At 37.9% G+C, this 69,298-nt stretch overlaps 8 protein-coding genes and 1 long non-coding RNA gene across 16 annotated transcripts; 5 read left to right on the top strand and 4 right to left on the bottom strand.

Moving 5' to 3' along the window:
• Positions 1-4,697: 4,697 nt before the first annotated feature.
• LOC126616779 (serine/arginine-rich splicing factor SR45a-like) lies at positions 4,698-8,420 on the top strand. 2 transcript variants are annotated; one of them, XM_050284890.1, is made up of 5 exons: positions 4,698-5,280; positions 5,730-5,838; positions 6,091-7,137; positions 7,620-7,850; positions 8,043-8,420. In XM_050284890.1, exons 3-5 carry the CDS (start codon positions 6,116-6,118, stop codon positions 8,170-8,172), a joined length of 1,383 nt encoding a protein of 460 aa, XP_050140847.1. In that variant the 5' UTR covers positions 4,698-5,280; positions 5,730-5,838; positions 6,091-6,115; the 3' UTR covers positions 8,173-8,420. The 2 variants fall into 2 exon arrangements, with proteins under 2 accessions (XP_050140847.1, XP_050140846.1); XM_050284889.1 differs by lacking the exon at positions 5,730-5,838 and having other exon boundaries at positions 4,783-5,280.
• A 5,565-nt stretch (positions 8,421-13,985) lies between these two features.
• On the top strand, positions 13,986-18,242 carry LOC126615356 (calcium-dependent protein kinase 2-like). 2 transcript variants are annotated; one of them, XM_050283181.1, is made up of 8 exons: positions 13,989-15,025; positions 16,294-16,437; positions 16,551-16,703; positions 16,797-16,912; positions 17,049-17,216; positions 17,302-17,429; positions 17,674-17,773; positions 17,852-18,242. In XM_050283181.1, the coding sequence occupies exons 1-8, from the start codon at positions 14,275-14,277 to the stop codon at positions 17,924-17,926; spliced, it is 1,635 nt and encodes a 544-aa protein (XP_050139138.1). In that variant the 5' UTR covers positions 13,989-14,274; the 3' UTR covers positions 17,927-18,242. The 2 variants fall into 2 exon arrangements, with proteins under 2 accessions (XP_050139137.1, XP_050139138.1); XM_050283180.1 differs by having other exon boundaries at positions 13,986-15,025; positions 16,551-16,912.
• Positions 18,243-18,922: 680 nt separating this feature from the next.
• Positions 18,923-20,329, bottom strand: LOC126615357 (protein translation factor SUI1 homolog). Its single transcript, XM_050283182.1, has 2 exons — positions 20,197-20,329; positions 18,923-19,437 (listed from the first exon to the last, which is right to left on the bottom strand). The coding sequence occupies exon 2, from the start codon at positions 19,392-19,394 to the stop codon at positions 19,053-19,055; it is 342 nt and encodes a 113-aa protein (XP_050139139.1). The 5' UTR covers positions 19,395-19,437; positions 20,197-20,329; the 3' UTR covers positions 18,923-19,052.
• Positions 20,330-25,683: 5,354 nt separating this feature from the next.
• On the bottom strand, positions 25,684-28,332 carry LOC126617104 (uncharacterized). The gene is made up of 8 exons (XM_050285162.1): positions 28,328-28,332; positions 27,794-28,242; positions 27,356-27,724; positions 27,213-27,283; positions 27,033-27,146; positions 26,794-26,949; positions 26,605-26,715; positions 25,684-26,526 (listed from the first exon to the last, which is right to left on the bottom strand). Exons 1-8 carry the CDS (start codon positions 28,330-28,332, stop codon positions 25,684-25,686), a joined length of 2,118 nt encoding a protein of 705 aa, XP_050141119.1.
• Positions 28,333-28,418: 86 nt separating this feature from the next.
• Positions 28,419-31,540, top strand: LOC126615358 (uncharacterized). The gene is made up of 2 exons (XR_007620787.1): positions 28,419-30,256; positions 31,146-31,540. It is a non-coding gene; the product is annotated as an uncharacterized LOC126615358 (long non-coding RNA).
• Positions 31,541-36,745: 5,205 nt separating this feature from the next.
• On the top strand, positions 36,746-39,420 carry LOC126616480 (uncharacterized protein At4g14342-like). Of its 2 annotated transcripts, XM_050284545.1 has the most exons (5): positions 36,746-36,900; positions 37,796-37,881; positions 37,984-38,107; positions 38,603-38,762; positions 39,101-39,420. In XM_050284545.1, exons 1-4 carry the CDS (start codon positions 36,895-36,897, stop codon positions 38,759-38,761), a joined length of 375 nt encoding a protein of 124 aa, XP_050140502.1. In that variant the 5' UTR covers positions 36,746-36,894; the 3' UTR covers position 38,762; positions 39,101-39,420. The 2 variants fall into 2 exon arrangements, with proteins under 2 accessions (XP_050140502.1, XP_050140503.1); XM_050284546.1 differs by lacking the exon at positions 38,603-38,762.
• A 102-nt stretch (positions 39,421-39,522) lies between these two features.
• On the bottom strand, positions 39,523-43,677 carry LOC126616479 (AUGMIN subunit 4-like). 2 transcript variants are annotated; one of them, XM_050284542.1, is made up of 13 exons: positions 43,310-43,677; positions 43,195-43,242; positions 43,016-43,087; positions 42,200-42,523; positions 41,879-41,978; positions 41,194-41,239; positions 40,733-40,826; positions 40,565-40,636; positions 40,355-40,413; positions 40,174-40,242; positions 40,045-40,096; positions 39,873-39,950; positions 39,523-39,793 (listed from the first exon to the last, which is right to left on the bottom strand). In XM_050284542.1, the coding sequence occupies exons 1-13, from the start codon at positions 43,445-43,447 to the stop codon at positions 39,716-39,718; spliced, it is 1,230 nt and encodes a 409-aa protein (XP_050140499.1). In that variant the 5' UTR covers positions 43,448-43,677; the 3' UTR covers positions 39,523-39,715. The 2 variants fall into 2 exon arrangements, with proteins under 2 accessions (XP_050140499.1, XP_050140500.1); XM_050284543.1 differs by having other exon boundaries at positions 43,016-43,116; positions 43,195-43,444.
• A 1,445-nt stretch (positions 43,678-45,122) lies between these two features.
• Positions 45,123-50,591, top strand: LOC126616589 (syntaxin-61-like). Of its 4 annotated transcripts, none has more exons than XM_050284662.1 (8): positions 45,123-45,288; positions 46,274-46,348; positions 46,635-46,748; positions 48,437-48,550; positions 48,899-49,083; positions 49,590-49,680; positions 49,907-49,972; positions 50,131-50,591. In XM_050284662.1, the coding sequence occupies exons 2-8, from the start codon at positions 46,295-46,297 to the stop codon at positions 50,239-50,241; spliced, it is 735 nt and encodes a 244-aa protein (XP_050140619.1). In that variant the 5' UTR covers positions 45,123-45,288; positions 46,274-46,294; the 3' UTR covers positions 50,242-50,591. The 4 variants fall into 4 exon arrangements, with proteins under 4 accessions (XP_050140619.1, XP_050140618.1, XP_050140621.1 ...); XM_050284661.1 differs by having other exon boundaries at positions 45,140-45,288; positions 46,279-46,348; XM_050284664.1 differs by having other exon boundaries at positions 45,210-45,288; positions 46,279-46,348; positions 48,433-48,550.
• Positions 50,592-50,892: 301 nt separating this feature from the next.
• Positions 50,893-54,011, bottom strand: LOC126617103 (aconitate hydratase, cytoplasmic-like). Its single transcript, XM_050285161.1, has 9 exons — positions 53,911-54,011; positions 53,351-53,426; positions 52,787-53,044; positions 52,621-52,688; positions 52,371-52,547; positions 51,565-52,033; positions 51,378-51,500; positions 51,077-51,319; positions 50,893-50,913 (listed from the first exon to the last, which is right to left on the bottom strand). Exons 1-9 carry the CDS (start codon positions 54,009-54,011, stop codon positions 50,893-50,895), a joined length of 1,536 nt encoding a protein of 511 aa, XP_050141118.1.
• Between the last annotated feature and the right edge of the window lie 15,287 nt (positions 54,012-69,298).

The raw sequence follows: 69,298 nt of genomic DNA, 5'->3' as shown, positions 1-69,298 counted from the left end.
ACAATTTCAGAGATCATTTTTATTGATTTAAAATGTTAGGGACCAAAGTGATGAGTTATGCAAATCTTATGGATCATTTTGGCTATTTAGCCTTTAGTTAATTGTTTACATGAATAACCCTTCAAAAAGAACCTAAAAACTAAACGTGTTCTAATCATTTTATTTTCTATCCTTAATTATTTGGGATTTGTCAGCCAATTAAGTGGTATAAGATAAGTGGAGTGAAAACATGCTCAAATTTTTATGCTAGCAAGGACAAGAAAATCGAGGGAAGATTTTCTGCTTAATAATTATGAAGAATATGCAATCCAAAATCAATTGGCAATGGATATACGTCTCAATATTATTATTATTATTATTATTATGTAATGCAAGACTTTGAGTTTCACAAGTGGGATAGTTATGAACAATGCTTCATCTAGTTCTGGATATCAATGGTTTTAATACTAGCAACAACCAAATACAGATTGAATAATCCAATCCAATCCAACGTGCCAGTTGAGCATATATGGTATTACATGCTTGCTACCCAGTTACTATCTACAGTGCGATCAAGTTGCAGGCAGGCCATATTTATTAAAGATATATGGGATGGGATTTGATACCAGTTGCCATCCCTAAATATTTTGCTTGTTAGTTTGGGTTGTCTATTTACATGCATTAAAACAAAGCTTGGGGGTCTAAATCTAATTAATTAAGTACTGAAGGAGACAGGAAACTAAGCAAAACCAGGTGCTGGGAATAGGCAGAGGGTTAGACCTTCTGTGGGTCAGGGGAAAGTGGTGCTATAAATTAATATTGCGTATGGTTAGGTATATATGTGTGTATGTGTGTGTGTGATAATTGAAGGCTAGGGACGTTCCACCTTCCTTCTAGTTTGTCATGCAGCCATCACCTACAACGAACGAGGATCCTCTTTGGATCATTTTTTGTGAGGATTTCAGATATCTATAAATCGTGTTCGTTCATCGTACATCATACGATCAGTTTTCATCAAGTACTATTTGTATTCAATTTTAAATAAAAAAACTTAAAATAAATTATGAGCGTACGATGCACGATGAACCGACACAATTTATGAATCTCCGAGATCCGCACAAAGAGAATCCAAAGAGGATCCTCGTTCCCCTACAACGACCCCACAAAGATATTTGACAAGTTGTTATTTCACTATACTGAGAAAAAAATGTTTAATATAATATGTATGCCACCAAGTATTAGTTTTTGCGTATATATGGAGGAAAAACTAGTAGGATAAGCAAGGTATCGTAAGAGAAAAACAAAGGAGTACGATGGCTACAAAAACCAACCAACTCACTTAAATTAGTGGTAGCGGTACTATTACCATGGCAACTTTGTTTGGCAGAACAGCACTCATGTCATGTGCTTCTCACCACCTTTAATTAGTTGATTATGATTGAGATTAGGTTAGGGTTAGGAAAAAGAGAGTGAAGGGATGTACGAGAATAACGGGGCGGGGAAAAGTAGATTAATATGATTTGAAATTTAGTGTGGGTGGGGGACATCAACGTTGTTGTGAGTTATATATTTATGGGTTAAATTTTGTTTACTACTCTCATATTTCGTGATTTTCAATATTTAATACATCAAGTTTTTTTCGTCCCAAAGTCATACCTAAAGTGTTAATTTTGGGACAGTTTCATACATCTGTTAGTCAAACTGTTAATTCTCATGTTAAGTGATGACGTGGCGCCCATGTGGATACTTTACTTTTGTGGGTGGTAATCTAGTTACTTGGAGAAGCAAGAAACAAAAAGTGGTGGCTAAGTCAAGTTCTGAAGCTGAGTTTCGTGGTATGTCTCATGGTGTATGTGAGTTGTTACGGTTGAAAAAATTGTTAAGAGATCTTAGATTTAAACCTAAGGGTGCTATGAAATTCCATTATGATAACAAAGCTGCTATTGAGATTGCTCATATCCAGTGCAACATGATTGAACAAAACATGTAGAGATTGATCGATATTTCATCAGGGAAAAATTGGATGCTGGAATTATTAATTTTCTGTTTGTGAGATCTCAAGATCAACTTGCTGATGTCATGTGCTTACTAAGGTTGTGTCTAATAGTGTGTTTTCCAACTTGCTTGACAAATTGGGCATGCGTGACATCTTTGCTCCAACTTGAGGAGTAGTGTTGTTGCGAGTTGTATATTTATATATTAGTTAAAGTATAAATAATAATATGTTGTCCTATTGATGAAATGCATATATATTACCAATTGTAACTCCTATATATACTCCACTTTGGAAATTAATGAAAATACAAGAAATTCCCAAATATTGTCATATATAATTTTGGTATTTTACCATGTTTAATTCAACTATTAAGTCTCTTGAAACAACGTAAATCCGACCGTGAATCTGCAAGAAAGTAAATAACACAAGATGTATCGTGGTTCACCCCAATGTTTGGGCTACGTCCACACTGATATTGTATTTCTCTATTTGTGAGAGGATTGAGAGGGAGAGAGAGCTTCCTTATGTGAGGATGAGCTTCTCTGAATATGAGAGGGGATGTCAGGCTTAGGAGTTGGCCTCCCTTAATGAGGAGAGTGAGGGGTCCTTTTATAGAATAAGGGCTCCTCACTTATTACATATTTACCCCTTCATTTATCACATAATTACATTTGAGTCCCCCGAGTATTTATACAAGATCTAAATACGGATGCCCTAAGTATGGTACAAACAAACTCATTAAGTCATAGGCCTCATTTTCGGCCGAATAAGATCAAAATACATGATCCTAATGGCCAGTTTATGATTATTGTATTTTTTTAACTACCTATGTAGTGTTTTAAGAATAGTTAGTTGTAAAATAAAACAGTTGAGCATTTGATAAACTATATTTTTAAAAGTGATGTGAGTATGAAAAACAAAGCAAAGGCGTTGGGTAATTATTAATTTAAAAGTGATATAATTGTAATATAATCACGACAAAAATGGACATAGTAGTAGGGGTGATGGCATCAACAGAGGTAGAGGTAATGGCGGTGATGGCAGCGATAATGGTAAGGGTGTAGAAATAACAGTCGTGGCATCGGTAATGGTGGAAATTACAGTGTTGTTGGCGATAGTGATGGCAACGATGGTGGTAGTGCTGGCAACAGTGGTGTAAGGTGGGTGGTTGCAATCGTGGGTGGTGGACAGTATGTGCATCGTAACTCTTAAGCCTCATTTCAATTTTATAACCAAAATTTCATAATTTTAAAAACTTATTATGGGACCTAATTTACACCTTCCTGGAATAGTATATATACGAGTTTACTCCACGGCTCCAACCTGAAGTGAATACTGGACTCTCCAACCCACTATCGGAGAGTGTTACACCATTTGTGGTTCCCAATACAATCTTGTGTGCCTACTCCGACCATAGTGCGTATTGTAGGTACCCCACGTCAGATCCAGCTATGCTCATTTTTTTTGTGCTAACCAACCTTGTCTAGTTTAAACCCCTTGTTATCTGCCACATGGAAACCTAGCTAGAGCAGAGGACGTGAGTGACGTGACGAGCCACTACGCGCAGGGACAAACAAAGCTAACCTTAGGTTGCTATGTCAGGCAGTTGTGACACCTGAAGAGATAGAGTCAAGTGGATGAGTGGCAGACTCCCTTTTATGCAAACCATCCATGGAGCTACCAATCCCCACAATGATTCATAATCACCTATAGATAGATGTTCTGACTCCTCACAAAGGGTTAGACAATCTGAACTCATCTTATACACTTATTATTCATTTTCCCCATCTCATATCATACCTGACTTGATCGTCGGAGTGCCTACATCGGGAACCACCATCTCGGGAGCTCAGTTTCACGACCCTTTGTTTGTCTTTGTCTTTACAAATCCTCATTCAACCTTGCGTAGAATTGGGTCCAACAGTTTGGTGATTTCATTTTGAGGCTAACCTATATTCCCCTACAAACACTCTACCCATACACATGGCAGATCATACTAACCCATTAATGGCTACCAGCGCAAATATGGATGCTACATTCATCGAGGCAGGAGAACTACTCTAGGAATCTCGTCCTAGAATCCCAACACGGTGGAGAATCCTCTTTCCCAAACTATGGTGCTCCTAGATCCCATTCAAGGAATGCTGGAAAAGTTGAGCAGCAACATAGAAAGCCTTTGACGCAACCACGCGTCCTCCTCTCTTGACACTCAGAAGCAGATGTTGGTAGTGTAATTTGCGCAAGTCTACGATGCAAAAACCGTATTCGAATCCTAATTTGGTTTCGCAAAAAAATATGATGGTGTTTCTCAACATGGTTTTGTTAGTGTGGGAGTGAGAGAGGATGGATGAGAGATATGAGGAAGAATAGGGGCAGAAACGACGTTGTAGGGTATGGAATCAAAGACCAACAACGGTGATTGTTGAAGCTGGGAATGCTGAACAACGTCGGGGTGAGGTAGGCGACGACGTCCTTCCAGTTTGTATGATGTGTTGATTTAATGGTTTAAGGTCATTTTGGATATCTGAATGTTTCATTAAAGGTCTCCGTGCCTTTTGAAAATTAGGTTTACGCAGAAGTTATGGAAGCACCAAAAGCCAATTTTTTTAAAGCTAACCGTTGCTGCTTTGGTTTTTTGTCTTTTGTCTTTTTTCACCCCAAAATTGTGAAAAAAAAGAAGATTTGATTTTGGATGTTTATCAAACACAAAAAACTAAGAACCTTTTTTTATACCGGTTTTTTTTTTTTTTTAAATTAAAGCAGTACCAAACTGGTACTTATAAGCCATTAGTTTCCACACGAAATTGACTAATATGCGTACCAAACACTCGTACAAAATTTGGGCGCGATCAACTTCATACCTTGACGGCTTGATGAACTAATGAAAAATCTAAACCCTCAAAAAATCATCCCCGGAGCCCAACAGACCTTCTAAAAAGTTGTAAAAGAAATAAATGTTTTTGGGAACAAGATGGTATTCTCCTTGGATCTCTATTTATTTTAATTCTATTACAACCCGAATTTGAATGAGCCCCGAACCGAACCAAGCTCGATTCAAATTCGAGCTACAGCCCATTCTGATACCTACATAAGCCCATAAAAGCCCACGAAACCCGAAATGGACTCCAAAACAAGTTTTTAGACGGAATTGATTACGCTCCATAGATCCGACGGAAATCATAAACTTCCTTTCTTCTTCCCGTATTCTTGTTCCAGCCATTAACGACCAGTCTGAAGCTCAATCTCTTATCTTTGGACGCTCTTCCGAAACCAAATTTCCCATCAAAAAAATAAATCTGTAAAAGGTACGTAATTCGAACTCTTATACCATGAGCGATGCTTGATTTTTTGGAATCTTCCCATCGAATTAGATTTGTATTCGTAATATTTAGCATAGTGTGAGTAGTGTGTAGCAGTGTGGGTGTGATTTTCTCTCGAAATTTAAAGGGTATTTGTTTCTTAATGTTTGTAGAGAATTAAAATTTGACATTTAGAAATTGGAATGCTGTTTTGTTCTTGGTACTCATGGGACAAGCTGTTAATTAAATTAAAGCTTTAGTTTTTAGGGTTTTTTAGGGTGGCCATAGCTGCATTACACAAATTTGAGATGGTATGGGTAATTGGGTACCTTAGCCCTGGGGCTTAAATTGAAAGCAAGTTGCTTTCATCTGTTTATTTTTTATTTTATCGTTATTATTTTGGTTTTGTGATTATTTTGGTGTCACTTGTAATGGGTTGTTTTGGGCTCCCGTAGAATGATGTGAGAAGGTTACATTGTGGAGCTTGGCTATATCTGTGGTATCCATTATCCTCTAGTATGCTGAAAATGGTTTGCTGGTTTCGGAGGTTTGACATCGAAACAGGTTGCAATTTGTCATAGAAATTATTGATTGTTTTGCAGTATAAAGACCAAAGTTGGCATCAATACCGTTGGTTTCATTACATAGATTTCAATAAAAGATACTCATGTATAAGTAATATATGACTAGCAGGCAAACGGAGATCTATGTATGCAATATTGTTCAAAATTTGTATATGGAACTTGAATATGATATCTTTCAGTTGTATGTTCAGGACTCCGTTCTGTTTACTTATTATGATTGAATACATTGCAGGGATATTGGTTCTCTAGGGAGAACAATGGGAGATTTAGATAATTGTGTTAAAGATGATTCAACATTGGCCAGAGAATCGGACCTTAACTTTGCAGTTGATGACGATGAAGAAAACTTTGAAAGAAGAGGTGACTTCGATCAGGATCAGAACCAACATGAGCAACGTAGTTCCCCCTCACTCAATCCGGAATATTCTTACCTTGTGGCAACTGAATCTGGTCATGACAGTGTCGTTGAAACAAAATTTGCCCATGATCCAGAGAGGACTCAGTCTCCATTCAAGGACAATAACCAATACCAAGGTGAGATGGATGAGTTGCATGGAAGTAATTTTCTTAACCCCTCCTCTCATTCTAAGTCGCAAACATTCCATAATGAAACGGGAGCTGAAGATTCTGCTCATTCACAGGAGTCTCCACTAACAGCAAATGCAAACCGGGGAGCTGGAGAGCAGAGCGAATCTGACATGGGTAGGCCAATTGATGCTCCGCATGGTGGGGGAGAGAACAGATTTTATTCAGAGAGATCACAATATGAATATGGTGAACCCAAGAAAGATGACTCCCTAGGTGAGAACAGAAACCCTGGCATATATCATTCTGATCTTCATTCTCCCAAAAGAACTGCCGGAGGATCAGTATCTCCTAAGACAAAGAGACAAATGTCAATTTCACCTGAAGGCTCGCCTTCTCATCAAGGTTCTCAAGCACAAATGTCACATTGCCAGAAAATTTCTTCCCCTGAATTGCATAAAGGAATTTCACTTGATCAATTATCTCCGACCAGGCAAAGTTCTGCTTCAACACAGGGCATTCAGCGCCAGTCCCAGCGTAAGGATAGCTCTTCTCACAAGCATATAACTTCGCCCCCAAGGTCCCACCGCTCACCCCCAAGGTCCCATCGCTCACCACCAAAGTACCGGAGAAGGGATAGATCAGAGTCACGATCACCCATTCGACACAGAGATTCCTATGGTTCCCATAGGGATTACCGTGACCGAACTCGATCACGGTCCCCATATTCAAGAGTCCATCATAGGTCCACAAGGTTAACTTCTATAGTCTCTCCATTATCATATGTTAAAATTCTAACAGTTTCACATGGCAACAACTTTTTTGTAAGATTTGGCTTATCTCTTTCATTTGGTACTCCTATCCTTGAGCCATGACCACCTCAAAAATTGCATTTCTGAATCAACCACTGTTATCTGATTGAATTTTGATAAGAGGATTGTAATCTCTCAAACCTTCATCAACATTTATATATAATAGTAATACCTTAGACTTAACTAGCTTTCTATCATCAATCATGCTTTCTTTATCTCAAATTATACGAAGAATATTCTTGACTTCTAATTCATATGCATTACCATAAAGTTATGATTATGTAAATTGAATAGTCCAAGATTTTTGAGGTAAAATGGATTACTTAATGAGTGGAACTTTCACACTTTGGTTATGTCAAAGATCTCTCTACCCTCCAAAACATATAGTTCGGTTCCTAATGTTTTATCCCTTAATTCATATTAGGGAAAGGCATTCTCCAAGGCGAAGGTCCCCTTTTCCAGAATATCATTCTCCTCACCGATCTCCTAGAAGGAGACCTTGGTCACCACCTCCTAATAGGAAAACTGGATTAGGGAAACCTGGGAGAAATTTATTTGTTGCAGGTTTTAGCTTCGCGACTACAGAGAGAGATCTGGAAAGAAAGTTTTCTAGGTATGGCAGAGTACAACATGTTCGGATCGTTAGAGACAAGAGGTAATTGTGCAGTTTACAGTATACTTGCATATATTGAGGTAGTTGACATGGATACATGATGCGTTCTGTGTCAGTGAAACATCTGCTTTGCTTAGCTATTACCTTGTGCACGCGTTTTCCCTGTGATACATACTTGGTAGAATCTTATTTGAGTTGAGTTTTTATTTTTGTTGCAAATTTGTTTCTTCTAAGGTCGGGAGATTCGCGTGGATTTGGATTTTTGACGCTGGAAACGGATGAAGATGCTGATGCAGCTATCAGAGCTCTAGATGAGACTGAGTGGAATGGTCGGATTATTCTTGTCGAAAAATCCAAAAGTTGAGGGCTTGAGACTCACCTTGATCACAACTAGCCATTGAAATCTTTTTTTCAGTCGTGTAATTTTGTTTTCTGAAGTTAGTACTGCCCACCAGTGTTGTATAAAAAATGAGTACAGATTATATATCACATCATAAGGGGTTCTCTTCATTTTTCTGTATTTATTTGAATGAGTAAATCTCATCAGTCATCTTCTCTGTAAGTTGTTGGGTCTGTCAAAGATTCAAATAATACGTGATGCGTTCTGTGTCAGTGAAACATCTGCTTTGCATATATTGAGGTAGATGACATGGATACGTGATGCGTTCTGTGACATGGATACATAACAAATAATACAAAAAATAAATTTGGGATTCATGCATTATGGTGAATGTATCATGTTATTAAGGCTGATTAAAATATCGAAACTGAAAACGTGTTTTGGAAGCACTTGATTGAGAAACTAGGGAGGCCCTTGATGGTTGTGAAGATCCCTCTCTTCCGTAGTGCAACGTCATGAGCGTGCTAATAACGTGTTGTAGGCCTATTTTAATGAGGGAATGGAGAGAAGATGCATTATAGGGACCAAAAAAGAAAAGAGAGTTGAGAAATTTCTATGGCGTAACTTCTCACCACTTTGTGTCTTTATTTATAATAAGCATAACCAGCTTCCTTGCTCTCATATTTTTTTTTTTAAATTTTTATTCCAAAGCGTTCACATAACTTGTACAAGACAAGGATAATGAAAAATGATGTAATAAAGTCGCATGACAAGCACACAGTTATGTTGAGGGCCTTAGGCTGCTGATCGCTACACAATCCTTGCTTGCAAGCTTCATTCATGTCAGTTTTTGTTGCTTCTAAAAAGTCATATTATGTCATCAAAGCGCAATAATACACCCAACACACTCAATAACTTTTTCCGGACATAATCTATTGCCACATGAAAATGCATGCTATTATTAGCAGTGCACGTGTGGGTGTGCTTACCATCCTAGCCTTATCTACTTTTTTAGTTGATTCTGGCCGTTTTTGCTTCGTCGGTTGGCATGATCCTCCTCACTTACAAAAGTATGAACGACTAGATCCCTGCACATATGTATACGTAACTATTCCTATCACACTTCGTTCATGATATAATTGCACAAGAAAAATGCTAAAGTAGTTGCTCACGTGACTTGTCTTGATGTCTTATTGTGAGCTGATATTAACTAATGCTTGTTCGACTAATCCTAGCAATCCTCATTCATATTTTCAGTATTATTATTTTGTGGATTTTGTTTGTAGTTTTGTGATGCTTATAAGACAAGATCTTTTCCTTCATGTTTGGGCTTCAAAGCATGTGGATGCAAGCACGAGCACACAACACAATCAAAACCAAAAACGCCTAGTTGTGAATGTAAAATTGCATTTCCATTTTCTAGCAAACAAAAGTTTGGTAATCCCTAATGGGGTCCCATACGTACTCATTGATGTCACACGTTTCACGTTTCCAGCTTCTCTTACAAGAATGAGGATCCTCTTCTGATCCTTTTTGTTGAGGTTTCTTGGGATTCTCAAATTCTGTCCGTTTATCGTATATTGTACGTTCAAATACTGTTCATGTTTAATTTAAATAAAAATATTTAAAATAATTTTTGATCGCACGATATCAATAAACAACAATAATTTAAGAATCCCTAAAACCCTCTAAAAAAAAAAAAAAAAAAAGGGAAAGAAGATTCTCATTCCTCTTACAATAACCACGACAAATAGAATACCCATGTGTCCCCTGTCTATAGTATTATCCACTATTTTAGTGGAATTTTTGGGTCCCACAATATGAGTCCCTGTGTTGATCGAACGCGACTTTTGGGAGCCCATGTTGGATGATCTTCACATTCAAACCCTTGATGCACAACATTTCATGATTATGTGAAATTATTAGTGTTTCGAGACACAAGTTAGTATATCACGTGTGGTTTAACAATGATATATGCAGAGGTCTAGTATCATATTATGATAGATATAAAGCTTATAATCTTTAGTGTGGCTAAAATATTTTGTGGTTTAAAGTGCACTAGAATATTAATAGAGTAGCTGAAAGTATGATTTAATTTTTAAATCTCAAATTTTTATTTACTTTGTACTGAATGTCACGTAATATTATAAATTTTCCTCATGTTACAAAGTCATGTAACATTTTCTCATCGGACTTGTTGTTGGACAAATTATTACTATTTGAATCACACGTTTAAGAAAATAATCATTCAAATAAAGAATCAGATTTAATCTAACAGAATAACTATATTCGTAATTTAAGTATATCTTGAGTCCCCATACAGTTTGATAAGAGCACATTTACTCATGTTATATATGAAAAACGATATACTTATCAAGTGTTACTGTAAACTATGTTTTTACTTTAGGTAAGGTAAAATTATCAAGCAATTTATTCAACTAGTACTTGAGTTCACACTCACAACTCAAGATGTTACAAAATCATCCACTCAAATGTTTCCCACCATTTCTTTTTTCACACATTGCTTTCAAAACACTCAAATTTGTGTACACACGTATGAACAACTTATCAAAACTAATTTAAATTATCCACTATACTAACAAAATATTAATGTGATAATATTTTTCTTAATTTTCTTAAGAGATATCAACTTCAAGGCTTTCATTCTAATATGAGAAAAGTATAAAACAAAGACCAAAAGGAACAACAATAATTAATTAGAAAGAAAAAGAAAGTTCCATTGACACTTGATAATTGTTCACCATAGACTATGCAAAAGTATAGTCTCTTTGTAATAATTCAAGTTTTTTTTTTTCCTCGGGAAGTCATTGCGTTTTGTGAAATGATTACAATATTTTTTTTTATTCATAGTTGTTCAATCATTATGACTTTTTATAATTCATGTGCAGAGTTCGATTTATTAAAATGTTTACATTGTAAAATTGGGTTTAAATCATGTTCTCAAAGTAGATCTAACACACACAATCTGAATATTCAAGTGAAAATTTAGATCATGTTGTGTTAGTCAATGCCTGTAAAGTGACGCAAGTTAAAACATACATAAGCGATATGAAACTATAGGTTCAATACTTGGGGCCTACTAAAAAGTTGGGATAACTGGCCTTAAAATGTGATTAAAATCAACCTGCATAAAGAGTATAGTTCACAAAGAGTAGTTCATAATTATTTCACAACAAAACATCCCGAAGGCCACACTTAATGGGTCTCAAACCTCATGGGATCCGTATGATCTTTAGGAAAAGGATTGGATCCTTTTCCATAACCCACCACTTCAGATATAATGAGCACAAAACCACAAACAAAAGTAGCAAGAAAATATAAGTAGTACCGACTCTGAAAAGGAACTTAAAAGAAACAAAAAGTGTAGCGACTACTGGTTTTGTCGCTCTCTGTGTGTGAAATTTGTTAATCAACCATAATCCGAGGTGCTGCGTGACATAGTGTCAATTACATTAGAGACAGACACTTTCGGCACTTTTTAATAATATTGACAATGAGGATGTTGTTATTAATAGTTAACACATATGTAATTGTGTAAATCTCAGGTAGATTGAGTTTAGGATTGTTCTTTATACGAGTGATTCTTTCTTATTAAACTTTGTATTACTTAGAGGGCAAATTTCTCTCTCCTCATGGTTTACTATAAATAAAGGTACTGGCATAGGGGTATACATCCTACAATTTTCCTACGCTTTATTTTCTCCACTCTCTCTATTGCCGCGCTCTCTCTTCCTTTAATAAAATTGATTTCAACATGTTATCAATGCGTTTTTGACGCTACGCTAAAGAATCTGAAAGGTATTTTTTCGTTACAAACCAGTTCACATTTATATTCATGTTCATAATCCAAAACATAAGTACTAATTTTATGCTTAAGTATCCAAAAGAAATTCTAGATGTTTTACTTTTATCCATGCGCAAATGGATTTACTATAAAAGTCCTACAACAAGGATAAGTCTTCCTACATTTCCGGGAGTACGTCGGAGCTGCCTGTTATTCCTCGACGTCTACCGGTTCACCGCTATCAGGTTATGAAGGGGGCGATACATCAAAAACTATGGTAGATATTTTGCAAAACAATAAACATGTTACACGTATTAACAATAAAAAAACATGTTACACGTATCTTTTATTTTTTATTTTTTCCAATAAAAATGTTGCAGCTATCATTTAATAAAATATATCAGCCTATAAATTACTTTTTCTTCTTGTTGGAGGCATAAATTACTTGAATATGAAGAAAGAAAATATGATAATAAATTAGTCAACTCAGACTCCTTAGACTGTACTATATAAATAATGAGAAAGACATAAAACAAAGTTTGATTCAACAGCTCAGTTTAGAGCATCCTCAATGGGGGCTTTATCCTCCATAAGGCTACTACATTTTTAGCCTTAGTGAGAAATTTCATCCCCAATGAGCCGGAAAATGGGGCTACCACTGGTGCTAGTAACTTCCTTTTTGGGGTAGCATAAAATCGGGTTACATCTAGTCCCAAAAAACAGTGGGTCCCACAAAAAATAGCAACCCATGTGAGCAAAATTCTATCACTCTCCCTCCACTTGCGAATACACGTATACTCTCCTTTTATTATTTTTAATTCTTTTTTCTTACTTATTTTTCTTGCAATTTGGCTAATTAATGATTGTTTTAAATTCCATAAGAATTAAATTTTCAAATTGATTTAACGTTTATGGGCATTGATGGGTGAAATTTTCAAATAATTTGTTTCAAAATTATATGATACTAAATTACCAATTGGTGCTAGGTAAATTGTTGTGTTATACGTGAAAATCAAATTATTTCAGAGCATGAAGTGGGGGTTTGTTTCTTTCAATGTATGAGATTGAGATAAGGGAATCTAATCCAACAAACGATTTATAAGTAATGAAATCTAACTTTGCCACAATTTGAACTTTTTAGGTTGAAGGGTTCACAACAACAACGAAGCATTTTCCCACTAAGTGGGGTTGGCTATATAAATCTTAGAACGCGTACTCTAAGTCTTTTCATAGGGTCTCTTCCAAAGTTTTCTCAATTCTTCCTCTACCCCTTCGGCCCTGAACCTCTGTCCTGTAGTCACATCTTCGAACCGGAGTGTCAGCAACTTAAGAAAAACTAACACAAAATAAAAAATAAAAAATCATCACTTAATCAAATTACTACATAAATAAATACATATAGCCCCATATAGAGCCCAAAAGATATAACCCCTCATTGTGAGAGATTCTTTTATAAAGCCCCAAAGATTATTCGAAGCTCTAAATTGGGCTATATCCATCACTTTTCCAGCCCCATATAGAGCAATTCTATATAAAACAATTTCATCACCACATGATTTTTATTTAATTAATATACTATTACCTTTTGTTATTATGGACACTACAAATTTTTTACTACGGACTCTAAATCTTTTATTTAAAAAAGCAGACATATTCGTGGCATCACTTTTTTTACACAATTTTTACACGTTTTTGTGAGGTTCACTTAGTAATATATTTCAACAATTCTAACTGTTTAATTTTTTGGATATTTGCTCAAAGTTTATGTCTATCAAAAATCATCCAAATCTAAAACCATATGACTGTTGGATTAAGGGTTTTAGTTGTTTTGTAGAACCGTATCCGTCCATGTTATTCACTACAAATGCCCGTTTGGTGGGCTGGATGAGACTGGGTTTTAGGGACATGATTGGATTGATAGGGATTTGTAAGACAGTACTTGTAACTCATGTATAAGGATGAGTTGGTAAAATCCATTCCATATATAATTTGTTGGATTATTAAGCAGTCCCTGTGAAGGCTATAGCTACAGAAATCCGGGTCTCTGTCATTGTCTGTGTCCCTTGATTAGAATTTGGAAGACCTGAAACATTCAACAATTCCACTTGATTGAAAAGTTTGACCATCTTCTTTCTTCAGCTTTTCCTTGCAATTCCAGGCTACTTTTCTCAAACCCTTTCCCAAGTTACCTTCTTTATCACATTCTCACCAAATCCTCATCTGGGTTCTCTCTCCCTTGCCTGTCTGATCCAGAACTCTTTTGCTTCTCTCTCTCCTCTGCAATTCCAGCGTAAAAGGTATTACTTGAGCAAAAACAACAAATGGGCAAGTGTCTAAGCAAAAGCAAAGATTCAGAGCGACAACATAATGGCTACAGATCAGTAGGAGGCGGAGAAGGAGGAGGTGGGGTCCACCACCAGAAACCCCATAGCCATGAAGCTGCTGCTGTTCATCAACAACGACCCGAAAGACGCGGTCTGCCAGTCAACCAAGAACCCCAACCAGCATGGAAGCCGACAGTCCCGGCTAAAACCCCCAAACCAGTAGCTCCAAGGCCGGCAGACAACACAATCCTCGGAAAGCCGTTTGAGGATGTCAGGGTGCACTACACCATTGGGAAAGAACTGGGCAGAGGCCAATTCGGCGTGACCTATCTCTGCACCGAGATTTCGACCGGCAAGAAGTACGCCTGCAAGTCGATTTCGAAGCGGAAGCTTGTAACCAAGAACGACAAGGAGGACATCAAGAGGGAGATTCAGATTATGCAGGATTTGAGCGGGCAGCCCAACGTTGTGGAGTTCAAAGGTTGTTACGAGGACAAGCAGTCTGTCCATGTTTGTATGGAGCTGTGTGCAGGTGGAGAGCTGTTTGATAGGATCATTGCCAAGGGACATTACAGTGAGAGAGCGGCTTCTTCGATATGCCGGGCGATTGTTAATGTTGTCCACATATGTCATTTTATGGGAGTGATGCATCGGGACCTGAAACCGGAGAATTTCTTGCTGTCTAGCAAGGATGAGAATGCCCTTCTCAAGGCTACCGATTTCGGGTTGTCCGTCTTCATTGAAGAAGGTAAATTTAGATATCATTTTCCATAGTTACTTGCTTGGAAATTCAGTATCCTTCACAATTGATATGAGAGATATAAGGTATTAGGTGAATTGTGCGCATATGCTTCGATCGCGGAATTGTTTTTATCTGGAAATGATGTTTCTAGTGATAATGGTACTAAATTCATGCCAAAGTCAATGCAGAACCTAGCTGGATTTCATAATATATTGTAAGTTGATAGAAGACAAAGCCATTTTGTTTTAGAAAATAAGTAAGGGTAACCAGGACATGTTAGCTGGCAATTCAGATGGTAGATAAGCACTTTATCAAAACCGAATTATAAATGTTGAATTTATTACCTTTAGCACTGGTAGATAAACTGAGCCTCATGTTAGGGAACGAAGACGAATTGAATTTCATCAGTTTAGAAATCACTGCTTTGGTAATTTCATTTATTTTGCCATGTTTGATAGATGATGATACACGCTACACCAAACATGTTTCGCTGTCGTATTTCCATAATGGCCTCCATTCTTTTCATGGAAGTGAGATGGAAGGAAAAGAAAAGAGCTGTACTGTAAATTTCTGATGCAGTTGTATTAATGACAAGTTAACAACATCTTTAATTGCATGGGGGGTGGGGAGAGATGGTCTTCAATTATGCAGCTTCATTATTTTTTAAACTCTGGTAGTAAGGTCACATCTCTGTCAAGCAATGTCACACGAAGACCGAGAACAGCAACGGAACACTCTCTTACCCTCAGTGACCCACAGTAAAAAAAAGGCATATTATGTTTGCATCCTATTTTCGCATATCTCTGTGAGATGGAGTCCAGACCTGTAATTTGCCAGCATTAAAGTTTCCCACAACTATAAATTGTGTTTACTTTTAGCAACATAGTTAGAAACATGTATTTTAACACTTTTGTCAAACTTGGTTTATCTGGAACAGGCCAAATATATTGTTTGTTGTCTTTTGGACCTTCTTAATATGTTCTCTACTTTCATGGGTTTCACAGTTATCCTTAAGATGACATCATAACGTCACTAGATTGTTTGCTTAAGATTTTCTTTTGTCAAATTTGCTTATGATTTTGGTGTTTACCTTGTCTTTTAAAACTATAGATGAGTAGATTCTGTATTTTCTTTGTAATTTACTAATTTACTGCAGATATATGTACTATGTTTGACAACTGTTAGCATTTGATGAATATTTTTCTTTATTGCGTATGATATGCTTCCACTTGTAGCATAGCTATTCATTATCTTTCATGGTAAACTCTTGTCAGGAAAAGTGTATCGTGATATAGTTGGGAGTGCTTACTATGTTGCTCCAGAAGTACTGCGACGCAGATATGGGAAGGAAATAGACATTTGGAGTGCAGGAGTTATATTGTATATTTTACTAAGTGGAGTGCCTCCATTTTGGGCAGGTAAAGACACAGTATATTTGTTTTGCTTAACATAATATCTTTGTGTACTAGTTACAGGTTCTGTATTTTTCATGTTGGTTTAAACGATTAATAGTTTCCAATGACCGATTTAGAAACGGAGAAGGGGATATTTGATGCCATAATGGAGGGAGAGATTGACTTTTCAAGTTCACCGTGGCCATCTATATCAAACAGTGCCAAGGACCTAGTCCGTAGGATGCTAACACAGGACCCCAAAAAACGTATCACTTCGACTCAGGTTCTAGGTATAGATCTCTTCCTTTTACTTGATACTTGGCTTATTGTGTCTAGCAGATTTATCTTGCAACTAAAACTTTTGAATTTGGGTGGCCAACCAGAACATCCATGGATCAGAGATGGCGGAGAAGCTTCAGACAAACCCATAGACAGTGCAGTGCTTTCTAGGATGAAGCAGTTCAGAGCTATGAACAAACTGAAAAAACTTGCATTGAAGGTACGTTTGTCAAGAGGTTTTCGGACACAGACTACTTTGAATTTTGAATAGCGCTGTGATGGTACTATATACTCTGTAGATTGGATCTGATTGTGCTTCGATTCTAACGGTGTATAATTTATGAATATGGTTATAGGTTATTGCCGAAAATCTTTCTGAAGAAGAAATACATGGGCTGAAGGCAATGTTTACAAACTTGGACACTGACAATAGCGGAACCATCACTTATGATGAACTCAAGTCAGGATTGGCTCGACTTGGTTCTAAGCTCACAGAGGCTGAAGTCAAGCAGCTAATGGAAGCTGTACATTATCATTCAATTTAAAATATCCCAGTTTTCTTTTACCTTTCGCATCCCACCCAACTCATGGTCTGCATTTGCATTTCAGGCTGATGTGGATGGGAGTGGATCAATTGACTACATTGAATTCATCACTGCTACAATGCATAGACACAGGCTAGAGAGGGACGAACATCTTTACAAAGCCTTTCAATATTTTGACAAAGATAATAGCGGGTAAGCTTTTTCTTCCAATCTCTAAGAATTGCGCATGCTTTCTTGGACGTTCATTTTCAAAGAACTAGAAAGTTGTAGGATGCTGCAGTTAATTACAATTCTGTGAAAACTGACCTCAGCTCCTATTCGCTCTGGATCCAGTTCTCATATTCTCAACCGCTAAATTAGATAAGATTAGGCTTATGGGTAAGCATGAATGATTGATTACCTAATGTTTTTCTTTTTTTGTGTGTGTTTATTACAGGTTTATCACAAGAGACGAGCTAGAATCTGCAATGAAAGAGTATGGAATGGGTGACGAAGCTACAATTAGGGAAATAATATCGGAAGTTGATACAGATAATGTAAGTCGACATCCTCACAACTTTATTGAATTTCTCCATTATCATGCACATTAGCACTCAATTCCACTGGGATTACAGGATGGTCGGATCAACTATGAAGAATTCTCCACGATGATGAAAAGTGGAATGCAACCGCAGGCCAAGCTATTCTAAAGTTTCTTTTTGTTGCCATTCTCCGACTGTTGCAAGCCATAAGTTCCCCTCGTAGAATATACATGTGTAAACCGAGGGAGGACCGTGAGTCGCATGAGTGGTACTTCATGTTTGCTGCCGATTGCTTGCCGGAGAAATGAACGTTTTCGTTTGGATTGGTTCTGAGTTACAAGTGCAACAGTTTGTGCTGCACAAATTGCGCATAACAAGTCAGCATCTCTTTTTTATCTTGTATTTATCTTTGTTGTCTTGTTTTTATCATGTTTGGCTCCGTACATTCTTTTTCACATTAATAAATGAAGAGATAATTTTTGCACGTCTTTTTTCACCTCTACACACTCGTTATTTTGGATTAAACAAATCGATGGAGAATCAAGTGTTAGAATTGAGAAGGCTGTGAAAAAAGTGAAAATGACCATGTATAAATCACTTTCCTAAATGAAGGCTTCCTTGTAGAAGGATTTGTAGGAAGGGAGGTGGTTTTACGCAATTATTTTTAGCTTCTCGCACATCTATTTTATTTTCAACTTCTGAATAATTAACAAGATTAAACAAGGACGTGTAAATTTCTCTTGTAAGCAATGCTATAGTTTTAATGTTGGCAGCTCAACCGTCGAAATAATTTGCACCATCAGATCTATGTCTCTCGTCACGTAGTGAGTTTATTAGTTGGTTTAGCCAATCTATCTCTCTCGTCACGAGGTGGAGTCCTCGACTTATTATTAGCTAGTCTAACCAGTCTATCTCTCTCGTCGCAAGGTGGAGTCCACCTATTATTAGCTAGTCTAGCCAGTCTATCTCTCTCGTCGCAAGGTGGAATCATCCACCTAATGACAAATAACAGACGACATTTAGAAATCCCAAACAAACCATTAATATTTACAGAAAAAACATTAGAGTTGTTTAACAATGAAATCCCATAAAATTGAACTGAAATCCTCATCAACCAACAAAAACGGAAGCAAATTAACAAAGACCAGCATCATGCATCAGAAGTCCATAAATTCCACATTGTATAGACAATTCTGTTATTACAAACCCAGAACATCCAGACAAGCCAGGAGGTTCTGGGAGGTAGTAGCAAACTTAATACAACGGTAACAAACTCGACTACAACTCCAAGTCCTCAGAAGCCATGAATCTTGATCTGATCCTTCTTGACAATCTTGGCCTGAACGAGAAACTGCAGCACTTTCTTGCGCTGATCGCCTTGGAGCTGAATTATCTTGCCGAGCTCTTTGTCCTGAACAACATTCCCGTTGCAGCAGAACTCTTTCTTAAGGTCCTTGAGGATCTTGTCGTAGTTGAAGTCCTTCTTCAGCCCTTGAACTGTCGTCAAGCACTTCTTTCCATTTCTCTGCTGCACCCGGACATGCACATACTCCTTGGCTCCGGGGGCATCCGCGTCTTTGGCTTCGGCAAAGGGGTCAAAAGCAGTTGGGATCTGATCGTCGTCTTGTTCAACCATATATGTACTTTGCCTTGACTTGAGAAATCTACTGCAAATTCAGCTGCACACACACAACAAACAAAACATTGTTAGCCCTCCTGCCATGCCCTGCCCTCCACAAATATTGCTTCAATACCAAGTTACCAACAATCATCCAACTAACCCGGATTATGGACACACGAAATTCAATTTATAAACGATTAGCTCCATCTATGCCATGAATTACAATGACAGTTTTTGTTTATTTATCAATTCGTAAAATCGAAAAATTATTGGCCAGAAGAGGTGTATACACCACCCTTCTTCCAATATGCAATGAACTTCGTAGAAAAAAAGAAACTTGTTATTAGCACTTCAATCAATAAATGCATCAACCCACAACAAAGCTCATGGCTGCGTTTAAATCCTCCAAAAACCAAACGAGTGAGCGTAAAGAAAATGATTTTTGCACACCCACCGTGTAGACATATGATTCTGTCCTTGATTCTCCAATCATTCATTCAATCCAAACGCCAGAATAAAGAAAAAAGGTGTGCATAAATCACATCCCAAACATGAAGAGCATAACTTAATTTGTTCATGCATGAACTTACAACATTTGGTTCAATCAAAGATGTACCAAAAACCAGAAGGTAACAAAACCCCATATGATATGACAGATTCACAGAAGCATCAATATTTACAAAGACACAACATAGCATGATATGATATCCTAAAAAATCACACGACAAAGAATAAAAACACATAACTTTAAATTTCTTTGTATACAAATACAAAAAAATCAAAGAAAGAAAAACAAATAATTGGAATTGGATCGTACCAAAATAATAGAAAGATTCTCTATTTGTCGGGAAACCTTACTCGACGAACAAGCTTTGGAGGAGACGAGGATGAAGAAATTTGGAGTCTTGGGGTCCTGATATATAGGCCTCGAGAGCGGTTGGCTGTAGCACCTGCGCCACAAATTCAACAAACCATGGTTAAGCTGAGGTCGGATTCATTAGTTGTACAACTGGACGGACGAGATCGAGTGTCTGTTAACTTGAGCGGTGTGATCAAGCTGACGTGTGTGATTACTGATTAGTGGATTAAAATATATTTTTTAATTAGTTAACCTTTCCGGGGAACGCGTACAATGAACGCACCCAGGCTGGCAAAATCCATGCAACTATGCAAGTGCAAGGAAAGCAACTTTAGAGCATCTTCAAAGAAAATATCGAAAAGTTCATATCTGTAATAACGATAATAAAAGATATTCTTAATCTTTTTCAACTGAAATGTCAATTCCTATGTGCCATGATATGAAAAGGCAGCAGAGGAAGTTGCTGTCAAATTTGATAGCGGCTTCAAATCTATTTTTAGTAATTAATAAATATTTTTCATAATTTTTATACTTGTCTTTTGTTTCAAAATACTAATTATAACTATAAAAAGTAAATAATAGTTTAAATAATAGTTTAAATTTGACATATCGGTTGTAGAATAAAATTTATAAAAAAATCAATGTGCCATTTATAAAAAAAAAAAATCAATGTGCCACATAAGCTTTCAAATTTAAATTTTATGTTTAAACTTTGACATCTTCTTCGGAAAAGGTCTTATAGGCAACATGTTTCTATGTTATTATGGCATCCGGTCAACAACATACTGTTATTTGAAATTGGAATATCATGTGACTATTTCATATAAGTTGTTCTTAATAAAAAGAGAAATTTATTCACTATTGTCTTAGCGTTCTATTTAATAATATATTATTATTTAAAATTCAAATATCAGTAATCGTTTCACGTAAATTGTTCTCAAGAGAAAAAGGAGACATTCGGTGGGAAGAAAGAAAGGAGGGTAAAGCGAGTTGGGGGCCACGACGAAGAATCCAGAACATTTGAGTGGATATAATAAAATGGGAACAAGAGGGTTTATCCAATTGGCAGATCAAGATACGTGTGAATAATTGAACTTAATGGTTTGGTGGTACCTACACAATTGGATAAGAAGTAAAGACTGTTTAAATCCTTTTTTTTTGGTCAACTAAATGCCGGAACCTTTATTAAACACACAACATAAATTTACTACTGACTCACGTACTAAATATACAAATAAAAAAGGACCAAGAACAACCTAGATCTCTGCTACAGCCACTTCCACACCAGAAAATCCCATTCAGCAACCAGCTTCCACGCTTCAGACAAAGCATCCCCACTTCGATCGCTTTTATTAGTTGAGAACAGCTCTTCAATCACAACCACAACCTGGAAAAAAACCAGCCATGAAGCATGTGGAGATCGACATGCAACGCTGCCAAAGGCAGAGAGAGAAGGTGGTGGTGTAGATAACACTCGAACCAGTAAGAACACCGGAATTCGATACACCGACTCGATAAATCGCGACGAATCGCGATGAAAAGTGGCTACAAATTGAATTGGAAATGACCCAGAAAAAGGGATGACAAAGAATTGTGGAGAACAGACTAGGAAAGGGAAAACACAGTAGAAAATCACAAGGGGAAAAACAGAAGGTGTTTGGGATAAAATCTGAACTTTGGGCCAGAGAGAAAGCCGGCCCAAACCCAAGGCCCAGAGGAAAACTTAGGAGGCAGGAAAGAGGCTTTCGGCTGGGCACAAGTTACAAAGGCCACCTGCTTACCTGCTCAAAGACCACAGGGGGTGGGTCATTCAGTCACTGCACAGCCCAATAAAGTACTTTATTGGTGGCATTCATGTAAAAAAGCTAGTGAGTCATCACCAAACCGCATTCGGGCAACCGCTATTGCTACAGGAACCCAAGCTGAAGTCGTCTATAAAAGGAGGAAGAGAAGACAGAATTAAGGACACTCAAACAAACAAACAAAAGCCAAAACTCCGCTCAAGCCAGATTTGCCTTCAACGAAGCTGTAGTCAGCACAAGCCTTCATCCCATTCGGGATAAACCTTCCCAAACCCCTGTAATAGCTCTGCTACCTTGTTCATGGTGGTATCGATTCATTTTGTATCCTCTTCTCCCCCGTCAACCCCTCTAAAAGCTTTCAGACCTCTGACAGAGCCACAAAGATAGATTTTGTAAGAAGTTCAGCCTTGGCCGATAAGGTTCAAACTTACCCGACTATCTTTGCTCTGTCTTTGTCTTTTCTTTCTTTTAAAAGCACAATAACATGTTATATATTCCCAGTTATATACAAGTTATTTCTAGCAAAGTCATAATGAAAATGAGTCTTCAGCACTTGGATCCGATCTGAATCGTGTCAGAGTTCAAATCAGATCTAAGTCTTAAGCCCGGCGGGCGTGTAATTTAAAGATCAGTTTAAAAGTCCTTGACCTCAAGGCATAAAAAAGAACTCTATGTGGACTCAACCCATCCACGACAATCCTTGATAAGCGAGAAGTCCGAAGTTACTTGGGGCGCAAGTAATTAATCTATTTCTCCGTTTTGTTGCTATTATATCTTGATTCGTAGAAAAGGCTTAGGCAGGGAGTGAATTCTGATAGAAAGCCTCAAGGCCTACACCTAAGGCCCCACGAAGGCATCTATTTAGCTTCATTTCATGTTGTGGTCTAGTTGGTCCGAGTATAAGGATTAACTCTGATGGGAAGCCTCAAGGCCTATACCTAAGGCCCTACAAAGGCACTCATTTGGGTTCGTCCTACCTCTTGGATTCAGATAATCAAAAGTATAATAGTGATAAGACTCTGGCAACCATAAAAGACCAAATATGATACATCCAAGCGCTGGTTTAGTTTGACAGGAAGCCTCAAGGCCTATACCTAAGGCCTCACAAAGGCACCTGTTATATCTAACCTGGTTTCTCGGGCGTATACATATTCAATCAAAGCTTAACACCCATTCAACATCTGCCATACTGAAGATGGCAGTGGCACGCCTGAGCACGACAAAGTTAATCTTGATTGTGAGCCTTAAGGCCTACATCTAAGGCCCCACAAGGCACCCTTTCAAATTAACTCTGTCATTCTCTTTCAGAACTGTCCGACGAGCCTTGCCCGAAGTGTGTCTTGCCCGACCAAGATCTGCCCGACAAAGGCTTGCCCGAGCGAGCCCGAGAAGAAAGCAGAAGTACGACAGATACCCTCAACCGACGCCATTTTCCCAGGGGAGCTGTGTGCTCGTCCGCCAGGAGATTCCTGCGACGAACATAGTTTTGGCACGCCCGGTGGGATAAGAAACAGCTGCACTTCTAAGATCTTACATGTCCAAAAAGAGAAGCTATAAACTTGCCAAAAAAGAAGCCAAGAAGGATCTTTTCCAGATGACAGAACAATCAGAAAATCCTTTATCCCCATCCGGACAGGTGGTCTCAGGTAGTTCGACTACATCTGAGAAATCACAGGGGAAAGGGATTAATGAAGAACTGCAAGTTACAATGATCCAAGTGTTGAAAAGCATGGAAAGAATTTCCTTGGAGACTAAGGGAGAAGTAAGCAGACTCTGTATGCTTACAGGAAATCTACAAAGAAGGCTGGATTTGGAGTTATCTACTCCAAAGGGTGCTCAAGGAAGTGGAATGAGTCCAGTTGTTATAAGAAGTGAGCCAATCATTCCTTTGTTTCCACTACTAGAAGAAGAAAATGATAGGGGAAAGAAGAAGGTGATACCTGAAGGAAGTCAAGCAGTGATGGAGTCAGCTTCAGAAAAGGAGTTTCCCAGCTTCCCATTATTATCATTTAATAATAGGAGGCAGAGTGAACAAGAAAGAATGAAGTTTGGACTGCCAGCCACGGCTGGAGAAACTAGCGGGAAAGAAACAACCATTACTACGTCAGATAAACCTCTACCTTATAGGCCACCCCCGATGGTCAACAAAGGTGGAGGATCTAACTGGAGAAAATCTGAAACCATGAGGGAAGCAAACGCGGGCAATGACCGGAGTCCGAAGATTGAGTCAGCTATCCATGGCCAGAATGATAATTTAGCTACTTAGCAACTAAGAGAAGAATTGGCTGAGTTAAGAAGAACGGTGATTCAAAACGTCCAGCCTCGAGTTCGTCCAGTATTCAGGGTTACCTACCAGAAGCCATATCCTGAATATATCGACGAGTTAAATCCATTCCCTCTTAATTTCAAGATGCCCGCATTCCCGATTTTCACAGGGGAAGATAGCAGTGTGTCCTCCAGAGATCATATTTTCAAATTTTCTAATCACTGTGTGGCGTATGAGGACAATCCAAACTACAAATTGAGGTTGTTTGGAAATTCACTAGCAGGATTGGCATCTCAATGGTATTCTCTATTACCCCCCAATTCCATTGCTAACTGGGGGCAAATGGAGATGGCTTTCCATGAACAGTTCTACAGGATAGAGCCAGAGCTCACCATTAATGATCTGGTAGAAGTGAAACAATATGATCATGAGTCCACCGAAGATTTTATGATGAGGTTCAGAAGGACAAGGATGAGATGTCAGTTCCCTGTCAACCAAGCACAGCTCATATCCATTGCTCAAAGGGCTTTAAAATTACCTTTGAGAAAAAGGTTCTATGATGCACAGTTCAATGAGCTACAAGAGTTGGTGATTGCTGCTACTAAGTATGAGAGGCTGTTACAGGAGGAACAGCAGGTAAAACATACTTCCAAAACTCCTCCGTTCTACAAAAATAAAGCTACTATTCACCATGTAGAGGTAGGGGAAGCCGGACCCGAATGCAAAGATGATCATGAGGAGAAGAGTATAGATGTGTGTGCTGCTGAGATGACCACACCCTTTAAGCCATTGACGATCAAAGGGTTAGTCCAACCAGTCAAGGACCAGAAGATCGTGATGAATGATGGTGGGTTCGTACCCATGAAACCCCCAAAGTATCAAAGTTATTCTTTCGATCTAACCAAGGCACCAGAAATCTATGAAGAACTTGTGCGGGCAAGAGTCATTTTGCCCGACAACACCAAAAAGATGCCCAAGCCCGAGGAACTCAGGGGGAAGAAGTATTGTAAGTTGCATTATACCTTCAACCACTCTATAGTCAATTGTGTCCAGTTTAGGGACTGGGTACAGGATCTGATAGTAAAGGGGAAGTTACTACTCGATTCACCTCAGGCTAGTATGATGGTGGATACTGACCTTTTCCCCGAAGCTCCTATTAGCATGATCGACCTCGTTTTCAAGGAGTCGGGGTTATCAACAGAGTAAAATACCATTGAAAGGACCCGGGGGCAGGGGCTAAGATTGCCAACAATAAAGATGGAGGAGAAAAGCAGGCAGGCAAGAGGGCATAGATTTGCCTGAGGCCTATCCAAAGGGAGCAGAACAGGAGGAATGTTACATATCCATTCTAAAACAAAAAGAGATTACAAAGTAATTCTATTCCAAAAACTTTACATCTTCACATAAGGTGATTATTCTAGAATGGTATGTTCGCATGATGGTAAAAATCCTATTTGGTTCAGCCAAAACAGTATGGCTGTTTACAAGTTCAGACTTGGTTTGCTCTAACTCTAAAGTCGCTTTTTCCACCCCTTCGATCTGTTGCTCAAGGTTATCCAGAAGAGTTGTTTGCTCCGCCTTAAGGATCATCAGTTGTCTCTCCAACTTCTGAATTTCAGAAGAAACAACTTCAATCCGTTCTTTGGTCTGCATACTCTCTTCCATCAGCCGACTAACTTGGGTAGAGGAGCTCGATTCTCTCTCTATGAAGCATTTTGCCCGGTTAGCCAGCCGGTCTGCTCTCTGATGTTGCTCCCTGAAGGCCCTCAAGTTTTCAAAGAAAGAAAGGAAAGAATCATACTGAGGCTTGGATAAGCGATCGTTTTTTAAAAACTCAGTAATGACTCTCTCGAGGTCACAGAGAGCCTTGAGGCTAAATGATGCAGTGAATTCTTTCTTTGCCCATGTTTGAAAGATTTGTTGCTGCTCCGAAGACATAGATTTTGTTGAAGCCTGCTTTGAAGACTTCAACCGCGTCTCAAGTCGCCCGAGTGCTTCGAAGAGTTTGGGTAACTTGGCAGGATCAAAGAAGGAAGGAGAAGGGTCCGGCATAACAGTTTCTTCTGGTGAGATAATGCCTATGGAGGGGGCAATTTCTGTTTGTTCAATCGGTTCATCTCTAGACAGGGAGGTGTCAACATATCCAGAGGAAGAAGGAGGTTGAAAGCACCTTGGGTTACGGGCCATTGGAGGAGGGGAAGTTTCTTTTGGGGAAGCTCGCTACAAAACTTCAGGATCAGGACAAGATGAACTATGCACAAGTCGAAGCAAAAGAGGCTTTGGAGAGAAGAAAGTTACCTGACTTAACCCCGGGGTTTCACCAGAGAATGCACTAACTCCTTGTCGAGGTGAAGATTTTTCACCACCAGCGACAGATGGGAAAGTTGTGCCTGAACCTGTGCCTACATCCTGGTTGTATCCGAAGAAAGTAGTGATGATCAGCAAAAGGTCACCAGAGGAAGAAACAAGAAGAAAATATTCCAGCACCTGAGGTTGATTTTGAGGAGAAGAAGGAGGTTCATCGACCGTCTGGCGAGTAAGCATTTGCGAAATAGTTGTGTCTAAAGCTACAGGGATCTCAGGAACTATGGGTTCTTTATCCAAGACCACTGACGGGGGAAGGGGTTCATATCCCGAGGATGGCTGCAAAGAACATGGATAGGAGTTACTTGGGTAGCAATGTGCAAAGTTGAAATAAAAAAAAAAAAAAAAAAAGAGTAACTTACCAAAGTATCATCCTCATCCACAAAATGCAATATGATTCCTGTGGAAGGATCAAATTGAGAAGAAGGGGTTGCATCTAGGGTAGGTTGCGGAGAAAGACTTTCTTTCCTTGTAGCCTAAGCCAAATTATTCAAAATTCAGGAAGGTTTGAAAATAAGAAAGTATAAAGATAGAAGTCATACCTCTTTAGGCGTAGCAGCCCTTCGTGATTCCTTCTTAGAAGCAAGGGTTGACCTTTTAGAAGCTTGAGGTCCTGTTGAGTGATAAAGGGATAATCAGATAAGGGAAAAAGGTAGCCATTTGATCCAGAAGAGGAGAGACTCACTGGAAGATTGTTCTGTCTCTTTACCCGCTTCAGAAACAGGAGCAGATGAGGCTGCTGGTTTAGGAGGAACGGTGACTCTTGCCCGCTTACTCTTTCGGGTAAGAATTGGTCGTGTGGTTGCTGAAGGAAGTGCCGGATCAGAGATTATGGTTTTAGTTATGGCCACCCTCTTTCGTTTAGATGCTTTGATCGTATCCTTGGCTATTTCTTTAATTGTTTCTTCGGCTCCTGAATCCCCAAGAGATTCTGAGACGTCTGTCCCTTCCCCGGCTTCCCGCCTTTCAGCTTCTGCTGCAGCACCATGAAGAACTGCGGCATCAGCAGAATCATTCTCTGATTCGATGGCTTCGGATTCAGTATCAACTGAAGCTGCAGAAACAGGTAAGAGTGAGGAGAGTAAACAACAAGGAAAGCAAAATCGGATGGGAAGAAAGTCACCTATTAGGAGTAATCGGTTTTTCTCTTGGATCATATCTTTCCAATTTGCAAGCTCGCCCGAGCTAGGATATGATTTAAGAGAAAGCTGGCTAAAAATGCGATCGTGGTTCACTTTCAAATCTCCTCCGTATTTTCGAGTCCACATTTCCTCCCACCAAGAGGAAAACAGCGAGGTACATTCGAAATTAAGAACAACGGAATGTCGGGCTGCTTGTCTCATCACGTCCAAACTACGGCGGGCAGCTCGAAATATCGCTTCAGAATGAGTCTGTAACCGAAATGAAGTGCCACAATGGATGGAGTCGAAGAATGGGACAGGTATGGATTGCCTAAATCCTAATTGCCTGCTGCAGAAGTTAGGATGATACACCTCCAGGCCTCGATCATACCGATTTCCCCTGACCCCCCAGGCCAAGTCTCTTGGCTGAATACAGCTGATAAACTTTTCCCTGCAGAAGGGAGCAGCATCCTCACCAGGGGCATCTTGGAAGGCTTGGTCAGAAAACCAAGGATATCTCCTCAAGACCGATGCACCCCATTCCAAGTCTGATCGAGTCCTGCAGACTCGGAAAAAGTAGAAGCATGCAAAGGTGGAATGATCTACAGGAGGAGCTTCAGCCAGGATTCGGGCAGGAGCCACACCCTCTGGAAACTCTAGATTAATAGCCCGAAATTCTGGAAAATACCATTGTAGCCAAATCTGTATCATCCAGATGGGGCCGTTCAAATTGGTTTCAAAGGGCTCATCCCGGGTCATGTCAAAAAGAAGGTGATAGAGATGGGAGAGAAGGAATGGACCTGTGGCAACGTCATCAAAATTGTGAAGAACCTCTACCAAGGGGATCCATTCTACCCGTACCCCCTTGGATTTGTTGGGGAAGACGTGTTTGTTAAGCCAGTAAAGAAGAAAGTACATATGCTCTTGATCTTTGTCGGCTTGAGGAGAGCCTGCCCCGAAGTTCTTCTTGACAAAAGGGATGAATCCTTTAAAGGAGGTCCCATAACTTTTGAAAGTAACTGAGTTATAGCTGAGAGGAAGGAAGTAGGTGGAAGAACTTGAGCCCCCGGTGGTAGAAGATGGAATCCAATCTTGAGTAACATCTATCACCCTGCCCGATGGCCTCAACCTGAAGACTTGGGCCATATCAAGAATGGTGGGAGACATGGGACCCATACGGAAATCGAAGGTGTTTGTGCCCGTATTCCAAAAGAGGAGGGCAGAAGCAAGCAATTCGGGCTTAGGGGTAATTGAAATCTTCGAAAGCATAATCAGTTCGTAGATGCCGTTACTCATCCATTTCTGCTTGAAGGAAGGTTCCAATTCGTCAATCCACTGGGCCCAGGCAAGATCATTCATCAAGGGAAAGCCTCGACGATGAAGAGACCACTTAGAAGAAGAAATGCCCGAGTCGGCCAAATAAGGATTTGGGGTAAACCAGTTTCCCCTAGGCATATTACTTTCTACTACTGAAGGAACCCGAGAAATCCAGGCAGGACCCAAAGATTGAACCCCATGCATCTCAAAGAAGAGTTCAGAATGCAGACCTGCCCGCGGACGATGCAGCCCGTTGAGCAGACGGCGTAGAGTGGCAATTCCTTCACCAGACTCGTAGGATGGTAGGGTTTGGCCGGATCCTGAGGCCATTTAATGAAGGCCGTGGGGAAGAAAAACAAGGAGAACGGTAAAGATGCAACCTCGTCGGACAACGAGAAAGAAATGATGGAAGAATTGGGGAAGTTTTGTTGTATCAGAGAAGGTTTTCTTTTTACGAGACACAGAGAACGGAGAAGCTCACTCACAAGGGTTTTAAGAATTCTAAGGGTTTAGAACAGGGGTCTCTTTCAATTAATGTTGGCGCTTGGGATCCCAACCTTAACATCAATTGAAGGGGGCACTGTTTGGGATAAAATCTGAACTTTGGGCCAGAGAGAAAGCCGGCCCAAACCCAAGGCCCAGAGGAAAACTTAGGAGGCAGGAAAGAGGCTTTCGGCTGGGCACAAGTTACAAAGGCCACCTGCTTACCTGCTCAAAGACCACAGGGGGTGGGTCATTCAGTCACTGCACAGCCCAATAAAGTACTTTATTGGTGGCATTCATGTAAAAAAGCTAGTGAGTCATCACCAAACCGCATTCGGGCAACCGCTATTGCTACAGGAACCCAAGCTGAAGTCGTCTATAAAAGGAGGAAGAGAAGACAGAATTAAGGACACTCAAATAAACAAACAAAAGCCAAAACTCCGCTCAAGCCAGATTTGCCTTCAACGAAGCTGTAGTCAGCACAAGCCTTCATCCCATTCGGGATAAACCTTCCCAAACCCCTGTAATAGCTCTGCTACCTTGTTCATGGTGGTATCGATTCATTTTGTATCCTCTTCTCCCCCGTCAACCCCTCTAAAAGCTTTCAGACCTCTGACAGAGCCACAAAGATAGATTTTGTAAGAAGTTCAGCCTTGGCCGATAAGGTTCAAACTTACCCGACTATCTTTGCTCTGTCTTTGTCTTTTCTTTCTTTTAAAAGCACAATAACATGTTATATATTCCCAGTTATATACAAGTTATTTCTAGCAAAGTCATAATGAAAATGAGTCTTCAGCACTTGGATCCGATCTGAATCGTGTCAGAGTTCAAATCAGATCTAAGTCTTAAGCCCGGCGGGCGTGTAATTTAAAGATCAGTTTAAAAGTCCTTGACCTCAAGGCATAAAAAAGAACTCTATGTGGACTCAACCCATCCACGACAATCCTTGATAAGCGAGAAGTCCGAAGTTACTTGGGGCTCAAGTAATTAATCTATTTCTCCGTTTTGTTGCTATTATATCTTGATTCGTAGAAAAGGCTTAGGCAGGGAGTGAATTCTGATAGAAAGCCTCAAGGCCTACACCTAAGGCCCCACGAAGGCATCTATTTAGCTTCATTTCATGTTGTGGTCTAGTTGGTCCGAGTATAAGGATTAACTCTGATGGGAAGCCTCAAGGCCTATACCTAAGGCCCTACAAAGGCACTCATTTGGGTTCGTCCTACCTCTTGGATTTAGATAATCAAAAGTATAATAGTGATAAGACTCTGGCAACCATAAAAGACCAAATATGATACATCCAAGCGCTGGTTTAGTTTGACAGGAAGCCTCAAGGCCTATACCTAAGGCCTCACAAAGGCACCTGTTATATCTAACCTGGTTTCTCGGGCGTATACATATTCAATCAAAGCTTAACACCCATTCAACATCTGCCATACTGAAGATGGCAGTGGCACGCCTGAGCACGACAAAGTTAATCTTGATTGTGAGCCTTAAGGCCTACATCTAAGGCCCCACAAGGCACCCTTTCAAATTAACTCTGTCCTTCTCTTTCAGAACTGTCCGACGAGCCTTACCCGAAGTGTGTCTTGCCCGACCAAGATCTGCCCGACAAAGGCTTGCCCGAGCGAGCCCGAGAAGAAAGCAGAAGTACGACAGATACCCTCAACCGACGCCATTTTCCCAGGGGAGCTGTGTGCTCGTCCGCCAGGAGATTCCTGCGACGAACAGAAGGAACAGAAAAGAAACTGCCACCGACTACAGCCAGAGCTAGGATCGATGACAACGTAAAGTGATGAAATTTCAAACACTCACACGAGACAGTGAGAAAGGCTCTCAAGCATAGAGAAAGGAAAGCAGCGTGTAAATCTTTCTAGCCGGCTAGTTAGATAGCCATCAATTTCTATGATCTAAATCGGGCATATTTTGCCTAATGGGATTCATGTGACTAATCTTGGAATGTTGTTCTTTAAAACTCGAGAAATTTAGTATCATCGAAATAACATGAATCAAATTAGGAGGATCTTTCTGCACCACAATTGATAAAATTATTCTAACGCTATTATGAAAGGGGGTAATTTTGTGAGGATGTGAAACTTTTTTATCTTTACATCCTCATAAATTTGAGACAAAAAGTAATTTTTTTGGATAAATACTTGCTAAATGCATGGGTAAAATTGTACTTTGACGTGGCCTAGCGTGCCCATATTGTCACGCCCCGATCCCAACGTACGTCCAGAATAGACACGTGACGTCACCAAATACCTGTATCTAACATTCTCCGCCTTCGGAATATGGCAAATCACAACTCGAGAATCGAATCGCATAGTAATTTTGCGTATTCTTTGTGGCTGCATCTAATCTCCTTTTTAGACTGCCTACGTACCCTCATTAGGGATCAAGCCATTTGTAATTCGTTATTCTACTTCAATCGAACAATCAACACGTAGACCACTATGTCTCAACATAATACCACAATTCAATCATGTAGCACCTCAAGGAACATTTAACAAAGCCCAATAATAATTTTTTTAGTCATCTAGTCATTCATCCACCCATAAGCGTTCCAACACCATCCAATTATCACATAAATCAATAATCAATAGAACTTGACAAACATAAAATTCCTAGACTCAAGGTAACATAACAAACCCACATGAAAAAAAATCATGATTTCCTTTCCATCCTTCATATAAATCATTAGGACTCAACATAATATCTCAATTCACAACATACATCATATTTAAGAACCGACAACGCACAAAATCATTCTCTAGCCACATTAATTACCTAATATGGTCAACATAATAACAATCATTCCCATATTTTCTAAATTCATAAACTATGAAACCATAATTGAATCGTAGAAAATCTCGAAGGAATCCCATGGACGTACAATTGCTTTTATAATTCAATTCACAATATTCTCAAAACCATTATTCACAATATACTAAAACGAAGGCTAGAGTGACACGGTTAAGCCAAACCTACTCCTCCGAAGAATGGGATTTCGGACCACTCAATGATATCCAACCCAAGATACGATTCCGGACCATCACTCAATGGAATTGTGGAGTATAAGGGATTCCAGACCATCACTCAACGGAATCCGAGTGGATACGATTTTAGACCATTACTCAACGAAATCGTGGAGTAGAAGGGATTCCAGACCATCACTTAACGGAATCCGAGTGGATACGATTCCGGACCATCACTCAACGGAATCGCGGAAGGCCAACACCATAATGTACGACGGCTCAAAGAAATGAGACAAGCACATGCTACTTAATTTACCAAAGCTCAACAAAGGGAAATTAGGCACAATTACTAAATTTAGAACTAATAAACGAAGTGGAAATGAAACAATATCGAAGCAACAAAATCCCATCACAATGGTTAACGGTCCACTCCTAGCCTTACATTTCATCACAACATACCAATCATACAAACCAACCCATATTTCAATTATACACGTCAAATCTCACTTCTTGAACATAAATTGATGGCTAAGTATTAAAAATAACAATTCAATAAAAAGAAACATATTTATAAAACCAAGACATATCCTCACAGGATAATAATTATGAAAACATGGGTAATCACCAATATAACATATATTAAAGTCACTCACATTTCTTCACATCACACTAATCCCTATGAATTACAACGTAGTCTCCCACACCATCAACTTCTCATGGCCACCAACTAATATATCACACAAACATATAAGTTCTACAGAATATTTCAAATAGGATTCTAAGATCACATAGCCATAAATTTATCATACTTATCATTCACATTACTAGAAATAATTAAACATCCATATATCATCATTATCATCAATACACAAGCCAAATCATGTTTAATAAACATAAGTCTATGGCTAAATATATGAAAAATCACATTTCAATAGAAATCATATTTATAAGTCCAATGCACATTTACAAATGATATTAATATAAGAAATTAAGGTAATAACCGTATCACAATATTCAAGTCACTCTCCAACCAATGTAGGTCCACTAGACTTCACGTAAGTCTCCCGTAGTACTAAATTTTGTATTGGGAATGTTTCGAGACATGTTGACCAAAAGTCAACTCTCGGTTAAAGGTAGGGTCCACAATTCAGTCCGGAAGATCCACACATTGGATTTTGGATCCGTAATTTCCCAAAGTTCAAATTATGCTTCTAGAACAACATACTAAATTTCCATCGCGATCTGACGGTCAGATCTCCACCAATTACTAGAATTAAGTGGCGGTCAACAATTTATTTTGCCAACTTAGAAATCCAATTAGGGAAGATCCGTACGTTGGATTCTCGATCCGTAAGTTTTTATGATGCAAAAATATTATGTTCTATCACGCATTAAGGTTTGGTGACGATCCAACGGTCGGATCGTTGATTCATATTTTGACCAAGTAAGGTATCGTAATGAAATTAAGTCCAAACAATCAAATTACGTCATACGGATATCAATTATGAAACCAAGACATTTATTTGAACTTAAAAGAATATCGTCAGCCCACTGGCCAGGCCACCATCGCATGCGCCGCCGCGGGTGGCGGTCGACCATCCCGACTTACCGGAAAAATTCAACTATTTTTTAAAATTATCAAAAATTACAAAAATGAAGATCTCTAAGAGTAGAGCAAAATTTATACCTGTGGCCAAGTCCAATTTGGCTGGGAAAAGCTCCAATTTCACTCAAATCCGCCGGAAACCCTAGAAATGGGTGTGTCTTGATTCGTCCTCAAATCGACTTCGACGCTCTAACCAATGATTGGTCATTGTTCCTGAGCTCCATATAAGTACATTAGTGGTAGAAATCGAAATAAATCATTGCAAAAGTGACGGATTCACCGCTGTGGTGTCCCCGGAACCCACGGTTCCATTCTTCGTGATAAAAGCCCAAAACCCAGTCGATCTTTAGTGTAACTTGAAGAGGAAGGTCCGGGATGATGAATGGTGGTGATAAATGGACGCAATTCGCCAGAAAAAGGGCCAAAATCGCATCGAAAAATGAAAAGGGACGTGGACTGAAGTCAGGTAAGGAATCGGGTCGAAAATGGGATCCGGTTGGGTGCCTTTCTTTCCCCTCATTTCCCATCCTTTCCTCCCTCTCTGATTCGTCACTTCCTTCCTCTTTCCTCTTCTGATTCGTCCCCCTCTTCCCTCATTTCTCTCCCGCACCTCTTTTTGTTTTCTTCTTCCTCCTCCATCCAGCCACTCCCCGTGGCTTTTTCTTTAATTTTTTTTTCTTTCTCCTTAATTAATTTAAGGGAAACTTTTTAATTGTAGCTTTTTCACCTTGATATCTTTTGAATACACAATCTCAACACTCTACCATTAGTATAAATTCCAAAAAAAAATATATAATAATTCCTTAATACACATACGTAGTTTGCAATAGTGAAAACCAGGAATGAGATTTCGCACATATCACCTCACGTGATAGACTCACGTAAAACAATCTGATAAGCCACCCCACTTGGCAGAGTTGGGGGCCAAGTAAAGGGCCTAAATGGACTCATGTCTCTCGTATTTATCCATTGTTGGCTAAATGAGCAGAATAACGTGGCGTTAAAACCAACCATTTAGAAAGCTCCATATGTGCCCTAATGAGTCACCTTCAAATTCATGCCTGAATCTATTTAAAGGCATGCATACACAGAAGAAAATTAGTGCTTGAGAATCATTCTCCTACAATTAAATCTAACTTAAGTATCATATAGCATTTGGATATAGCATTTGGCTCACACACACGGGTATGGATGTTATAAGGCCTCACTTATCTTTTCTTTCTTGGTTGCAAAGACATTAAAGTAGTTTTATGCTTGTGTAGAATTTGTTCTCTACAATAGCGACCATGAAATAAATTTTAAACTTTGGATATCCAATGAGGTGATGGAGCTTTGTTTATGCGTATATGAGTGGGTTCAAAAAAATATAAACTAAACAGTTTATAAGGCCTTTTATAGTAGGTCGGAAAAGTGAGTCTGACACCAATATATTAGATTCATATAGGAATCACTCCTATAGTGGGTAGGAAAATTTGAGTGTGATATCAATATATTGAATTGATGAATTTAATACGAACTCAGTCTAGGGGGTAAATTGTAATTTTAGCCCCTAAACTATCACCCAATTGGATACTCTTTTGTTCTCTCTCCCAGTCTTCGTCACACCTATCCTTCACTCATTGGTTTTGGCCAGCAACTTGGAGCCGTTGCCGGCGAGTGGCGGTGGAGTGGTGGGCTGGGTAGACGGGTTGAGGAGATCGGTAGGCGTTTATGGCCAGTTAGGGGTGGGCACGGTTTGGTTTTGAGTGAAACCAAAATCGAAACCGAATTTTTTTGCGGTTCGGTTTGGTGCGGTTTCAAACGGTTTCGGTTTGGTTTTTAGGAAAAAAATGTACAATTTGCAATTTAACATATTAATAAGCATTTCCCAGTAGCAATAGGAAAAAGACATTTGTTATATAAACAATTAGCATGTTGCATGCAGTTGTGATGTTAAAACATGTTTGTGCAACAAAAGGGTGTCCCGTACAAGGTATAACATAATACAAGTTGAATAACTTTGAATTCATTGAACGTGAGCAAAACTTTCATACTAGAATATGTGATATCATGCTTCAAATGAGTGGACTTCATTAGATCATTGTTCGACTCTTGATAACAAGATCAGTCCACCCTTGTACATATATGTGTGTGATGGTATAAAATGACAAAGGTCCTTCAAGTTAATGAACGAAAGAAAGTGATGAATGATGATATTCCAGTGTGGTTGAGTCCAGACTAAGTGCATGGATTCTAACAAACAACCAATTAAAATATGAAATTTAATATGGACATTTAATTAAAAGTTTATTAATATTTGCGGTGAGGTTCGGTTTCGGTGCAGTTTTCAAAAGCCAAAACCAAAACCAAACCGTTTTCTATGTTGCGGTTCGGTTTCAAAACCGAAACCGTTCCAAAACTGCAAAACCAAATCGTTCGGTGCGGTTCGATTTGGTTCGTGTTTCGATTTCGATTTTCGGTTCTAAGTGCCCACCCCTACGGCCAATTTTTCTGTGGGTGAACTTAAAACTAAAGGGTAAATTTGGAAGTTTAGATGAATAAAAATTTAGCTGGGTGTATTGGGTGTACTCATTTAAAAGTTGGGTGCCAATAAAGGCAACCAAAGTTAAACGACAAAGTGTACTTCCCAACGCTTTGCGGGTTTACATTTGGAGTTGCAGAGTCGTCTTCATAACGGTGAGCGTGATTCAGTTGAGGTGGTTGTTTCTTCTCGTTTGCCAATATGCAGGTAACTACATATGAACTTTAATTTCTCATCTCAAATTGCGATATTATGGTCCAGTTCTTGCCTAAGTAGTTGGTTAAAACCCTAATTTTCTGTTAGTTTCCTGATAGAGAAGAGAAAGAAAATCAGCATAAAACCCTAATTTCATCACATAGAACTCTAATTTTCAGTATTAAGTATCTCCAAGAGCCTATTCATTTTTTTGTTAAATTGGCTGCTCTGTTGAAAAACTATTTTAGCTTTAACTTAACTCTCCAACTCTCCAATCTTAAACCCCTAGTTTTGCAAGTGGTGGGTTGTCATGTGGTTAGGTTAGGGCATTCCTCTTTTAACCCGCTGCGTCCTGGGCTCGAACACTCCCCCTCCTCCTTAGAGTAGTTTGTGCTTGTGCTAAAAAAAAACCAAGGGGTTGTTTGATACCCTTCTTGGACTTGTTTTTGAAACTGATGAATTTTAAGTAATTTAGCTACATTCGTCATTTTTTAAAACAAAAAATGGGATCCAAGAAGGATACCAAACAAGCCCTAATATTTTGTTACTTTTCAAGAGAGAGAGTTGAAAGGTTTGAGAGTTTTAAAAGTTTTTTGATGTTTAGCTAAAATTCTTTCTATTTCTCTTATGGAGTGAGAAGACGTGACACAGAACCCAGCACAATGGCGTTCTAGGATTCATATAGCCGACCCCACTTAGTGGGAAAAGGCTTTGTTATTGTTGTTCTGTTATGGAGTGACTATTCACTATGTTAGAGTGCCATTTAAAGAATCTCTTGAAGTAAGGTTTTGTTGGGTTTTTGCTATAGTTAGCTAATGTTGTTTTAAAAGAATCTCTTGGATATGCTCTAATACTTGAAAGTAGTAATGAGCATGCTAATTGTTTGTTTTTCTTGTATTGGGCTCAGGCCAGTGATAGGTTCAACATCAATTCCCAGCTTGAACATCTTCAAGCTAAATATGTTGGGACTGGGCATGCCGATATGAATAGATAGTGAGTATATCTTTCCTCTTTTAAAAAAATTGCAATAATCTTTTGTATTTCTGATTGGGTTATGTGTTAATTTTGAAATTCTTTTTCCTTTGGAATGTCTAGTGAATGGGCCGTGAATATCCAACGTGATAGCTACGCATCCTATGTTGGCCATTATCCAATGCTTGCTTACTTTGCTCTTGCCGAGAATGAGTCCATTGGAAGAGAACGCTACAACTTTATGCAGGTTCTCTCTTGCTTTGCCGCTTTTATGACTTTGAGGACATACATTGGGTGTTTCTCTGTACTTATTTTTACCCTGTTAGTCTGGTTATGTTTTATTGGATTGTTACTTCTTCCTTGTATTAATATCCCATGTCTGCTTTGCCTCTGTAATCTGTATGCATGTGACATTGTCATTGTTGAATACTTTCTTGTATGTGCTTATCGAGTGAGGATTTTTATTCGAGGGTTGTCCTTCACTGATTTCATGGCAGAAGTGATTGCAACCTATTATTGAATCATGTGTTATCTGCTAGATCATGATATAGAACTCTTGAAGGAGTGGAGTGCTATTAGTTCTTTGGAATGAACATATAAAATTAAATTATGTCAAAAATTGGTGCCTGATATGCCTTCTAAGGTTTGAGGACCCGTCAGCAACCAAATGCTTGCCAAGAAAATCATGAGGCAAGGCCCTCAAAGTAAGGGTTTCACCTTTGATGGAATTTTCTTTTAGCAGCTTGTGGAGGCCTACCTAACTCTATGGCGAAGCAGCGAGGGTTGTCCGGAGGCGTCAAAAGTGGCCTCGGAGCGCAGTGTTAAGGTTTTAGTTGTTGAACGCGCAACCAGAGAGGAGAGCTATAGGAGCAAGACTGTGTTTGGACTGGACGCTGTTTAAGGTGAAGGTTCAATTGATCTTGCCTTGTAGGTAGGCAGCGCCTCGAGAAAGACCATAAACATAAAAAAGAGGAACTCAAATGGAGATTCTCAAGACTATCGAACTGAACTAGATACCAATAACTCTAAAAGTTAAAGTTTCTCTTGACCTGAAGCTGCTTTTGATGTATGCCTGAGTTAATGAATTGGACCTTGTTAGTTTGTGTTAACAAGAAGCCAAGTTGATCCCACTCAACTATTTGGTTTATGTGGCACATGCGCGTGCGTTTTGTTGTAACTTTTCGAACCGTTATACTTGTCTTTATGATTTTTGAATTGATTTTTTTTCTTTGTTGTGCAGAAAATGCTTTTGCCATGTGGTCCTCCTCCGGAAAGAGAAGACGATTGATTCTATATTGTCATAAGAACTCACCGCTTTATAATGATTATCGAGAAAGACTTATATGGAACGGGTGCACTACCATTGTGATGTCCCATTCCAATGAAACAATGGCATGCGTAAGGTTTTCAACACGACAATGTTTTATTGGATCGGGATCCCACGTGACAGCGAACCTGTTCTATCCCGTTTGTTGAAAAAAGAGATCATATATGACTGATTGTATGTACTTGATCTTTTCAATTCATGAATCTAATGCCTTCTTGTGGCCCTTATACTTATCCGTATTCGTTCATGTTAATTTTTTTATCATTGCCATAATTCATTCATCTAATTCACTAAAGCTGTTTATAAGCCCAAAAAAGGTTCGAGTTGGAGGGATCTATGGGTGAAAATATAATTATTTGGGGAAAAAAACCCCGAGTACTAGTTACTTTTGTACGCCAATCAGGCATTGGATTGGAAAAAAACAAAAATTTGGATCAGACAATGTTTATTCGAACACATTGGGTTTGAACCGATGTGAACAAATAGTAAAATTCAAGTCAATAAAACCGGGAAAGAAACATGCCGGTTCTAGGCGTTCGGATGATCCGGGAGGCGTTTCAGGTCCATTTCAACTTGGTGGATCGTCCAATTCATGTTTTCCAGTTTCTGTATGGCAATGTTGTTCTCAGAGATTTCATCAGAGGAACCAGATAAATGTACAACTCAGAGCATTGCTATTTTTTACCTTTACAATATCACGGTACCGCCTTGCAATTTGATCGAAGTGAGGATCGACACCCTGATACTCATGAAGGCGTGTAACCTGGTAAAAAAAACGATGAAACATCAGTTCATGATCAAGAACCACGTCGGAGGATGATACGAAAGAGAAACAGATGAGAATTAGAAGAACAGACCGCTTTATTATATGTAACCGAAGCTTCTTCCGTAGCATCAGTAAGATACTTCCTGTAATGAACAAAATGATTCAAAGAAACTTGAACTATTAAGCTGCACATACTTTCTACAACGTAATCGATAAGTACCTAATTTTATGCAGGGCTGGTACAGATTCCTTAGTATACGTTTGACCAACGATAGCATACTCCAGTTTCCTGAAATATGATCGGGAATATTATACTCATCATGTAGATCGACTAATATATCCAGCCAGCAGTCACTACTTTAGTTTCTCTGTTTGAAAACCATATACAGAAAACCACGAACCTCAGTTTTGCGCTCATGGTCACACACCTTTTGCACAGCCATGTTTTTTGTAGTTCATCCTATAAAGCGTTGTTTACAATAAACGTTGCAGAATGCTCAATAACAAGAAAAGCAGAATCGTACGTAAAGGATGCTTACAAAAATGTTAGTGCGTATCCGGAAATCTAATTGCTGAAATCACATTAACCATCACAAACGTTAGAAGCTTACATAATTGTGTTGATGGTGCAATTTCAAATCTTTGATCAACTTGACGAGAACTCCCAGTATCTGCTCTAAGACCTAGTGCGCGCAAAAACACTTTGTCACAAAACCTCACAGACAAAATTAGCCAGTATAGATTTCGGGAACGAAAACATATATATTTTATTTTCATACGTTATAGTATTCAGAAAATTTTCTATCTGCAGAATATAGATCTTCCTGCAAAGCTTCTTCCTCCCTTTCTATCTCCTCAGTTATCAACTTTACCCTGATACAATCATGAGAAGTTGAATTAACATTAGATCACAGCGTCACATAATCATTTAGAACAGTAGTTCTAGAAATTTATATAAGCACCAAAAAGCAGTGGTTTATGGGTGCACTACACTTGAGAGCGGTGCAGAAAATAATTGAAAATTCTAATCACTTGCAATAATTAGAGTTAGTGGTGTCAAAAATGAGGCTGTCAATGATCTTAAGAAATGGAAAATCCTTCATGTTTGATGACAGCTAGTCACTGTTATATACTAGATTACATGTCAAATAAAACTGCCAAACATCGGTAGAAAGAATCTTGCTCCATGTGAAAGGGGATTGTATCAAGATAAAACTTGCTTAAGGAGAGTAATCCAAACCTTTCTGGAAGCTGAGAACTTGAAGTTTCATGCAGGGGTGATGAATCTGCAGCAACCAAGCAGTGGTATGAATTCTGTGTATAACCATTGTGTACTATATATGAATTGCATAATGGTTATAGCATTTGTCTTAATTACGGGCTAAGTATATCAGTATGCATTATCCACTTCGACAAAAATTGTTCAGGGCTCGTTTACTGACTAGGATTGGATTGGAGTGGATAACTCATAAAAATTCACGGTATGTTGGAGGTAGAGGTGAATGGTTTTTCATTTTGAGGGGATTAGACATAAAGGGAACTTATCCCTTCCAATCCCGACAAAATGGTAAAATTAGAGTGGATAAGTTTCCTTCATGTCTATTCCCGCTTCTAATGCCCTCCAAAATAAAAGAAATCATTTACCTCCACCTTCAATGTACCATGAATTTTATGAGTTATCCACTCCAATGCAATCCTAGTTACCAAATGAGCCTTAGTGTATTATATTTTCAAGATAATCGTAAGCTTGATCAGCCCATGGACCCCTATCATATGATCAAAGATTGCATTGGTAAGATTCAATGTGGGTATCCTTTTCCATAATGAATAAGGTGGAAATGAAAATGACTTGGAACTTGGAACAACATATTGACAAAATTACATTTGAGAGAGAGAGCGAGAGAGAGAGAGAGAGAGAGAGAGACCAATGTCATCAATTACTAATGCATCAGCTAACTTGTCACATTTTTCTTCCAACCGAGCCTCAATCTCACGGGAAAGACACAACTGGTATTCTTTCATATCCTGGAGTTGAGACATCACAGATGTATCTCAATGATTCCATTAATAAGGGGCAGATCTACCAAGGTTATTTCTTCATATTAACGAATTATATATAGCAAAATTAACAGATTCAACAAGAAAAGATGTTCAGATGCAGCCATAGAAAGAAAAGCGTAGATATAAATGAATAATGAAAATAGAACGACAACTGTTTGCATGCTAGAACCATAGTGACATCATACCAAACAAAAGGGAGATTGCTGGAGCTGTGTCTGCCATAAATAAGCAGGTGTAATTCCAAGAAAGCGATTGGGTACACCACCAAGTCCAGGTTCCACAATATCAGTAGCACTACAAGAAAGACTGTTGCTTGCTGTATAATTTGTGGAGTTGGAACTTGAGCTGATTGTAACACCGGTACAAGTACTGTCAAGGGAACTCCGTGACATTATACTGCATTTTTCAATCTCTTCCTCATGAACTTCACCATCTTTTGAGACAAGAGGAAGCCTAGACCTTTGGGCCGCTTCTGCAACAATCATACGATGCTCTAATGTCTCGTACAGCTGATACATCATGAAGATCCTACACTCATCAGTTTCAGACTACTTAAATGGCTCATGTGCAGAACAAAATACCAAGGGCACACTACATTTGAGCATCATCGTTGTATGTATCTGTTCTGTTCAGATAATCCATAAATAAAAGAACGAACACCTTCCACAGAATACTAATTCTTAACCGGTAACATTTCATAGTTACTTAAATATTGTTTAACATTCCCATATAATATTAACGACGCTTTTATATTCTACCAGTTTCTTCTTCAAATGGAACAAGTAGAAGAGAAACATAAAACTCCTAATTCCGATGCAAGGTGTCAAATTGGCAACCGTATTATCCACCCTTTGATTCTACACACCAAACATTGTAGTGTGGAGTCCCCAGCAAGTTAACCGAACGCTTAAGATATCGATGCTTCGGTTTTGAGGGCCTCTCATATTTGAAAACCAATAAACTTAACATATAAAGATAATTCAAAGTGTGAAATAAAGAACCTCAGCCTCAGAAGAATGCTTCAATCCCTGTTGATACTCCTCCACCATTGCAATTGCCTCGCCATAAATTGCCTACATCAGAGCTCTTAAATTTAAATTCACTGTCAAATAAGAATAACCAGTTGAATTTCGACAATTCGAAAAGAAAACAAACCCCGAAATAAGCAGAATTCAATTACCATGGCTTCCAAGTAACGGATTCTTTCCCCGCACATTGCCTCCCTGGCCTGCAAAATTCGACATTTTCTCAGAATCCAAAAAGGGCAGGGAAATGCAGAGAGAGAGAGAGAGTACGAGTTGGAGGTCGTAATATGCGGATTTGGAGCCGAGGGAACCATCGGGAGCCAAGCAGTGGCGTTCCAGCTGATCGACAACATGGGCCACATCCGGTGGCAGGTTTTGTCCCTGTAGTTGTTGCAGGCCCTTCGCCATTTCTGCTCTCTCGATCACCAAAACGCCGTCGTCTTCCTCCTTCTTCCTTCTTCCTTCTTCCTTCTTCCTTCCTAACGATAAAAATGCCGCATTGCCACTCTCACGCGGGAATTTACCACCAAAATTGATGACGGATTCAGCTTGGTTTACCGTACCCTTGTTCGGTTTGGTTTTGACCAAGAAAAAGTCAAAGATTTTAAAAGTCAACTAAACTTATTTTATGTTGGTTTACCGTACCCTTGTTCGGATCAGAACACGCATATCTTAAAAGCATTTCTAGCGAGCGGCTCTATATAGAGTTGCAAAATAATGGATATAGTCTATTCTAGAGCTTCGACAAGATTTTAGGGCTTTATAAAAAAAATCTCTCACAATGAAGGATTATTTCTTTCAGACCTTATGTGGGCTATATATATTTATTTATGTAGTAATTTGATTATATGATAATTTTTTTTGTGCTAACTTTTCTTAAGTTGATTTTTGGACGTGATATCTTAAATATTTTGTTATGAACCTTTGAATCTAAAAAAGTTCAAGTTGTGACAAAGTTAGATTTCATCACATATGAACCACCGTTGAATTAGATTCTCTTATTCGAATCTTATCCGTTGAAAAAAAAAACAAAATTGCACTTCGCCCTCTAAAATAATTTCATTTTCATGTACAACACAACAATTTACCTAGAACCAACTGGTAAATTAGTAAATTTATTTGAAATTTTCACCCACCAATGCTCATGAACGTAAAATCAATTTGAAATTTTAATTCTTTTGGAATTTAAAACAATCATTAATTAGCCAAATTGCAAGAAAAATATGTAATAAAAAAGAATTAAAAAAAAGAATAAAAGGAGATTATAAGATTATTCGTAAGTGGAGAGAATGATAAAATTTTACTCATATGGGTTGCTACTTTTTTTGTGGGATCCACTATTTTTTTAGGCTAGATGTAGCCCAATTTTATACTACTCAAGAAAGGAAGTTGTTAGCCCCAACCAGTGGTGGATCTAACCCCATTTTTTGGCTCAATAGAGATGAAATTTCTCACTAAGGCTTGAAATGTGGTAGTCTCATTCATAGAGGATAAAGCCGCTATTGGGGATGCTTTTAGAAGTCTAGTCATGGACTCATTAGCTTCCACTACATAGCTGAATAAATAAAGTAACGATGCCACCATCATCCTCTTCTGGAATCAATGGTCGAAGATTGACCATGCTTGTTTCGCAAGATACGAAAATCTAATCTAATAAGGAATCATCATGTTTCCTATAATCTTGGAGTCATTACTATCAAAGGATTGACGTGCGCTGCTAGTAATCATAGGAGGAAACAATATCTACTTCCTAGATATTCTCTAGAATTCTTCCAGTTTAATAAGGATTCTACTATCTTAAAATGTCTCTACTCCACTGAAGTAAATACATCCTTCTAGCTTTATCTCTGGTAACGCAATTCTTGTATACTTATTCTCTTACATATTGCTTGAATCTTATATTGTTTACTAACTTGATGATCATATAGTCTTTGACCGGCACACTCCCAGTCTTAGGCTTACTCACGATTGTTGGTTTTTTTACAAGTACTTGGATTTGTGCATCCCCACCTCTTGCGGTGGTGCGCAAATTTGATACCAACGACACATATTAATATATTATAGGTGATTTGAATGTCTAACTATATGGGCCTTATTAAAAGTTAAAGCTATTCCATGTCCAAATCCGAAGCCCATATAGTTTCTCTCTCAACTTCGTCTTCTCAAACTTCTTCGTCTGCTACCGTTCATTGGTCCAGACGAGGATCTCACAGATCAGGTTCCTCTGCCTCTCCGTTCAGTCCGTACAGGTATGCCCCTCTCTCACCCCATTACATATATACATACATATATATATATATACATACATATATATATATATATATATATATATATATATATATACTTATGTCTATATGTTGTTTCAAATCGGAATTTTGGTGTATCGGACGAGAATTTTGATTTGTATAAGGTGTTCGATATGCGACAAATCAGTGGTTATTCAATTTTTGGGTGATTTTAATCTGAGATTCGGTCTGATTCGTTACTGATTACGATTTTAAGTGAAAATTGAATTCGATGATGTGATCAGTTGTTAATGTGATTAAGCAAGTAGTATCCATGTAATATGCTTAAGTAGATCTAGTTCAGCTAATTATCCAAGTAATTTGTACTTTCATTCTCCAATTCCGTAGATTACGATGAGATGTCGAAAATTCCGTGTTTAAATCTGCTTGTGGTAGGACTTGATTATGTTCATGTATGATTAACTTGTAAATGTAATTTAGTGGGAATATTAGTGTGGCATTGATGGCAATTGATGATTGTTCATTTTTCATGACATTAAGGGTTACTCAATTGCCATTACAAATATCGGTGAACTTGAAACTTAAAATGAAGAAAAGGGTGCAGGTGGGTTTTACTTAAAAAATCATTTGGATATTTGGAAATCGAATTTCATTTCACGCTAATCAAAATGAAATGGAGCTAAGGCCGACCGAACCGTTTTCACTAACTCTTGCTGAATGTTCTGTTTTCAGTTGATTTGTTTAGTGGATCGTTCAGTAGAATTGAATTTGTTGCTTCTATATGCATCTATTCTCATGTTTAGCTGCAGTCTATTATGCATGGACACGGTGGTATCCTTCGATCCCTGTGTCGTGTTGTATTCCCTTATGGTCATACAACAATTCTTCTTGTTAATTTGACGTATCCCCATCTTCATGTCCATGCATCGTAGGCTGCAGTTAGGGATATGGTTTTTCTAATGGAAGTTTCTTTTTCGGATGCTCATAGGATAGATTAGTTTCGTTCACAATGCCTTCAGCCCAAGATCCGTTCTATGTTGTGAAAGAGGAGATTCAAGAATCTGTAAGTTGTCAAATCACTTCAATCATTTGGAAGCTTCTGGAATGGTGTATAGTTTATATATTACGTTTGATACATGTTATCAGTTCAATGTGCCCCTTTAGTTGGCTCTTATACTTTCTTTGGAGTATTACCTTTCTGCTTTTGACTCACTCTCTCTTTTGCTCACACACGCACACACACAAACCCGGATGAATTTGGTACTCATTATATGTGCGGAATTTGTTTTCATGGCATTATGCTTGGGAGTGGAAATTAATCCAGCCTATGACATTTCCTGCTTGAATAGATTGAAAAGTTACAGTCTTCTTTTCACCAATGGGAGCGTCTTTCATCTGATAATGGAGAGCAAGTACATCTCACAAAGGAGCTGCTTGCTTCTTGTGGAAGCATTGAATGGCAGGTGCGCCAATATTACCACATTTGATTTAATTTTATCTGTGTGTCTTTATTATAAAGATTAGATTGTAGGTGTTTGTCATGGTATAATTATTAGAAAGTTGTGATGCAGGAGTTGGGATTGTGACCACATGAATGTCTGAATGAACCAATAGAAATAGCTGGTAACACAAAAGTTTTGGTGGTATTTGTTGAATTTCCATAAACATGTCAATAACAACTGAAATGTTGCAACTGAGTTTCAGTGTGCTAAAAATTTCTTCTCAATGTGTGTGGCCTGTTGTAGATTGGTGATGACAATAGTTTCTTTTCTTTTTTTTTTTTTTTTTTGTAACGGCCATAGGTCATGGTTTTGATTTACATACTCGCTAAAAAACTGGTTATCTTGAGCTATAGAAGATTGGAAGTTGATGTGGGTGTGGGTGTCAAAAGGATCATTTGCTCTTTAATGGGCTGGTGCTCTTGAAACTATGATCAGTTAAACAAAAGAAAGGATGCTTTACTTCTTTGAAATAGGCTGGCTTACGACCATCTAATATGGGTTTGTCAGCAAGATAGCTTCTCAAAATAATTAAAGAAATGATGTAGTTTTCAATTTCCATATCTCAAATGAAAATATCTGTTATTGTAGAAAATTGCCCTTGAACACCTCAGACCTGAACAGCATTGGGATTTTATGGTATTGAGCCCAAGAATTGATCATGTTTTACTTTGTTAACAAGGTTGCAAATACTCATTTAAAAAGAAAAAACGGAAAAGATAGAAGATGAGGATATATTAGCAGCTAATGGTTATTTTACTGTATCGATCGATTAATCAAATATGTTAGAGTAAATCGTAGTTATGGTCTCTTAACTTTAACTCAATTGGAGCAATAGTCCCTCAGCTAAAAATCCATTACCATTGGTCCCTCAACTTTAATTCAACTGGAGAAATGGTCCCTTAACTTTAACCCAATTGTAGCAATGGTCTTTCCAACATAACTCGTTTTGACAAAATTTTTGACGTAGTTGACGAAAAGGACCATAATTACACACTTTGATGAGTTGAGGGACCCTAATTATATAAATGGTTATTCTAACATAACTTATTTTGACAAAATTTTGACGAAATTGATGAAAAGGACTATAGCTACACATTTTGATAAGTTGAGGGACCAATGGTAATGGATTTTTAGTTGAGGGACCATTGCTCCAATTTGATTAAAGTTGAGGGGCCATTGCTACAATTTACGCAATATGTTAAAATAAAAATAATTTCCATGGTTGGTGCACAAAGGGACGAAACATCCAATGCATGCTTTATGTTTGTATGTGCTAAATATTGAGGACTAAATGACTTAAGATAGTTTATACATTGTAGTAGAAGCATTAGGTTCATACTGGTTAGTTGTGCGTGCTAAGTTAACCTTACATGTCATATACTCGATGCATCAAAGATTGGTTTAGCAAATCTCCAAGTTTCCTTTAAATTTTCATGTTTTTAAGAAAAAAGTTTTATTCTGTCAATTTTTATTGATCTCTATGCATTCATTAAAAACTCTGTAAACCAATAATAGTTTTGCAGACCAATATTTTTTCTTGTTTTTGTATTTTCATTCCTTTCTTTTATCACATAACCTGAAACTTTGAGAATAATTTGAAATTCAACTTCTGTTTGCAACTACTAAAAGGATGTTTTCTTGATAGGAAGGTAGATGAGTTGGACAAAGCGATTTCCGTAGCAGCTAGAGATCCTACATGGTATGGCATTGATGAAGTAGAACTTGAAAAACGAAGGAGATGGACAAGCACTGCTCGTGCTCAGGTATAAATGTATAATCTGTTAAGCTGTACTCTTTTAGAACATTTTATTGACAGTGAAGATCTCATATCTGGTAATCCTTGTCACCTGTGGTGTTGTCATAAGTTCATAACAAACCTTGTCTTTATGATTTACAATGATTACCTACATCTTTTACATGACGGCAGTCTGAGTGTGCGGTTTTGTGACAGAAATATAGTTTCAGTTTTTCTTTGTTTTTTGGATATTTTGTTGCATAATGATCCTTTATTTGGTATTTCCTGCTATGTATTTGTACAGCATATTACATGGTTGCTTTTTGCCTTTGGATGACTGTATAGCAGCTCCTCACTTAATCAAATAGTTAATCAGGTGGGCTCTTTAAAGAAAGCAGTCGAAGCTGGAAAGGATTCTTCTGGAACTAGTGTAAATGGGATGCGTCGAGAACTAATGAGGGTGGCGAATTCTCAGGAGACAGAAAGATCCAACCCGTATGGTGCGCACCATAACGACGACTTCATAACCTCAGAATCAGATAGACAATTGCTTCTCATAAAGTGAGATTTTTACTTCTATTTATTGTTTTTTGCAAACTCACACACACAACACGCATCCAATTGACACTTATGCTGAAAACATACATGGTAACAAATTATCATTCTATTCTTAGGGAAGTCTCAGTTAAAATTCAATGTTTGGCAGGTGCTTCTTCATTCTTTATAGAAGCTGGAATGAATTGTCTTGTTGAATCGAATAACTGAAATTATGGAACACTTTTATATTCTAAAAGGAAAGAATAAAGATTCTCTCTGGGTCAAACCATCTGAGCTTGTAATTTTATTGTAAACCTTTTTTGTTGCCGTTATATGGAGTTCTATGCACGTATTATGAAATGTTGCTAAGTGAAATCCGAATTCCCCATGTTCCTTTTTCTCCCTTTCACTGGGTTGTGAAAAAATGCTTACATCTACGGGCTTAATTTTTTTCTTTCCTGAATCCTTTGGCCAGTTTTCTGTATAACTCTCTTTCTTTTAATCTTATGTCTATCATTTGATGCTTGTAGGCAACAGGATGAGGAGTTGGACGAACTTAGTGCAAGTGTGGAGAGAATTGGCGGTGTTGGACTTACTATTCATGAAGAGCTCCTTGCACAGGTAAGAATTTTGTGCGTCGCTGTACTTCCTGGTATTGTGACTACTGCATATGAACTTAGGATAGTATGATGGAAAGGGGGCAAGGGAAAACAGATTTTGATTCATTTTTCTTGAACCTGTATCTATTATTTACAAATGAGCTCTTTCTGCCCCGCCCCCCCCGGTGAACTTCTGGGTTATTCTTGCTTCGTTCATTTGCTAAATTGGAAGCCTGTTGGTGCTTCAGGAGAAGATTATAGAAGAATTGGGCACAGAAATGGACGGTACATCAAATCGTCTTGATTTTGTTCAGGTGAGTTTGTGTTTCCTTGATAGATTGTCCTACCAAAGAGATTCCGTCCGCTGGAATGAGTTTAGCTTTTGTTTTCTTCAGCTTGCTAATTGACTGGAATATATAATTAATGATCCCACATGAGATGAAAAGATTTTTCCTTTTTTTGATTTTTGCAGAAGAAGGTGGCTGCAGTGATGAAGAAGGCTGGTGTGAAAGGCCAGTGTATGATGATACTATTTTTGCTGGTTCTGTTCATCATCCTTTTTGTATTGGTCTTCCTCACCTAGTCTGAAGAATGGAACGCGTCTTCCGTCATCGACCATGGCAGGAGGAGGGATCTGCGTTCCAGATACAACTGTAGAACTCTCAAGTACAGATTATTTTTACTGGATATATCTAGGTTTCTTCGTAAAAGCTTTTCCCCGGAAATTCTGAACCGAAAGAGTCTGCACTCTTTTAAGGTTGTTTAGAAGTTTTGAGGCTGATCAGAAGTTGATGTTCAACAACCTGGAGTGTGAAACACAGGAGCTTTATGTTCGTTACATTTGTTTCTTACTTGGGACTTGTTTTACGTCAAAACTCTCGTCTCGTTCTTGTGTACTTGTGTTTCATCACAAAATTTTCTCTGTTTTGTCCACATCTCGTGTAACCAATTCACCACGTGGCAAGCGTCTGACAAAAAATTGTCGGTTTTCAGACGTGCTTCTGAAAGCACCCTAAACTTGAAAAAAAAAAAAAAAAAATTAACAGTGCTAATGACCAATTGACATTTCTGGCCTTCATTAATAATGCATAAATATTCATACATTCTGTTAACATGGCATCCACCAAAAAAGAAAAAACCGAAGTTGAACTGAGACAAGTTCATAGGCGAGAGAGGGCTGCAGATCCAAAAGCTCAAAAGCTTGCTATTTAATCATGTTTCGAATGACGTATGGTCAAAATATGCTTAACTCAACCTGCACAACACAACCAGAGACATCAAACCTCAAACACCGCTCAAACGACGACCGACTGAACCTTAAGGTCGGCCCTCTACAATTGTTCTATAGCCGATGGCACGGATACATGACTCTCAGTGGGATTATACATGAACTGGATTCACAGAAGCGTGTGAAGTACTTTTGTGTCGAAGCGGAGTGTGCATGTAAACGATTTTGCATTGTCAGTTGTGACCTTAACATCCTGGCCAGGCTTTATCTCACTAATGTCACGGGGAAGCTCTATTGTGTAGCGCTCGTGGCCGGTTAGACCAAGCGTGCCTGCATCCTCACCTGGCTTGAAAGAAAGCGGAATGATTTCCATCCCTACCAAATTACTACGATGAATTCTTTCAAAGCTTTTCGCAATGACTGCTTTCACTCCCTGATGCAGAACAAGTCCTTGTAAATACAGCATTCAGAGGGAGGGCAGAGAAACTCACCTGTAGCATTGGACCCTTGGCAGCCCAATCTCGAGCGCTGCCGCTTCCATAATCTGCTCCAGCCAACACAATGGTGCTCTGCTCAGCTGCCTTGTACTTCTGCATATGAATGCCGATCTCAGTCTTCGGCAATAAGAAAAGATAAAAATAAAAAGATGTAGAGAATTCAAAACATCATGGAGCTCACCATTGCTGCATCGTAAACATCAAGTTTCTCCCCCGTTGGAATGTGGATTGTCTTTGGACCGACTTCACCATTCAAAAGTTTGTTCACAATGCGGATGTTGGCAAACGTTCCTCGTGTCGCTACCTCATCATTGCCTCGGTGACTCCCGTAGGAATTGAAATCTTTGCGTTCCACCCCAACCTTAAGGAGATACTTTGCAGCAGGGCTGTCCTTGTGGATGTTCCCACATGGAGAAATATGGTCCGTGGTTATACTGTCACCGAGGTTTAGCAAACAATAGGCTTCCTTTACGCCATGAGGACAAGGCAGGTCCTTGCTCATGTCCTTGAAGTATGGGGGTTCATGAATGTAGGTCGAGTTCATATCCCAAGGATAAAGAGTCGAAGAAGGGACGGAGAGCTGGTTCCACAAACGATTGCCCTTCGTACGTGCTCTTGAACATGTCAGGTAAGACACTAGATTGAACGATCTACATATGCACATACGTCAACATTTCAACCGGATAGAACAGCTACAGCAACAATGTCTGCTGAAGGCAACCATGCAGTGAAAATCAGGGGGGGAAAATGAAAACAGGACTCTAAAAGGGGAAATCAAGGGCCTCAAATTTCTCTGGAACCTGAGGAATCAAATCCCATCCTCGACAAAATCACGGAAAGAAACAAAAGATCAAAAATAGTACATCAATACGATTTATTGGAGGAAAACATGGGGTTGAAAATCTGCTTAGATCATAAAATACTTTGTCAAAACATTATTATATATGCCAACATATAATTAAAATTCACTAGCTCCTTGCAGACTACTTGCAGTAATAGTCACTAAATAAGTGAAACTTTAAGCGTAAGTTAAGATTCTTAATACCATTCTCAGAAATTGCTGAAGCAACGGATTCATCAAGTTCTCCCAAATTCCCAATACATGTTGTGCAGCCGTAGCCAACAACATTAAAACCCAGCTGGTTCAAGTACTTCAGCAGGCCACTGCAAGCAGACACAACGTTTAGGCTTTCATACACTATTAGGCAACCAAACGATGGACCATTTTATGGCATACCTCTGAAGCAGATATTCTGTCACAACCCTAGAACCAGGAGCAAGACTTGTTTTAATCCATGGCTGTACCTGGTATAAAATCGCATCATCGTATTACTGTGTTAGAAATCCATATGTATAATGCACCACACCCTTAACACTTAAGGGCGAAAGTAAGATAAAATTACTCGTCCTGCATCAAGATTTTGTAATTCTACCATTGGCATCAAATGAAAGGACATATCAAAGTCAAAACCAACCTCCAAACCTAGTTCACTAGCTTTCTTTGCTACAAGTCCAGCCCCAACCATGACAGTGGGATTGGATGTGATTGTGCAACTTGTAATTGCTGCAATGACGAAGCTACCATGCCTGAGCTCAGCAGGTTGTCCGTGAAATGAAAACTTTTCCACTTTACCTTGTTCTTCCTTTGGTACAGCAAACCCCTGCAATGGACAGGAAGAACACAAACAACAGCGTGGATCAGTAAACAGCCAAGCTAAGCTATATATTTAGAACCTAAGGTAGTATATTTTAGATTCAAGGACCAGAACTACGAACTTGAAACTAATTAGCTATATTAAAGTGGATAGACTGAACTACAAGGCCAACTTTTGTACGAACCAACTGTTTGATTGGGTATATATAAACCACAATGATCAAATAATCAGCCTACTTGAAGATAGAAAGAGAATCTGACTCGAAACCCAAAAAAGTCAGATTATGTTACATGATACGTTGCCAGGACTCACCTTGAATCCAACTTTTTTATCTAAACATGCATGCCAGTCTGCCTTCACGTCTTTCAAAGGTACTCGGTCATGAGGTCTATATATAAGTGGAATGGATTAAAATTACAGAATACAAGGTCTCATTTCATGGAACACATGTGAAATGCAATAGATACCGCTTTGATCAGGAAACACAGGGTTCAACATCTGCAAGGTCCAACTGCAGATAGGATGTGTATGCTCTTTCTTGTCGAGGCTGGCTACAAATCCCCTAGAAGTTAGATCCAAGCAGCCATCTCAAATCGGATTCATGGTGACAACTGAGGAAACAGAAACTTTACCTCATTGTAGTCTACAAACATTTTGTTTGCGCGCAAAAATGCTTCTATCATTGCTATCTAATACATAAGAGTACCATTGCCGAGGGTCACATTATATCATACTAGTTCAATCCAAAAACAAACTACTTCCATCACTTTTGCACTAAAAAACGAATGAAAATAAATATACAAAAATAATAAACAGAAGAAACATGAAGGAGCTTCACCGTCTTATTACTTCTCCCGGTTAATTCAAGATACTGCAATGTAACATTATCTACTGGGAAGAAGCCCATGGTTGCTCCATATTCAGGAGACATGTTTGCAATAGTGGCCCTATCAGCAAGTGATAACTCAACCATCCCTTCGCCCAAGGAGGTGGGACAAAATTTACAATTATACAATGATTAAATACTCGGTCAGCCCTAACTTGAATGGCAGTTTTGTTCCCGGTGTGTTCATAAGTAAAAGTGCTGTTCACAAAAACGTTATGGCACGATAGCCCGGCAACTACCGTCACCAATTTTCTTCCCTTTGAAAATATAGTTGTACACGTCGAATGCATACCTTATGTTGAAATGTTTTTTGCACTCAACCACGGCCGGCGAGTCATCCAAATGCGCCAATGTTGGAAGTGTGCAACTAGCCAAAAGCAAAATGACCACAATTGTAAACATGTTTAGTTCGGCCATAATGGTGGAAAGAATGCGTAACTTTTGATTTTCTCAGAAAAAGATCCTTAGATGCTGTTCAACTTTGACGCAAGGAGTTCTACACTTATAATGGATGAGGCAAAGGTGCGAGTCATTCGTAACATGAATAACACATTTTCCTTTAAAACTATTTTAGCAACGTATTTATTGGTGTGAGGCATCAAATACGAGAGTTTCTAAATTTGAGATTTATTTGGTACAATAAATGCAACTTAAAAGATCCCATAAATTGTTTAAATAACAACAATCACATAGCTATTTATTATTTCGTTCACATATTACAAATTGGCAATTTAATTGATTGACTAGTTTATTACAATAGAGTTGCGAAAATTGTAAACTGTAAACTGAACTTACACGCTTGTCGAGTTAGTGACTATCATTGTGAGTAAAAGATACGACATGCAGGAAAAAGAATGCGACTAGCCTTAATTGTTCTGCCGTAAATAGACAAACACATTTCTCAAGCATTATTATATCTACCATAGCAAAATGAAAATGTGATGTATGAGATTAAATTTGTTTAGAAGCGAAGAATCGTTGAAGTACAATAGATTAAGAAAATGAGCCCCTCTTTCTTTGTAAATTCATTTTGGGACAAATATAATATCGCAACCGAGTGCATATGGCACAACACTCATGTCCCACATGCCTGAATGTAACGTTAACAAGCTGCAGTTGTGTCTATGATAAGTGTTGAATCATTCAACAAATATTTTAGTTTTGGTTATTCAGACAAAAAAGAAGAAGATGCGGAGGTGTGTAAAGTGAACACACTTCTACAAACCGTAGTACGTGCATAACAACTTGAATAAAAATTCCAATAAAAGACAATCAAGAGTCTTTCATAAATCTATTTCAACATCATTTTGTAAGAATGTTGAGCAATACGATATGGTGAAGTTTCCATCTTTCTCAACTTAGATCCGGAAACAATAAAGAAGGCACGTATGACTGTTACAAGGAAGATTGCGATCATACGAGTAGCCATATACTCGTCAACAGTTTCGCATTTGCCTGAATTTGGTGGAGCAAAATAATTTTCTAAAAAGATAAGCGTGACATATCAATACGCAATGTAGCTGCAATAGCGAAACGTAATTGTAAACACGAATATTCCTGCGATGAATGAGACAAGAACACGTGTACAAAATAATTGCCTGCTAAAACGGTGGGGACTATACAGCTGAACGATGCATTAGTCTTCTTGCTGCAGAGAAACATAAAACTGATTTGTATTACTTACGATATTACCTGAAGTTATCTGAATTAGCGTGGTAGTTGTTTTATTGCTATTGTTCATTCCTCATTCATGAAGAAAATACTTTACAAGTCAAAGCAATAAAGTGAAGTCGTAATAAGGCATCAAATCAAATATATCAAAATTTTATTCTAACTCATGAAACATCTCACAAATTTATTAGCCATAGAGAAGTTCAATTCTCTCTTTAAGATACAGAAGAAGGAGGTGGGACGGAATTTACAATTATACAATGATTAAATACTCGGTCAGCCCTGACTTGAATGACAGTTCTGTTCCCGGTGTGTTCATAAGTAAAAGTGCTGTTCACGAAAACATTATGGCAAGATTTTCCCAATGCCACAAGAGCACGGCAACTACCGTCACCAATTTTTTTCCCATTGAAAATATAGTTGTACACGTCGAATGCATACTTTATGCTGAAATGTTTTTTGCACTCAACCACGGCCGGCGAGTCATCCAAATGCGCAAACGTTGGAAGTGTGCAACTCACCAAAAGCAAAATGACCACTATTGGAAACATGTTTAGGTTGGCCATAATGGTCGAAAGAATGCGTAACTTTTGATTTTCTAAAAAAATGATCCTTAGATGCTGTTCAACTTTGACGCAAGGAATTCTACACTTATAATGGATGAGACAAAGGTGCGAGTCATTCGTAACATGAAAAACGCATTTTCCGTTAAAACTACTTTAGCAACGTATTTATTGGTGTGATGTATCAAATACGAGAGTTTCTGAATTCGGGATTTATTTGGTACGATAAACGCAACTTACAAGTTCTCATAAATTGTTTAAATATCAACAATCATGTAGCTATTTATTATTTCGCACAAATTTTACTTATTTGCAATTTAATTGATTGACTTGTTTATTACAATAGAGTTGCGAAAATTGTGAACTGAACTTGCGCTCTTGTCGTGTTAGTGACTATCATTGCGTGTAAAAGATACGACTAACAGGAAAGAGAACGCGACAAGCCTTAACTGTTTTGCCGTAAAGATACAACCACATTTCTCGAGCAATATTATTCCTACTATAGCAAAATGAAAATGTGATGTATGAGATTAAATTTGTTATAAGCAAAGAATCGTTGAAGTACAATAAAATAAGAAAATGAGCCTCTTTTTCTTGGTAAACTCATTTTTGCACAAATATAATATCGCAACCTAGTGCATATGGCACAATACTCGTGTCTCACACGTCTGAATGTAACATTAACGAGCTGTAGTTGTGTCCATGATAAGTGTCGAATTATTCAACAAATATTTTAGTTTTGGTTATTCAAAACAAAAACGAAGATGTGGAGGTGTGTAAAATGAACACACTTCTACAAACTGTAGTATGTGCAAAACCACTTGAATCAAAATTCTATTAAGAGTCAATCAAGAGTCTTTCATAAATCTATTTCAACATCGTTTTGCAAGAATGTTGAGCAATGCGATATGGCGAAGTTTCCATCTTTCTCAACCTAGATCCAGAAACAATAAAGATGATTGTTACAAGGAAGATTGTGATCATACCAGAAGCAAATTACTCGTCAAAAGTTTCGCACTTGCCTGAATTTGGTGGAGCAAAATAATTTTCTAAAAAGATAAGCATGACATATCAATACGCAATTTATCTGCAATAGCGAAACGTAATTGTAAACACAAATATTCATGCGATGAATGAGACAAGAACACATGGACAAAATAATTGCCTGCTAAAACGATGGGGACAATACGGCTGAACGATGCATCAGTCTTCTTGCTGCAGGGAAACATACCTCGAGCGAAGACTTATAAGATAAGACAAGTCTGAGAAGCGAAGATGCGAATCGTCCATGATGAGTCGCCGCACCGAGCCCACTCCCGCCAGATGATCAAAATTTTCAAGGCCTAATTTTGAATATATTATTCAGATTAATTAAATCATTTATGTCAGGTGTTGACACGTGTGTTTATTTGATGACTTTTCCGATTTATTTTGAATTTTCTTTTAGTCACACGCTACGTGTAAAATTTATGTGACACGTGAGCGTTGAAATTGTAATTATCAGTCAACATTTATTTCATCGAAATTTCGATGTCTACAGTAATGTACATGTAAAGGCTGAACAAATATAAAACTGATCTGTATTACTTACGATATTACCTGAAGTTTTATGAATAAGCGTGCTAGTTGTTTTGTTGCTATTGTTCATTCCTCATTCATGAAGAAAATGCTTTACAAGTCAAAGCAATAAAGAGAAGTCGTAATAAGGCATCAAATCAAATATATGAAAATTTTATTCTAACTCATGAAACATCCCACAAATTTATTAGCCCTAGTGAAGTTCAATTCTTTCTTTAAGATACAGAAGAAGGAGGTGGGACGGAATTTACAATTATACAATGATTAAATACTCGATCAGCCCTGGCTTGAATGACAGTTCTGTTCCCGGTGTGTTCATAAGTAAAAGTGCTGTTCACGAAAACATTATGGCACAGTTTTCCCAAAGCCACAAGAGCACGGCAACTACCGTCACCAATTTTTTTCCCTTTGAAAATGTAGTTGTACACGTCGAATGCATACTTTATGCTGAAATGTTTTTTGCACTCAACCACGGCCGGCGAGTCATCCAAATGAGCAAACGTTGGAAGTGTGCAACTTGCCAAAAGCAAAATGACCACTATTGGAAACATGTTTAGGTTGGCCATAATGGTCGAAAGAATGCGTAATTTTTGATTTTCTAAAAAAATGATCCTTAGATGCTGTTCAACTTTGACGCAAGGAGTTCTATACTTATAATGGATGAGGCAAAGGTGCGAGTCATTCGTAACATGAAAAATGCATTTTCTGTTAAAACTACATTAGCAACGTATTTATTGGTGTGATGTATCAAATACGAGAGTTTCTGAATTCGGGATTTATTTGGTACGATAAACGCAACCTACAAGTTCTCATAAATTGTTTAAATATCAAGAATCACGTAGTTATTTATTATTTCGCAAAAAATTTACTTATTTGCAATTTAATTGATTGACTTGTTTATTACAATAGAGTTGCGAAAACTGTGAACTGAACTTGCACGCTTGTCGTGTTAGTGACTATCATTGCGTGTAAAAGATACGACTAGCAGGAAAGAGAACGCGACAAGCCTTAACTGTTTTGCCGTAAAGATACAAACGCATTTCTCGAGCAATATTATTCCTACTATAGCAAAATGAAAATGTGATGTATGAGATTAAATTTGTTATGAACAAAGAATCGTTGAAGTACAATAGAATAAGAAAATGAGCCTCTTTTTCTTGGTAAACTCATTTTAGCACAAATATAATATCGCAACCTAGTGCATATGGCACAATACTCGTGTCTCACACGTCTGAATGTAACGTTAACGAGCTGCAGTTGTGTCCATGATAAGTGTCGAATTATTCAACAAATATTTTAGTTTTGGTTATTCAAACAAAAACGAAGATGCGGAGGTGTGTAAAATGAACACACTTCTACAAACTGTAGTATGTGCATAACCACTTGAATCAAAATTCTATTAAGAGTCAATCAAGAGTCTTTCATAAATCTATTTCAAAATCGTTTTGTAAGAATGTTGAGCAATACGATATGGCGAAGTTTCCATCTTTCTCAACTTAGATACGGAAACAATAAAGAAGGCACGTATGATTGTTACAAGGAAGATTGCGATCATACGAGAAGCCATATACTCGTCAACAGTTTCGCACTTGCCTGAATTTGGTGGAGCAAAATAATTTTCTAAAAAGATAAGTATGACATATCAATACGCAATGTAGCTGCAATAGCGAAACGTAATTGTAAACACAAATATTCCTGCGATGAATGAGACAAGAACACGTGGACAAAATAATTGCCTGCTAAAACGATGGGGACGATACGACTGAACGATGCATCGGTCTTCTTGCTGCAAAGAAACATACCCTGAGCGAAGACTTATAAGATAAGACAAGTCCGAGAAGCGAAGATGGGAATCGTCCATGATGACTCGCCGCACCGAGCCCACTCTCGCCAGTTGATCGAATTTTTCAAGACCTAATTTTGAATATATTATTCAGATGAATTAAATCATTTATGCCAGGTAATGACACGTGTCTTTATTTGATGACTTTTCCGATTTATTTTGATTTTTCTTTTAGTCACACGCTACGTGTAAAATTTATGTGAAACGTGAGCGTTGAAATTATAATTATTGGTCAACATTTATTTCATCGAAATTTCGATGTTTACAGTAAGGTACATGTAAAGATCGAACAAATATAAAACTGATATGTATTACTTATGATATTACCTGAAGTTTTCTGAATTAGCGTGGTAGTTGTTTTATTGCTATTGTTCATTCCTCATTCATGAAGAAAATGCTTTACAAGTCAAAGCAATAAAGTGAAGTCGTATTAAGGCATCAAATCAAATATATGAAAATTTTATTCTAAATCATGAAACATCCCACAAATTTATTAGCCATAGTGAAGTTCAATTCTTTCTTTAAGATACAAAAGAAGGAGGTGGGACAGAAGTTACAATTATACAATGATTAAATACTCGGTCAGCCCTGGCTTGAATGGCAGTTCTGTTCCCGGTGTGTTCATAAGTAAAAGTGCTGTTCACGAAAACATTATGGCACGGTTTTCCCAATGCCATAAGAGCACGGCAACTACCGTCACCAATTTTTTTCCCTTTGAAAATGTAGTTGTACACGTCGAATGCATATTTTATGCTGAAATGTTTTTTGCACTAAACCACGGCCGGCGAGTCATCCAAATGAGCAAACGTTGGAAGTGTGCAACTCGCCAAAAGCAAAATGACCACTATTGGAAACATATTTAGGTTGGCCATAATGGTCGAAAGAATGCGTAATTTTTGATTTTCTAAAAAAATGATCCTTAGATGCTGTTCAACTTTGACGCAAGGAGTTCTACATTTATAATGGATGAGGCAAAGGTGCGAGTCATTCGTAACATGCAAAACGCATTTTCCGTTAAAACTACTTTAGCAACGTATTTATTGGTGTGAAATATCAAATACGAGAGTTTCTAAATTCGGGTTTTATTTGGTACGATAAACGCAACTTACAAGTTCTCATAAATTGTTTAAATATCAAGAATCACGTAGCTATTTATTATTTCGCACAAATTTTACTTATTTGCAATTTAATTGATTGACTTGTTTATTACAATAGAGTTGCGAAAACTGTGAACTGAATTTGCATGCTTGTCGTGTTAGTGACTATCATTGCGTGTAAAAGATACGACTAGCAGGAAAGAGAACGCGACAAGCCTTAACTGTTTTGCCGTAAAGATACAAACGCATTTCTCGAGCAATATTATTCCTACTATAGCAAAATGAAAATGATGTATGAGATTAAATTTGTTATAAGCAAAGAATCATTGAAGTACAAGAAAATAAGAAAATGAGCCTCTTTTTCTTGGTAAACTCATTTTAGCACAAATATAATATCGCAACCTAGTGCATATGGCACAATACTCGTGTCTCACACGTCTGAATCTACCGTTAACGAGCTGCAGTTGTGTCCATGATAAGTGTCGAATTATTCAACAAATATTTTAGTTTTGGTTATTCAAACAAAAATGAAGATGCGGAGGTGTGTAAAATGAACACACTTCTACAAACTGTAGCATGTGCATAACCACTTGAATCAAAATTCTAGTAAGAGTCAATCAAGAGTCTTTCATAAATCTATTTCAAAATCGTTTTGTAAGAATGTTGAGCAATATGATATGGCGAAGTTTCTATCTTTCTCAACTTAGATCCGGAAACAATAAAGAAGGCACGTATGATTGTTACAAGGAAGATTGCGATCATACGAGAAGCCATATACTCGTCAACAGTTTCGCACTTGCTTGAATTTGGTGGAGCAAAATAATTTTCTAAAAAGATAAGTATGACATATCAATACGCAATTTAGCTGCAATAGCGAAACGTAATTGTAAACACAAATATTCATGCGATGAATGAGACAAGAACACGTGGACAAAATAATTGCCTGCTAAAACGATGGGGAATATACGGCTGAACGATGCATCGATCTTCTTTCTGCAAAGAAACATACCCTGAGCGAAGACTTATAAGATAAGACAAGTCCGAGAAGCGAAGATGCGAATCGTCCATGATGACTCACCGTACCGAGCCCACTCTCGCCATATGATCGAATTTTTCAAGGCCTAATTTTGAATATATTATTCAGATGAATTAAATCATTTATGCCAGGTGTTGACACGTGTCTTTATTTGATGACTTTTCCGATTTATTTTGAATTTTCTTTTAGTCACATGCTACGTGTAAAATTTATGTGAAACGTGAGCGTTGAAATTGTAATTATTGGTCAACATTTATTTTATCGAAATTTTGATATTTACAGTAATGTACATGTAAAGACCGAACAAATATAAAACTGATCTGTATTACTTACGATATTACCTGAAGTTTTCTGAATTAGCGTGGTAGTTGTTTTATTGCTATTGTTTATTCCTCATGAATGAAGAAAATGCTTTACAAGTCAAAGCAATAAAGTGTAGTCGTAATAAGGCATCAAATCAAAGATATGAAAATTTTATTCTAACTCATGAAACATCCCACAAATTTATTAGCCCTAGAGAAGTTCAATTCTCTCTTTAAGATACAGAAGAAGGAGGTGGGACGGAATTTACAATTATACAATGATTAAATACTCGGTTAGCCCTGGCTTGAATGACAGTTCTGTTCCTGGTGTGTTCATAAGTAAATGTGCTATTCACGAAAACATTATGGCACGGTTTTCCCAATGCCACAAGAGCACGGCAACTACCGTCACCAATTGTTTTCCCTTTGAAAATATAGTTGTACACGTCGAAAGCATAATTTATGCTGAAATGTTTTTTGCACTCAACCACGGCTGGCGAGTCATCCAAATGTGCAAACGTTGGAAGTGTGCAACTCGCCAAAAGCAAAATGACCACTATTGGAAACATGTTTATGTTGGCCATAATGGTCGAAAGAATGCGTAACTTTTGATTTTCTAAAAAAATGATCCTTAGATGCTGTTCAACTTTGACGCAAGGAGTTCTACAGTTATAATGGATGACGCAAAGGTGCGAGTCATTCGTAACATGAAAAACGCATTTTCTGTTAAAACTACTTTAGCAACGTATTTATTGGTGTGATGTATCAAATACGAGAGTTTCTGAATTCGGGATTTATTTGGTACGATAAACGCAACTTACAAGTTCTCATAAATTGTTTAAATATCAAGAATCACGTAGCTATTTATTATTTCGCACAAATTTTACTTATTTGCAATTTAATTGATTGACTTGTTTATTACAATAGAGTTGCGAAAACTGTGAACTGAACTTGCGCGCTTGTCCTGTTAGTGACTATCATTGCGTGTAAAAGATACGACTAGCAGGAAAGAGAACGCGACAAGCCTTAACTGTTTTGCCGTAAAGGTACAACCGCATTTCTCGAGCAATATTATTCCTACTATAGCTAAATGAAAATGTGATGTATGAGATTAAATTTGTTATAAACAAAGAATCGTTGAAGTACAATAGAATAAGAAAATGAGCCATTTTTTCTTGGTAAACTCTTTTTAGCACAAATATAATATCGCAACCTAGTGCATATGGCACAATACTCGTGTTTCACATGCCTGAATGTAACATTAACGAGCTGCAGTTGTGTCCATGATAAGTGTCGAATTATTCAACAAATATTTTAGTTTTGGTTATTCAAACGAAAACGAAGATGCGGAGCTGTGTAAAATGAACACACATCTACAAACTGTAGTATGTGCAAAACCAATTGAATCAAAATTCTATTAAGAGTCAATCAAGAGTCTTTTATAAATCCATTTCAACATCGTTTTGGAAGAATGTTGAGCAATGCGATATGGCGAAGTTTCCATCTCTCTCAACCTAGATCCGGAAACAATAAAGAAGGCACGTATGATTGTTACAAGGAAGATTGTGATCATACGAGAAGCCATATACTCGTCAACAGTTTCGCACGTGCTTGAATTTGGTGGAGCAAAATAATTTTCTAAAAAGATAAGCATGACATATGAATACGCAATTTATCTGTAATAACGAAACGTATTTGTAAACACAAATATTCATGCGATGAATGAGACAAGAACACGTGGACAAAATAATTGCCTGCTAAAACGATGAGGACTATATGGCCAGTGGCGAAGCCACGTGAGGGCAAGAAGTGGTGGTTGCCCTTCCTCTCGTCGGAAAAACACGCCTGGAATGCGGTCCAGCCGGTCCCCTCGCTGGAAAACCCGACTGGTTCTGTTGTTGCTGTTGTTCGGTTCTGTTTCTGCTGCTGCTGCTGTCTATCTTCCAGAATCTTCTGGTTGACTAAAATTGACGAGATTGACGCCACCAAGGCACCCACTGACGACCAAGATACCTGATCTAAGGAGGCTAGGTCATGGCGATGTGGGGTGGTTGCCGCTGATGTGTTGGATTGGGGCTAAGGAGGTCGTGGTATTGGAGAGGAGGAAGAAAGTCATGACTCTCCAGGTGGTGGGGTTTTATTTTATTGTTGATGTTTTTATTTTATTTTTATATATTAAATTTAACAGTGTTAAATTCTGGCTAAGTTGATGGACATAATTAGAGATAAGACATGTACTTAGGGGATAGCAGATCCACGGCCCTCTCTGTGACCTTTTGCTTTTCAACCTCCAGTCAGAGTAAAGGTGCAACGCATCCCTAAGTAAAATAGTAAAAAAAAAAAGCTGCAAAAATAAACAACTTATTATTATTTAGGCATTATTGTGCTAAATTTTTCTTTTTATTCCTCTCTCCTTTTTGTTTCTTTTAATCTGGACTTTTTTATTAATCAGTTCTTATCATGAAATTCATGAATTTATGATCTTAAACCATATAAGATTTGGGAGCAATCTGGTATTTAAAAGAACTATATATAGGACTAATACATATAGAATTTGGTTTGTACAACAAACTATACAAGGAATTCAAATAAGTGAATGAGCAAGTATAACAAGTGCTTCTCTTTATAAACTGGAACTAAAAAACAAAAGGCGTAGTAGCTTGCTCCTGATCATTCTTGAAATGTGCAATAGAGAGTCAATGATTATCAAATATGACAACATTTTATCATTTTGCTCTTCCCAAAAGTCACAACTCAACCTATATTTATTCAAGACACCATCACCAGGGGTATTTTGGTCATTTGATAGGTACGGATTATAACAAACATTAATATTGTCAACTATTTGGTTGTCTAAAATTTTTAGAACCTTTTACCCTTTGAAATCCCGCCCATTCCCTCTAAAATTTCTAGCTTCGCAACTGTATACGGCTGAACGATGCATCGGTCTTCTTGCTGCAGAGAAACATACCTCGAGCGAAGACTTATAAGATAAGACAAGTCCGAGAAGCGAAGATGCGAATCGTCCATGTTTAGTCGCCGCATCGAGCCCACTCCCGCCAGATGATCGAATTTTTCAAGGCCTAATTTTGAATATATTATTCAGATGAATTAAATCATTTATGTCAGGTGTTGACACGTGTGTTTATTTGATGACTTTTCCGTTTTATTTTGATTTTTCTTTTAGTCACACGCTACGTGTAAAATTTATGTGACACGTGAGCATTGAAATTGTAATTATTGGTCAACATTATTTTATCGAAATTTCGATGTCTACAGTAATGTACATGTAAAGACCGAACAAATATAAAACTGATCTGTATTACTTACAATATTACCTGAAGTTTTCTGAATTAGCATGGTAGTTGTTTTATTGCTATTGTTCATTCCTCCTTAATGAAGAAAATGCTTTACAAGTCAAAGCAATAAAATGTAGTCGTAATAAGGCATCAAATCAAATATATCAAAATTTTATTCTAACTCATGAAACATCCCACAAATTTATTAGCCCTAGAGAAGTTCAACTCTCCCTTTAAGATACAGAAGAAGGAGGTGGGACGGAATTTACAATTATACAATGATGAAATACTCGGTCAGCCCTGGCTTGAATGGCAGTTCTGTTCCCGGTGTGTTCATAAGTAAATGTGCTATTCACGAAAACATTATGGCACGGTTTTCCCAATGCCACAAGAGCACGGCAACTACCGTCACCAATTTTTTTCTATTTGAAAATATAGTTGTACACGTCGAATGCATACTTTATGCGGAAATGTTTTTTGCACTCAACCACGGCCGGTGAGTCATCCAAATGCGCAAACGTTGGAAGTGTGCAACTCGCCAAAAGCAAAATGACCACTATTGGAAACATGTTTAGGTTGGCCATAATGGTCGAAATAATGCGTAATTTTTGATTTTCTGAAAAAATGATCCTTAGATGCTGTTCAACTTTGACGCAAGGAGTTCTACACTTATAATGGATGAGGCAAAGGTGCGAGTCATTCGTAACATGAAAAACGCATTTTCCGTTAAAACTACTTTAGCAACGTATTTATTGGTGTGATGTATCATATACAAGAGTTTCTGAATTCGGCATTTATTTGGTACGATAAACACAACTTACAAGTTCTCATAAATTGTTTAAATATCAAGAATCACGTAACTATTTATTATTTCCCATAAATTTTACTTATTTGCAATTTAATTGATTGACTTGTTTATTACAATAGAGTTGCGAAAACTGTGAACTGAACTTGCACGCTTGTCGTGTTAGTAACTATCATTGCGTGTAAAAGATACGACTAGCAGGAAAGAGAACACGACAAGCCTTAACCGTTTTGCCATAAAGATACAAACGTATTTCTAGAGCAATATTATTCCTACTATAGCAAAATGAAAATGTTATGTATGAGATTAAATTTTTTATAAGCAAAGAATCGTTGAAGTACAATAGAATAAGAAAATGAGCCCCTTTTTCTTGGTAAACTCATTTTAGCACAAATATAATATCGCAACCTAGTGCATATGGCACAATATTCGTGTCCCACACGTCTGAATGTAACGTTAACGAGCTGCAGTTGTATCCATGATAAGTATCGAATTATTCAACAAATATTTTAGTTTTGGTTATTCAAACAAAAACGAAGATGCGGAGGTGTATAAAATGAACACACTTCTACAAACTGTAGTATGTGCATAGCCACTTGAATCAAAATTCTATTAAGAGTCAATCAAGAGTCTTTCATAAATCTATTTCAAAATCGTTTTGTAAGAATGTTGAGCAATACGATTTGGCGAAGTTTCCATCTTTCTCAACTTAGATCCGGAAACAATAAAGAAGGCACGTATGATTGTTACAAGGAAGATTGCGATCATACGAGAAGCCATATACTCGTCAACAGTTTCGCACTTGCCTTAATTTGGTGGACCAAAATAATTTTCTAAAAAGATAAGCATGACATATCAATACGCAATTTAGCTCCAATGGCGAAACGAAATCGTAAACACAAATATTCATGCGATGAATGAGACAAGAAAACGTGGACAAAATAATTGCCTGCTAAAACGATGGGGACTATACGGCTGAACGATGCATCAGTCTTCTTGCGCAGAGAAACATATCCCAAGCGAAGACTTATAAGCTAAGACAAGTCCGAGAAGTGAAGTTGCGAATCGTCCATGATGAGTCGCCGCACCGAGCCCACTCTCGCCAGATGATCGAATTTTTCAAGGCCTAATTTTGAATATATTATTCAGATGAATTAAATCATTTATGCCAGGTGTTGACACGTGTCTTTATTTGATGACTTTTTCGATTTATTTTAATTTTTCTTTTAGTCACATGCTACGTGTAAAACTTATGTGACACGTGAGCGTTGAAATTGTAATTATTGGTCAACATTTATTTCATCGAAATTTCAATGTCTACAGTAATGTACATGTAAAGACCGAACAAATATAAAACTAATCTGTATTACTTACGATATTACCTGAAGTTTTCTGAATTAGCGTGGTAGTTGTTTTATTGCTATTGTTCATTCCTCATTCATGAAGAAAATGCTTTACAAGTCAAAGCAATAAAGTGAAGTCGTAATAAGACATCAAATCAAATATATCAAAATTTTATTCTAACTCAAGAAACATCTGACAAATTTATTAGCTCTAGAGACGTTCAATTCTCTCTTTAAGATACATAAGAAGGAGGTGAGGCGGAATTTACAATTATACAATGATTAAATACTCGGTCAGCCCTGGCTTGAATGGCAGTTCTGTTCCCGGTGTGTTCATAAGTAAAAGTGTTGTTAACGAAAACATTATGGCACGGTTTTCCCAATGCCACAAGAGCACGGCAACTACCGTCACCAATTTTTTTCCCTTTGAAAATATAGTTGTACACGTCGAATGCATACTTTATGCTGAAATGTTTTTTGCACTCAACTACGGCTGGCGAGTCATACAAATTCGCAAACGCTGGAAGTGTGCAAGTCACCAAAAGCAAAATGACCACTATTGGAAACATGTTTAGGTTGGCCATAATGGTCGAAATAATGCGTAAATTTTGATTTTCTAAGAAAATGATCCTTAGATGCTATTCAACTTTGACGCAAGGAGTTCTACACTTATAATGGATGAGGCAAAGGTGCGAGTCATTCGTAACATGAAAAACGCATTTTCTGTTAAAACTACTTTAGCAACGTATTTATTGGTGTGATGTATCAAATACGAGAGTTTCTGAATTCGGGATTTATTTGGTACGATAAACGCAACTTACAAGTTCTCATAAATTGTTTAAATATCAAGAATCACGTAGCTACTTATTATTTCGCACAAATTTTACTGATTTGCAATTTAATTGATTGACTTGTTTATTACAATAGAGTTGCGAAAACTGTGAACTGAACTTGCGCGCTTGTCGTGTTAGTGACTATCATTGCGTGTAAAAGATATGACTAGCAGGAAAGAGAACGCGACAAGCCTTAACTATTTTGCCGTAAAGATACAAGCGCATTTCTCGAGCAATATTATTCCGACTATAGCAAAATGAAAATGTGATGTATGAGATTAAATTTTTTATAAGCAAAGAATCGTTGAAGTACAATAGAATAAGAAAATGAGCCCCTTTTTCTTGGTAAACTCATTTTAGCACAATTATAATATCGCAACCTAGCGCATATGGCACTATACTCGTGTCCCACACGTCTTAATGTGACATTAACGAGCTGCAGTTGTGTCCATGATAAGTGTCGAATTATTCAACAAATATTTTAGTTTTGGTTATTCAAACAAAAGCGAAGATGCGGAGGTGTGTAAAATAAACACACTTCTACAAACTGTAGTATGTGCATAACCACTTGAATCAAAATTCTATTAAGAGTCAATCAAGAGTCTTTCATAAATCTATTTCAACATCGTTTTGTAAAAATGTTGAGCAATACGATATGGCGAAGTTTCCATCTTTCTCAACTTAGATCCGGGGACAATAAAGAAGGCACGTATGATTGTTACAAGGAAGGTTGTGATCATATGAGAAGCCATATACTCGTCAACAGTTTCTCACTTGCCTGAATTTGGGGGAGCAAAATAATTTTCTAAAAAGATAAGCATGACATATCAATACGCAATTTTGCTGCAATAGCGAGATGTAATTGTGAACACAAATATCCATGCAATGAATGAGACAAGAACACGTGGACAAAATAATTGCCTGCTAAAACGATGGGGAGTATACGACTGAACGATGCATCGGTCTTTTTGCCGCAGAGAGACATACCTCGAGCGAAGACTTAT

The sequence above is a fragment of the Malus sylvestris genome, chromosome 3 (genome assembly GCF_916048215.2).
Source record: "Malus sylvestris chromosome 3, drMalSylv7.2, whole genome shotgun sequence".
NCBI classification, from domain to species: domain Eukaryota; kingdom Viridiplantae; phylum Streptophyta; class Magnoliopsida; order Rosales; family Rosaceae; genus Malus; species Malus sylvestris.
This window is presented reverse-complemented; position numbering and strand designations above follow the sequence as displayed.

Bases quoted from the DNA above. Each gene is read 5' to 3' on its own strand.
- LOC126616779 (XM_050284890.1), top strand. From the start codon at position 6,116: ATGGGAGATTTAGATAATTGTGTTAAAGATGATTCAACATTGGCCAGA. The intron at 7,138-7,619 runs GTTAACTTCTAT...AATTCATATTAG, and splicing joins GTCCATCATAGGTCCACAAG to GGAAAGGCATTCTCCAAGGC. The intron at 7,851-8,042 runs GTAATTGTGCAG...GTTTCTTCTAAG, and splicing joins CGGATCGTTAGAGACAAGAG to GTCGGGAGATTCGCGTGGAT.
- LOC126615356 (XM_050283180.1), top strand. From the start codon at position 14,275: ATGGGCAAGTGTCTAAGCAAAAGCAAAGATTCAGAGCGACAACATAAT. The intron at 16,438-16,550 runs GTAAAGACACAG...TGACCGATTTAG, and splicing joins AGTGCCTCCATTTTGGGCAG to AAACGGAGAAGGGGATATTT. The intron at 16,913-17,048 runs GTACGTTTGTCA...ATATGGTTATAG, and splicing joins TGAAAAAACTTGCATTGAAG to GTTATTGCCGAAAATCTTTC.
- LOC126615357 (XM_050283182.1), bottom strand. From the start codon at position 19,394: ATGGTTGAACAAGACGACGATCAGATCCCAACTGCTTTTGACCCCTTT.
- LOC126617104 (XM_050285162.1), bottom strand. The intron at 27,725-27,793 runs GTGACTTTCTTC...CTGTTTCTGCAG, and splicing joins AAACCGATTACTCCTAATAG to CTTCAGTTGATACTGAATCC. The intron at 27,284-27,355 runs GTGAGTCTCTCC...ATCACTCAACAG, and splicing joins AGAGACAGAACAATCTTCCA to GACCTCAAGCTTCTAAAAGG.
- LOC126616480 (XM_050284545.1), top strand. The intron at 37,882-37,983 runs GTGAGTATATCT...TGGAATGTCTAG, and splicing joins CATGCCGATATGAATAGATA to TGAATGGGCCGTGAATATCC. The intron at 38,108-38,602 runs GTTCTCTCTTGC...TTCTTTTAGCAG, and splicing joins AACGCTACAACTTTATGCAG to CTTGTGGAGGCCTACCTAAC.
- LOC126616479 (XM_050284542.1), bottom strand. From the start codon at position 43,447: ATGGCGAAGGGCCTGCAACAACTACAGGGACAAAACCTGCCACCGGAT. The intron at 43,243-43,309 runs GTACTCTCTCTC...CGAATTTTGCAG, and splicing joins CATATTACGACCTCCAACTC to GCCAGGGAGGCAATGTGCGG. The intron at 41,979-42,199 runs GTATGATGTCAC...TCTCAACTCCAG, and splicing joins AGCAATCTCCCTTTTGTTTG to GATATGAAAGAATACCAGTT.
- LOC126616589 (XM_050284661.1), top strand. From the start codon at position 45,155: ATGTCCAAATCCGAAGCCCATATAGTTTCTCTCTCAACTTCGTCTTCT. The intron at 46,749-48,436 runs GTGCGCCAATAT...CTTGATAGGAAG, and splicing joins GTGGAAGCATTGAATGGCAG to GTAGATGAGTTGGACAAAGC. The intron at 48,551-48,898 runs GTATAAATGTAT...ATAGTTAATCAG, and splicing joins CAAGCACTGCTCGTGCTCAG to GTGGGCTCTTTAAAGAAAGC.
- LOC126617103 (XM_050285161.1), bottom strand. From the start codon at position 54,011: ATGGTTGAGTTATCACTTGCTGATAGGGCCACTATTGCAAACATGTCT. The intron at 52,034-52,370 runs GTAGTCTGCAAG...GTGCATATGTAG, and splicing joins TTTAGTGACTATTACTGCAA to ATCGTTCAATCTAGTGTCTT. The intron at 50,914-51,076 runs GTACTTCACACG...TGTGTTGTGCAG, and splicing joins CACTCCGCTTCGACACAAAA to GTTGAGTTAAGCATATTTTG.